This window comes from Rutidosis leptorrhynchoides, chromosome 8, assembly GCF_046630445.1.
Source record: "Rutidosis leptorrhynchoides isolate AG116_Rl617_1_P2 chromosome 8, CSIRO_AGI_Rlap_v1, whole genome shotgun sequence".
NCBI classification, from domain to species: Eukaryota; Viridiplantae; Streptophyta; class Magnoliopsida; order Asterales; family Asteraceae; genus Rutidosis; species Rutidosis leptorrhynchoides.
The window spans coordinates 297,221,673-297,293,761 of NC_092340.1; the positions used below are offsets into that span (position 1 = coordinate 297,221,673).

General features: G+C 31.2%; 3 protein-coding genes across 3 annotated transcripts; all 3 read right to left on the bottom strand.

Moving 5' to 3' along the window:
- Nucleotides 1-16,952: 16,952 nt before the first annotated feature.
- On the bottom strand, nucleotides 16,953-18,096 carry LOC139862652 (FCS-Like Zinc finger 3-like). The gene is made up of 2 exons (XM_071851273.1): nucleotides 17,916-18,096; nucleotides 16,953-17,389 (listed from the first exon to the last, which is right to left on the bottom strand). Exons 1-2 carry the CDS (start codon nucleotides 18,023-18,025, stop codon nucleotides 17,230-17,232), a joined length of 270 nt encoding a protein of 89 aa, XP_071707374.1. The 5' UTR covers nucleotides 18,026-18,096; the 3' UTR covers nucleotides 16,953-17,229.
- An 8,762-nt stretch (nucleotides 18,097-26,858) lies between these two features.
- On the bottom strand, nucleotides 26,859-27,290 carry LOC139864335 (uncharacterized). The gene has a single exon (XM_071852912.1). It carries the CDS (start codon nucleotides 27,288-27,290, stop codon nucleotides 26,859-26,861), a length of 432 nt encoding a protein of 143 aa, XP_071709013.1.
- A 1,089-nt stretch (nucleotides 27,291-28,379) lies between these two features.
- LOC139864336 (uncharacterized) lies at nucleotides 28,380-30,221 on the bottom strand. The gene is made up of 4 exons (XM_071852914.1): nucleotides 29,978-30,221; nucleotides 29,800-29,874; nucleotides 28,971-29,682; nucleotides 28,380-28,863 (listed from the first exon to the last, which is right to left on the bottom strand). Exons 1-4 carry the CDS (start codon nucleotides 30,219-30,221, stop codon nucleotides 28,380-28,382), a joined length of 1,515 nt encoding a protein of 504 aa, XP_071709015.1.
- Nucleotides 30,222-72,089: the final 41,868 nt, after the last annotated feature.

Genomic DNA, 72,089 nt, shown 5'->3' on the forward strand with positions numbered 1-72,089 from the left:
CTAAGTATAGAGGACGAGAGTGTTACCTTTTCAGTTGATAGAGCAATGAAACAACCGCAATCTGCAGATGATACATGCTATTATATTCAAACTATAGATTCACATGCAGAATTGTTAGAAGAATTTTCAGAATTACAAGGAACAGGAGAATGTTCTTTAGGAGAAGGAACTGAACCAATTGATGAAACTGAAATGTTAGCTACACTTATGGCTAATGGATATGAACCAACAACAGAAGAAATTCGAATGCTAAAAGAGGAAGACAGATATCGATATAAATCATCGATAGAAGAACCACCGAAATTAGAGTTAAAGCCACTTCCAAACCATTTGGAATATGCTTATTTACATGGTGAATCTGAATTACCTGTAATAATATCGTCTTCTCTTACAAAAAATGAAAAATCTCAACTCATTTCTGTGCTAAAAGCTCATAAGCCAGCTATTGCATGGAAGATTCATGATATTAAAGGAATAAGTCCTTCGTATTGTACACATAAAATCCTTATGGAAGAAGGTCATAAAACATATGTGCAACGCCAATGAAGACTAAATCCTAATATGCAAGATGTTGTTAAGAAAGAAATTATTAAACTGCTTGATGCAGGTTTAATTTATCCAATTTCTGATAGTCCATGGGTAAGCCCAGTTCAATGCGTATCTAAGAAGGGTGGCATGACTGTCATCACAAATGAGAAAAATGAGCTTATATCTACTAGGACTGTAACAGGATGGCGTGTTTGTATTGATTATAGAAAATTAAATGACGCCACCAGAAAAGATCACTTTCCCTTACCTTTCATTGATCAAATGTTGGAAAGATTAGCCGGAAATAGTTACTATTGTTTTCTTGACGGTTTTTCCGGATACTTTCAAATTCTAATAGCACCCGAGGACCAAGAGAAAACCACGTTCACGTGCCCTTATGGTACTTTTGCTTACAAACGCATGTCATTTGGACTTTGCAACGCCCCTGCAACCTTTCAAAGGTGCATGATGGCGATTTTTCACGACATGATAGAAGAATGCATGGAAGTTTTCATGGATGACTTTTCAGTCTTCGGTGATACTTTTGAAACATATCTAGTTAATCTTGAACGAATGCTTATTAGATGTGAACAATCAAATCTAGTACTTAATTGGGAGAAATGCCATTTCATGGTTAAAGAAGGCATCGTTCTTGGTCATAAAATTTCAAAGGAAGGAATTGAAGTGGATAGAGCTAAAGTAGATGTAATTGCTAAACTTCCACATCCCACCAATGTTAGAGGAGTTAGGAGTTTTCTAGGGCATGCCGGTTTTTACCGACGTTTCATAAAAGATTTTTCTAAAATTGCCACTCCTATGAATAAACTCCTAGAAAAGGATGCTCCATTCATCTTTTCAGATGAATGTATCAAATCTTTTAATATTCTTAAATAAAAACTCACTAATGCGCCGATCATGATAACTCCAAATTGGAATCTACCGTTTGAACTAATGTGCGATGCAAGTGATTTTGCAATGGGAGCCGTTTTAGGACAAAGGATTGAAAAACGATTTCAACTTATTTATTACGCTAGTAAGACGTTACAAGGAGCACAAATAAATTACACAACTACTGAAAAAGAACTCCTTGCTATTGTCTTTGCTTTTGACAAATTTCGTTCATATCTCGTTCTAGCTAAAACGGTGGTCTATACCGACCATTCTGCTCTTAGATACCTATTTTCGAAACAAGATGCTAAACCAAGATTAATCCGTTGGATCTTACTCTTACAAGAGTTCGATATTGAAATCTGAGACAAAAAGGGAGCAGAAAATCTCGCCGCTGATCATCTTTCTCGTCTTAAAAATCCTGAATTAGAAGTTCTAAATGAATCGGCAATACAAGACAACTTTTCTGATGAATATCTATTGAAGATAGATTATAATGAAATTTCATGGTTTGCAGACTATGCAAACTACTTAGTATGTGGATTCCTTGAAAAAGAATTGTCGTACCAAAAACGAAAGAAATTCTTTAGTGATATAAAACACTATTTCTGGAAAGATCCACATTTGTTTAAAAGTTGTCCCGATGGAATAATACGCCGATGTATATTCGGAGATGAAGCTAGTTAAATCTTAAACCATTGTCACACAGGACCAACAGGAGAGCATTATGGGCCTCAGCTCACAGCAAGAAAAGTTTACGATGCTGGATTCTATTAGCCTACAATTTTCAAAGACGCACACCTTCTTTGCAAATCCTGTGATGCTTGTCAAAGGGCCGGAAAAATAAGTCAACGTGATAAAATGCCACAAAATGTCATTCAAGTATGTGAAGTATTTGACATTTGGGGTATTGACTTTATGGGTCCATTTCCAAAATCTCATAATAATCTCTACATTCTCGTTGCCATTGATTATGTATCTAAATGGGCGGAAGCACAAGCTCTCCCAACTAACGATGCACGAGTTATAGTCAACTTTTTAAAACGTCTTTTTGCTAGGTTTGGAACACCGAAAGCTTTAATAAGTGATCGGGGTACTCATTTTTGTAACAATCAACTTGAGAAAGTTCTCAAAAGATATGGAGTAACTCATAAAATCTCCACTGCTTATCATCCACAAATAAGTGGACAAGTTGAAAATACCAACCGAGCTTTAAAACGTATTCTAGAGAAAATCGTAGGATCAAATCCGAAGGAATGGTCCATGAAATTGGAGGATGCACTCTGGGCTTTTAGAACAGCCTACAAAACTCCAATTTGAACCACACCTTTTAGACTCGTTTACGGAAAAGCATGTCATCTTCCAGTAAAAATTGAACACAAAGCATTTTGGGCTTTGAAGACATGTAATCTTGATTTACATGAAGCCGGACGTCTACGATTAAGTCAACTAAACGAATTAGAAGAATTAAGACATGAATCATACGAAAATTCATTAATCTATAAAGAAAGAAGGAAGAATGGCATGATAAAAGAATTAGAAGTTCAAAAGAATTTAAAGAAGGAGACAGAGTTCTTCTTTTCAATTCACGATTCAAGCTATTTCCTGGAAAATTGAAATCAAGATGGTCTGGACCATTCATAGTCAAAAGAGTTTTCCCATACGGAACAATAGAGTTACTAAATTCAGATGGAATTGAATTTAAAGTTAATGGTCATAGAGTTAAACATTACATACATGGTCCGATGGAAGTTGACAATGAAGTTAATTACAATTTCGACACCACAGCTAAGTTCGAATCTTTTTAAGGTAATATGTATTTCTGTTAGAGTTAGATATTATGTTTTCATATAGTTCTCAAGAATGGAATCCGAATGGTCTTTCCCTAGCAGACCCTAAAGAACTAGTCTTCTCCCCCCATTCTGAATTTTTAGTTTTTTAGGTTTTACGAGATGAAGAATTCCTGTGAACTAAACCATGGTCTAATGCTACACGTTTTGATCACTAAACGTAATAATGACACACTCCCGAGTGACCTGGTATTAGTAATAAGAGCCAAATTGGACGGAGTAAGAAAAGAACTCAGAAACGATCATAATAAGTTACATTTTGGTAAAGGAAAATCAAAATCCGCAGCGAAAAGAAGAGCACGACACCTTGAAAGATGTCACAAATGCGGAAAATGGTCACACGAAGGAAAATGCTCGACGAATAAGACATATTCCAATACCGAGTTTGTTACTTTATGCAGAGAAGGACCGTTCATATGTTTCGAAGAAAAATCGTTGAATGCTCGAGGTTATGCCTATGTAGCTATGGAAAACCAATTAGTCTGACTATCTTATGAGTGGGCTAAAGCAGGTCACTGAGAATTCTATCTAACAGGTAAGTATGTACATTTTTTATTTTTATTTTATTGCTTTTAGCCTTGTGATAATAAACGCTAAATTGTTCGCTATAAAGTATTAAATTGATACTCAATAAAATTTGGTTTTGCGACCGAAATTATTGATATCATACAAAAATTTATTACATCACTGCGAAATTTACCGTTTATTCTTAAGGTATAAATATCTTTAATCAATCAACCCAAAATATTTCAGAAATTCGTCAGGAGTAAAACTAGGTAATATAGCCGAAATTACTTTGCCGAAAAGAGAGGCGTATATTTTTGATAATATTTGATTGATTAAAGTGGGATAATAGACCAAAAAGATTTTTAATTTTTATTTTTACTTTGTTTTTAAAATTAATATATTAATATTAAATTATTATTGTAAACTTTTTAAATCAATATATATTTAAGTTTATAAATATATAAAAAATTAATATTTTTAATATAAGTTTGTATGTATAAAAACAAAAATATAATATAAGTTTGGTGTGAATTTTTAAAATTTTAATAATATGAATTTTTAATTTTATGCATTTTAAATTTAAGTTTGGTGTGAATTTAAAAACAAAAATTTACTTTATTTCGTTAAGTTAAAAATATGATTTTTAAAATTCGTCGTGAGTTGAAAACTAGGTCGTTGAACCGAAATTGCTCTACCCAAGGGAGGGACGAGAATTTTTATTATAATTATTTTTAATCTTATTGAATTAAAGTATGCCAAAAACATTTAAAAAACTCAAAAATATTTGCTTTTAAAATTGCGCTTAAAAATGACAAATTTTAAAATTTTGTCGAGGGACGGACTAGGAACGATCCGAAACGCCCTCATCCTAAAAACAAAATTTTAATTTTTAATATATATGTTTTATTAGTAAAGGTTTTATAAATATATATATATATATATATATATATATATATATATATATATATATATATATATATATATATATATATATATATATATATATAGCAGACCCATGCGATCGCATGGGTTTTGAACTGCAATTCCATGCGATCGCATGGATAGAAAAATCTGGCCAGGTACAAAACTCTCAGCGAGTTTTGCTCTGCACCACTCCACAACACACACATACGCGAAAATACCCCAAAACCTCTCAAATTTCATCATTTTTTTCTCCAAATTTCACCAAATTTCTCGCTACAATCCGCTCTAAACATGAATTTGATAAGGAGTTTATCAAAAAGGGTAACAATTTCACCCCTAAATCTCTTTAAATTTAATTTTTAGTATTCTTGAGCTATATTTTACCTAATTTGATTTTATTAATTTCTAGTGTAATTAGTGTTAAATTGTTAGTATATTATGCATGTATAACCTAGATTGATGCTATTTAACATGATTTGAAGCCAAAAACTTCAAAAATTTTAGAAATCTAGGGTTTGTGTTCTTGAGCAATTTGGGGCTTTTTGATATAAACAGGTTATGGCCGATTTTTATCATGAATTATTGCTAAATTAAGTAGTGTAACATGTTTAGGTAGCTAAATGATCCAAACTTTGATCCTAAACATGATTTTTGAGAATTAAAGTGGACGTTTTAGGTATAAAATTCATGAACTTGATTAAATTAATGTAAATGCCATTTAAAACTTGTTTAATTGCTAGTAATGGTTGTTTTAACATGTTATTTGAGTTGAATGCTTATGAACTTTGTAAACATTTTCATTTATGCTTATTTGAAAAAGTGTAGAATTGTTAAAATTGTGAAAATGCGTATAAGTTTAAGTTTGATTTAACATGTTATTGTAATTATGTTAATTTGTTATTTTTCTAACACTAATGCATATTTGAATGCACAAATTTTGTGTTTAATGTGTTTTGCAGAGATTTACTAATACTGAAACTGGAGGTTCATCATCATCATCTAGACGACCTGCTCCAGTACCTGAACCAGAAATGCAATATGAACCTGAACCGGAGCAACAACGGGAACCACAACAACAACCTGATCAACACGTACCTTATTATGATCCGCTACAATTTGTTGATGCCTTCATAGTATTTCCGATACATCCACCAGTAGAATACCCAACAATTCCTGAACACACGTTGCATCCTAATCTGAGATTCGATAAAAGCTGGAGAGATTACCCATCATATCAAAGTAACAAATTCAAACTGATATCGAAAAATGTAGAAGTGCCAAGGGTAATCGATTGGGATCCTTTGGAAAGGGTCCAACTTGCTAACTCAGTTAGACAGCATTTGATCCAAAGGTATGGCATCACTTCTTTTCACGATTGGGAACGTCTATTCACCATTCGTAGGCCTGTATATAAGGAATGATGTGTTGAGCTCATGAGTACTATAGCGTTAAATGTAGATGTAGATAGATTAGATGATAGAAGTTTTCTTAGATTTATACTTGGCTGTAGGATGTACAGGATGTCCATGCTGGACATGGCCAGGGCTTTACAGATATATACTCCTGGTGAATTACTACTACCCGATTGTATGAATTTGATTTATCGTGGTGAAAGGGTAGATAGGAATTTTGACGTGAATGCCGTCTGGAGGCGTACGTCAAACTATAATGTTTTTACGCTGGGAGGAAAACACTCCTACTTACATATTAACAAAGCCGAGCTTCGTATAATTCATAGATTTCTAGCTAACTCGATTACACAGAGAGGTCACAACAAGGAGAAAATGACCTTACATGATTTATTTTACCTAAAGTATATTCGAGACCTAAGAAGCTTTGTTAATATCCCCTACTGTGTTGGTTTTTATTTGTCTAAAATGGTGGAAGGAATACAGGAAGGGGGGATAATAGGAGGAGGTCTTTTTGTTACTCTCATTGGAGAGTATTTGGGTGTAGATAGGGAACAAAGGGGTCCACTTTTGGAATGTAGGGAACAGGTTGAGCCATTAGGATTAAAGGTCTATCAGGGTGCTAAGGTATTAAAGAGCAGACGAAACCAGGCAGTACCCTATGAAGTTAGTCATCCTCAGGTAGAGAGAGTTTCAGATGAGGAAATGGAGGAAGCGGATGACATTAGGGATGTCATTAGGGAGGCTATGACTGACGTCTACCAGCGTGTAGATGAGGTAGATATGACAAACGTGGAGAGATTTCGCCGGATGAAGCAGTGGCAAGCCCGGAATGATTACGAGCATTCCAGGCAACGACGGCATGATAGATGGGACTATCATCAGCGTCAGATTATGAGCCGGCTGTCACCTCAGGATCACTACGTCCCAACCCGACCCGCTTACTATCCTCCACACCAGCCCGAGATGAGACCACCATATACTCTCTACGACCCTAACCAGGCCTACCAGTACACCTATCACCAACCATGGAACCCGGACGACAACATGAACTGGAACCCCTATCCAGATTGATATAGTTCCTGTTGGTGATTTCTATGATTTTTATTTTTTATTATTTTTATTTATTTATGTTTAAGCATATGATATTGTGATACATTAATGTATTGTTTAATATTTTTATTATTTGGTACTAATATTTCATATTTGATTTGAAAGTGGGATTTTAAGTCCCATTTCAAATTACCATGCATGTTTATATTTGTATGTATGTATATTGTCAATTGTACACAACAGGGTAAAACAACAATTTTCAAAGACTGGCATTAAGTTCAGCAAAAGCTACTGATTTTGAAGACAAAACGAAAAACAAATGTGATGTAACAACAAGACGGAATGAACAAATGATATGCACCATTTATCATTCAGCAAACAAACGCCAATATGTTTGGAACCTTTGGTAAAATTTAATCATTTTTCTACGCTAATCACCCTCAATAATTTAAATTGTTGCTGATTTCTTGCAAATGAGGGCATTGCAAGATCTTAAGTGTGGAAAGGGGTTAAATTCTTTCAGATTTTTAAAAAAAAATTTGACTTATACACTTGGTTACCATTAAAAAATACTAGTAACGCAGTAGTTGTATTAGAATCTAGTGCTCTCTGATAATAAAGAGCAGCCCTAGTCTTATATACTAACTACCCAATTCTAGTAAAAAATTTTAAAATTTTCAAATTAAATGAACTCAAAATCATGTTTATACATATTTATGAACGATAAAATTAGGTGTTAACACCGAAATTATTGTTACCTCGGAAAGGACATAAATTGAGAAACAACCCAAAATGTTAGAATTCATTTAAAATGGAATAGAGGACAATAAAAAGGCAAAGAAAGAAAAATAAAAGCCAAGTGTGGGAAAAATTTACCAAGTTATTTTGAACATATATCACATATTTTTGTACAAATAACTTAGGATACTTTTGTTTTGGACAAAATTAACCGTTTTACCCAATTTCTTATAATATATTTGAAAGAAAGATGGATCTACACGATGAATCAATTCCATCATTAAAAGGAAGTAAAGTCTTCCGAAAAAGACACGCGCTTCTTGATTTAGGTCAGGAAGTTGTAGTTCAGACCAGCTGTAGGTTGACGAAAAATCTAGAAAAATCATCTCTAAAATCAGCAGGAAATCCACGGACCTCAGCATCAAACAGGGTCGCCAAGTGGTCAGACTTATCCTAACTATTAGAGGATCTGTCTCGTAAAATGGGGAGGGCGCCGTGCAAATTAGCTTGATAAGACTAATGAATCAGACCCCCAGAAAGGATAATCTCCTTAAAGATTAAAAATCAGCTTTTAAGCCTGATATTACTCAATCCTAGAGATTGACCTTAAAGATTGAGAATTACAAACTCATGGAATTCGATGATATCTAAACTCGAGCTTGAACGAGAAAATATTTTGATCAAAATTACAAACCGCTTTGTTTTCTGAAAATCCATTTTCAATGCGTTCATTACCATTGAACGTAAAATCCTAAGAATTCACCTGGAATTCATTAGGTCACCTGAACCAAATCGGGTGTCAACCGTAAGAACGGTGGTTGCATAGCATGGTCAAAGACAGGACCTTGTGCCAGACTTAAAAACCATAAGGGTGAGCTTTAATATTGCTCCTACAAAGGATAGTAATTGCATCCGACACGTTATAGACCATAATTAAAAGCATGTTAGGGGACATTGCCTTAACAGTTGCTTGTTCAACGCTTTCCTTTACAATCGGACGGTAGTTTACCGAAAGGTAATATACGGAGCAAGTATACTGGACGTGTTGCTTTCCCAATACAAGGTTAGCAAGTGGGTGACACAAAACCGCAAGTTTTAAGCTTAAATTTTCAAATCTGAAACCCACCAAACCCACAAAAACATTTTGCAAACACCGGTGAAGGGTTATTCCGGAAAACTTATCTAGGGTAAAAGCTAGATCGTATTTTCAAAAGATCAAATATTTTCATAAAGATCCAATTTCCTTAAGGATCTAAATTTTTATAGTCATGTGGGACTGTAAACCACACCGTTACTATCATTGTTTATACCGCCGTATAGAAATCACTGATGTACAAAGTGTGAAGAATAAAGAAGTGATTCTAATATTTTTATTTCAAGACTATATTGCTTGAGGACAAGCAACGCTCAAGTGTGGGAATATTTGATAATGCTAAAAACGAACATATATTTCATAGCATTATCCCTCAAGAAAGACAAGCTTTTAGTTGCAATTGTTCTATTTACAAGTGATATTTGTTTAAATAATAAAAGGTGAAGACAAAAGACAGATTCGACGAATTCAAGATGCAAACGACCAAAAAGCTCAAAAGTACAAAGTACAATCAAAGTGGTTCAAATTATTGATGAGAAACGTCTCAAAATTACAAGAGTACAAGTCACAAAACGCAAAATACAAGATATTAAATTGTACGCAAGGACGTTCGAAAATCCGGAACAGGGACCAGAGTCAACTCTCAACGCTCGATGCAATGGACTAAAAATTACAAGTCAACTATGCACATAAATATAATATAATATTTAAATAATTCTTAAAATTATTTATATATTATATTTATTTATTAAAACGTCGACAAGCTTGAAAACAAAAATATGTGAGCTGGTACCTACCTCCATGCGATCGCATGGCCTGTAGGCTTGTTTTCCATGCGATCGCATGGGCCACTTTTTGTGGCCACATGCCTATAAATTCGCAGTTTGGTGATCGACTAAAAACATCTTTTTCTCTTCCATCATTCAACGTATATATATATATATATATATATATATATATATATATTATATTTTAATTTTAATTTTAATTTTAAATTCTAATAATAAGGGTATGTTAGCGAATGTTGTAAGGGTGTAAGTCAAAATTCTGTCCGTGTAACGCTACGCTATTTTTAATCATTGTAAGTTATGTTCAACCTTTTTAATTTAATGTCTCGTAGCTAAATTATTATTATGCTTATTTAAGACGAAGTAATCATGATGTTGGGCTAAATATTAAAGACGGGGTAATTGGGCTTTGTACCATAATTGGTGTTTGGACAAAAGAACGACACTTGTGGAAATTAGACTATAAGCTATTAATGGGCTTTATATTTGTTTAATTAAATAATAATTTGTTAATTTAATATAAAGATTTACAATTGGACGTACCTATAAATAACCATATACACTCGATCGGACACGATGGGCGGGATATTTATAAGTACTAATAATCGTTCATTTAACCGGACACGGGAATGAATTAATAGTTAATGGACTTATTAAAACAGGGGTGAATTATATACAAGGACACTTGGTATAATTATAGTTTAAGTCCCCAATTAGTTAAAATATTTGACTTCGGATATAAGGATAATTTGACGAGGACACTCGCACTTTATATTTATGACTGATGGACTGTTATGGACAAAAACCAGACGGACATATTGAATAATCCAGGACAAAGGACAATTAACCCATGGTAATAAACTAAAATCAACACGTCAAACATCATGATTACGAAAGTTTAAATAAGCATAATTTATATATTTCATATTTAATTGCACTTTTAATTATCGCACTTTAATTTATTGTCATTTATCGTACCTTTTAATTATCGCAATTTTATTTTATCGCACTTTCATTATCGTTATTTACTTTATGCTTTAAATTAAGTTATTTTTAATATTTTACATTAGGTTTTAACTGCGATTTAAGTTTTAAAATCGACAAACCGGTCATTAAACGGTAAAAACCCCCTTTTTATAATAATAATATTTCTTATATATTTTTGTATTTTTACAATTATAGTTTTTAAAAATATAGCGTTAAGCTTGTTTAAAAGATCCCTGTGGAACGAACCGGACTTACTAAAAACTACACTACTGTACGATTAGGTACACTGCCTATAAGTGTTGTAGCAAGGTTTAGGTATATCCACTCTATAAATAAATAAATAACTTGTGTAAAATTGTATCGTATTTAATAGTATTTCCTTGTAAAAATTAATAGTATTTTATACACCTTCGCTTTAATATCAGTCTCCTTCGCTTATCGCCATGAATAATTAACTCTCCCCCACATGGGGTCTTTACACGAATGAACTTTTCAAGGCATGCAATATTGGCTCTATTACGATCGAGCCAATCCATACCAACAACGATATCAAAATCACCCAAGGTCATCGGGATAAGATCGATTTTAAAGGTCTCGGCACCAAACACAAAATTACAATCTTTACACACATCAAATCCTAGCACCGTCTTACCATCCGATATTTCGACTTCTACCAGATGACTTAACTTAGCTAGCGTTTATTAAGCTTAGGCACAAACTTTGGAGACACAAACGATAAATTAGCACTGCTATCAAATAGTATCCTTGCCGGATTAGAGTTAACCAAGAAAGTACCTGAGACAACTTCATTGGATTGTTTGGCTTCATCATTGGTCATCAAATAGTTTCTTCCTCTAGCCGTACCCACCGCCTTCTCTAACCTCTTAACTTGATCACCCCGCAAATCGGGACACTCCGACTTTCGGTGTCCTTCTTTTTGACAATTAAAATAAGTGATTTTGGTTGTTGAAGATGGCTTTGTACAATCTCGGGACAAATGACCCCGTACCCCACAATTGTAGCAAGTAGGGATATAACTCTCGAAACCACCTTTCCTCACGCTATTCACACTTTCGGAACCCTTCTTGTTCTTTTTGTTCGAAAAGTTCGAATGACTTGAACCTTCAAATTTTCTCTTAGAGAAAGAGAAATCACTTCTCTTCGACACCTCCGGTTCGAAACCCCAAGCCAACTCAAACAACTCTTCAAAAGACTTAGCCATTCTCGACTAATCTTACATTTCAACTCATCGCTTAAGGTACGATAGAAAAATCTTGCTTCAACATTTGATCATCACCAACATACTCCGGACAAAAATGAGTCTTTGACAAGAAGGTAGACTTGAGAGTAACCAGGTCCATCGAACCTTGTCGCAAATTGCGCAACTCGTCCCGGATTCTATTAAGGTCGGCTTGAGTCCGATATTCCTTAAAGAATTCCTTTTTAAACTCTTCCCACGACAAGCTCATACATTGCTCTTCACCATACAATTGAATTTTATCATCCCACCACAACTTAGCATCTTCATGCAACATACTAGAACCATATCTCATTTTCTTATCGGGAGGACATTCACCGGTACGGAAAGCCCCCTCGATATAGGAGATCCAACACGTACTTTTCAACGGATCTCTCACCCCATTAAACATAGGAGGTTGAGCATCCTTGAAATTCTTGTAATGGAAGTCTCCCCTTCCATGTCCACCATTACCATCACCCCCTTCACCACGAGGATAAATGTTTCTAGCTTCGAATGCCCCTTCGATCGCGGCATTCATTCGTTCGTTGATTAACTCAGTTATTTGCTCATCAAACGATTCTTGAAAGACCTTTTTAACATCCGCGAGAAATTCTACTTTTTGACTTTTAAAGATGGCCTCTACTTTGGCCGTAAACTCGGAGTCCTCACTCGTACCTCCGTTATCGGTATCATGCCCGTTTCTCATCTTCATTCTATAAAACGAAAATAGGTTAAACAACGAAACAAACGAAATGACATACGTACACCACACCACCCCATCTTGCTCAATACTCGTCGTACATTGCTTGTTTAACACGATTTGCACCCGTAACAATGGTAGCTAGTCATTGTTACGCGAGCACGTCGCATTAACTCGCTAGTACAACGTCTATCTCGCTTGATAATTTCAAACACAACACGAAACAATTATCATATAGTTAGTTCACCTAACCTAGGCACTAACCAAGACCCGGTCAGACCCGTCTCCTACAAGCCCCGCATAAAACGCATACACATTCAAGTCTAAGTTTAGGCACCTATCTCAAGTCACCTAAATCACTTAGACCATGCTCTGATACCACTTGAAACGACCCAACCCGTCTTTATACCCGAAAGTTTTTTTTTAATAATAGTAAACTATTATCACGCCACTTTAAATGGTTACATGATGTCCACCGATTCACACAAAACATCCAAACGTTCAAAAAGTTTAAAGTTTACATAATATGCAAGAAGGACCCTAATCAAATGTGTTACAAGTTCGATCTTAAAATGATAGTTTTAAACCAAACGACACATGAGCATGGTTTGGGGCTAAACTAACCAAAATAATAGGACGTCTTCCAAAAGCAATGCCTACACAATCATCATGAGAATATCTAATTCCCGGCAACCCCTTTCCCTTTCTCCGCACTTGTACCTAAAAAGTAAACAACGAGAGGGGTAAGCAAAACGCTTAGTGAATGCAATAATTATACACATACATATATAATTTACCTACTTGCAATCACTTACACAATTACCGCATACACGCTAGCAACTTAATTAGCATACCATCACAAGTATAACGCTAAATCTCGAATACTCAAACTAGCACAAACAAAGCATATAACCCGAACAATATAATTTGCTAAAATAAAAAGCAGCACACAAAACATCGATGTTCAAAACATCCGTTAGTATTCAAGGCTAGCCCCGCGAATGGTATCGTCAACATCAAACTTAAACCCCATCCGTCCCATTTAATGTGGTATCGTCAACATCGAACTTAAAACCCACATATGAGGTATCGTCAACATCGAACTTTAACCCCTCATCAAATCACTACAATAGTGGTATGGCATCGTCAACATCGAACTTTAAATCCATACATGAGGTATCGTCAACACCAAACTTTAAACCCTCATCAAACAATAACACACACAAGGATATGGTATCGTCACATCGAACTTCAAACCCATACCCTACAAGTAAATAAACTCTATACATACGCATATAATTATTCCACTCACCTTGTCTTCTAGGTGATGATTATACGCTCCTCAAACTTCAAAGTAAAGTACCTATTACATTAGGTACACAATCAACATACAAACTAGTTGGACTAGACACCAACACTTAACTCTTGTGCATTTAATGTCTCCATTGCATTAAATGACCCATTTGCACAAAATCCGTCCATTCAAAGTCAAGACTATCATTTGTCACCAAAAGCTAGTGATTAAAGTCCAATAACACCAACAAATACAAATTTGGGGTATTTTCATACCCATCTTGCCCACTAGGTCAACCCTTACCCATATGACCCATTTTAAAGTCAAGACTTGTATTTGGGTCACCCATGAACCCTATAACACCCATTTCACTAACACTTAAGTGTGCTAGTGATTCAACCAACAATTTAAGACCCATAAACTCCAATTACAACCTCAAACCCTAGGTTGGTTATCTTTAGGTATATAAACACAAGTCTTACCCAAATAATACCCCAATTCCTAAACAAATGGGTTTTATAAACATCAATAACCCCAAACTCTAGCCAAGACTCAAATCAAACAATAAAATATGGAATTGGAACTTACTTCAACACCACAACGTAGCTAGGGAGTGGATTTGACAAGATCCGAACTCCAAATGAAGAGATTTAGCTTCTTCCTCCTTGATTCTAAGCTTTCTCCCTCTAGGGTTTCACCTCTCTCTCTCTAAAGATGGAAATGTTTGAAATATAGGTGAAATGAGTTATGGATAAGATTTGATCAGTTTTATGGCCTCAAGCCCGTCCTCAAAGTGAAATGACCAAAACACCCCTTAAAATACCCTTTAAAAATGAGCTAAAAAGGGTCTGGCCTGGGCAATAGGCGCGGCGCTCCTAAATGGCCAGCGGCGCAGCTCCAAGGCAAAATCGGAGACATAAGTTTTTCAAAACTTCAGACGCCAGCACAACTGCTAGCCGCGGCGCGGCTCGACTGATAACCAAGTTTCTATTTTTAAGTTCAGGGACTCGGGTTGACAGATTATGATTCTGGTGTAAATTTTGAAAATACATAAGTATAAGGTGAACTTTTAGTGGCGGTTCCTGATGCTTACCTTTACTGACACTTTCTGATGCATAAAATTTCAGGGTGTTACAAGTTGTATGTTATGGATTTAAGCATGCGGACAGTTAATCCGGCTCATTTCATTTCTGGAAGTAGTCCTGAATCAGGAACTGTGGCGTTTAATAAATGTAATTTTATGTTTTTAGAATTTTTAATAAGTAGTAATTGTATTCGGACTTTTAAGAATTTAATTTTCTACTTTTAGGAATATAAAAATATTGTAATCGTTTGTTTAATTTTAAGTGTGCTCTATTAATCTAATTTGTTTTATACTTACAAAATAATAATATAACTAAAACAAAATAAAAACTGAAACCATTTTATATAATAAGTAAAATGAATAACAAAAATTTAAAACGTCCACCCCTACCCATTAACACGCCACTCAGCATGTCACCCATTATTTACCAATTTAACAGCACACCCGTCAAACACCCCACCCCCAGAGGCGATTCTATGTGTGTTAGTGTGGGGTCAAAGGACCCCACTACTTTGGAAATTTTAATATAATGTACTCTTCAAATTGTACGTGACACCACTAAATTTAAGTATAAGACCCCATGTATTTTTAGAATTTAAGGTTTCTTAGAGGTAAACAACCGCTAAATTACCATTCAAATATAATTAGCTTCGAAATTTTTTTTAGGACCCCACTGGATTTTCATCCTGGAGTCGCCACTGCCCACCCCTACGGCCCTACCCATCAACACGTCCATCATTGTTAAAGATGTCTTAGTAAAAAAAGACTTGGCTCGCAACAACACATGACAATTCATCTATCTCGTTCAACTTTAAACATAATAGTTATAGCTGGAAACATAACAAATTTATTGTGGTAGTCATAGAAGGGTTGTAGATAATCATAGAATAATTTTGATAGGTTGTGTATATTAAAGTATGAGATCGAATTACTCGTTTTCTCGAATAATAAGAAAGAAAAAAAAAAACATTTAATCTTTTACCTTATAGTTGAAAATAATAAAATGCCCGATTGAGTATTTGATATGCTAGACAATATAGATTATTCAAAATTTACCACATACCTTAAATCAAGGCCAAGTTGAGTATTTTTCATTACAAAATAAAGCCCAAAATACATGATGGTTACAATAACCAAAAGTGTGTCGAAATTAAAAGTTACGATGAATTTATAAGTGGTATGAGGAATTACGGGGAACCCCCCACCCCTCCTAACAAGAAATAAAGTTTTGGTTTGTTTCTTGAAATACAAGAAGCTTTGGCAGTAAGGAATGAGGTAATATGGTCGGCCGAATGTGGCAAAATATCATATTTAATACTTAGCAACTCAAGAATCGTAAGTGAATGAAGTAATTATGGAGCACATCACTGGCAAAAATACATGGAAATGGTAAGCAGTTTTATTCACATTTTTATTTGTCGCACTTCTCTCTACGGCATTGTTACGCTGGTGGAATAGTAGATGGTTATTTGGCCCGGTCGCAATATGGAGCTTTTGGATTTCAAGAAACAAAGTTTGTTTATCGACGAGTTCACGTGTTGGTCTGAGTGTTGTAAAGATGATCAAGAACAAAGCGTTCGAGTGGGCTTCATATGTGAAGATTTGCTATCCGCTTTAACTCTACTTTTGGGACTCTTAACCCTTGAGTTCTACTGTAATTCAATTTTTTGTTGTATTGTACTGAGCATATGTGTGTGTACGATGCCTTTCAATGCTTTTGATCACTTAGGTACTTTGATATTGGGCCTTTCTAATATATAGAGTAAAGATTATGAAGGTGCCATGTTCTGTATTTGGGCCGGCCATCATTTTGTTGGCTAGGTTCTTTTAACTTTTATAATATTTTGTTTGTTTTTTGCCCCAAAAAAAAAAAAAAAAAAAAACCAAAAGAAAATAAAAATGAAAGAAGTAAAATTTGTATTTTCAGGGTATCGATCATCACAATCGATCATCATATACCTTGTCTTCTACCTTTATCATCACCATCCATCATCATATCAGGATTTTATGACAGCCTATATTAATCACCCTTGATTAATACTAATCTATTCTATACAAAAGTTTACTCATCTCCCTCCTCCCATCATATATTATTTTATCAGAGGGGTAATTATGTCATTTCACATAATAAATTCTTATGAATTAGCTAATTGGAAGCAACAAGAGTTCCAGTTTGCACAGTTGTTGTAGATTTTTTGGAACACTCTTTTGATTTCTTAGATGAAACTTTCCATCTCCTTTCTCTTGCTTCATCACTCTCAATTTGTTCTTGCCTACATTCTTGGCTACAAAATGGAGTGTTCCCTCTGTAGTAAATTACAAAAATACCCATTAGAAATCTTCAAACTATATATTGATAACTTATTATTTATATACTTTATATGGTACAGAATTTTATAAACAAAATACAACCTTTAATAAAATGGAATCTTTATTTTCGTTTTATTCATTATGTTTATGTTTATTGAAATGAGATTCTTAAAGTGCTTTTGTTCAGGTTCAATGAACCTACAAAACTTTACCATATTGGTTTATTCTCATATGATTCAGGTGAATATTCACCATCTTAATTTAATTTAATTTTTTTATAATCAAAATAGCCAATGAAGGTAAAAAAAAAACAAAAAAATGGTCCATAATTCATAGGGTACAAACTATTCAATATGCACAACCATTTTATGCACACGTACAACCCTTCGGTGCATCAATTTCTGTACTCATAAATTAATTATTCATATTTCAGAGTGATATTCTTAAGGTACAATCAAGAAAACCTAACGTACAACTCAATACACAAGATATAACCATAAAAAAGTTTGACTTATTTTATACCTGTACATGAATATGTCAGTGTTGTAACCAAGTGGCTTAGAACAAAGAGTACAAGCTTCAAGAAAATGGGGTTCTTCGTATCCGGCGTAAGATAGCAAATCAGAACTCATAGCGTGTATATTAGCAAAGGGTTTATGATGATTGTTAAGATGAACTAGTGGTGCGTGGGTTAAAGATCGAGGGGCTGTGGGAAGGAATTCATGCTATGAAGAGGTGATCATTTATAGAATTTTGGAAGAGGGGTGTTTGGGATTGGGTGTATCAAGGAACATGGCCAAAACGTGTTCTAGTTCATCGATTCATGACACGTGTCAGTGAGAGCAGGGTCTACTAAAGTCTAGAGTCGTCTACGAAATAGGGGATTTAAATTTAAAATTGTTTTAAAAACAACATTACTTTTTGTATGGGAGTTGATTCGTACACCACCTTGTTTTTGCCATACACCACCAAAACAATTATTTAGACAGTTTTACCCTTCATTTGAGAAGTTAAGGGGAGTTGGTGGTGAATATAAGGAAGGGTAAAAATGTCCAAAAAATTTATTTAGTGGTGTATGGCAAAATAGAGGTGGTGTACGGATCAACTCTCTTTTTCTATAATCGGAGGGGCCTGAATCTAGTGGCAAAAACCTTTTAATTATTTAGGAAGCTTTTTCTGTTATTTAGCTTTTGGTCCTTTAAGATTTATGCACTTTATAGTTTGATGCATCCTACGTATAATAAATCGTTTGTGGCTATATATATATATATATATATATATATATATATATATATATATATATATATATATGTGTTAAACAAATTCTCTCTTTTTAGTTGGTAACTAGAAAAAAATTCGACCGTGCGTTGCTGCGGTTGTATTCGACGCGGTCGAATTTGAATATACGTTGTTTGTAACCTAATATATCTAATAGGTTGAGTTGTTTGTTGGACGTGTATTTATATATATGTAATATAGCTCGAAATATCTAGTATTTTTTAACGATGTCCGTTTCGCGTATAGTTAGTCGCGTTGTGTTCGTAAAATTATTTCGAGTTAAACGGTGATCTCGGAAAAATGTAACTCGCACCGAGCGAGAATATAGGGCTCGTTATCCAGTGTTTTTTTAACGTTGTCCGTTTCGGGTATAGATAGTCCCGTTGGATTCGTCTGATTTTTTCGAGTTGAAAGGTGGTCTCGAAATAATTTAACTCGCACCGAGCGAGAAGATAGGGCCCGTTAAAAATTCGGGTGGAATTAGTTTCTTTTATTTTAATAAAATTATATATTTACGCTTTCTACCCCTGAAAAAGTGTGAACTTGATGGACCGTTGTGTAAAGTGCGCCGAAGTTGAGGGACCGTTTTTAGTGTGAACGCAAACTCAAAACGACAATCCGATAAAACCGAAACTACGAAATCTAGCGTGACTTTTAGTATATAACTAGAAAAAAATTCGACCGCGCATTGCTTCGGTTATATTTAACGCGCGGTCGAATTTGAATATAAGTTGTTTGGTACCTAATATATCTAGTAGGTTGGGTTGTTTGTTGGACGTGTATGTATGTGTATGAAATATAGCCCGAAATATTTAGTGTTTTTAAACGATGTCCGTTTCGTGTATAGTTAGTCGCGTTGTGTTCGTAAAATTATTTCGAGTTGAACGGTGGTCTCGGAAAAATTTAACTCGCACCGAGCGAGAATATAGGGCCCGTTATTTAGTGTTTTTTAACGATGTCCGTTTCGCGTATAGTTAGTCCCGTTGGGTCCCTCTGGTTTTTTCGAGTTGAACGGTGGTCTCGGAAAAATTTAACTCGGACCGAACGAGAAGATAGGGCCTGTTGAAAATTCGGGTGGAATTAGTTTCTATAATTTTAATAAAATTATATATTTACACTTTCTACCCCTGAAAAAAAGTGAACCTGGGAGGCCGTTGTGTAAATTAAGCCGAAATTGAGGAACTGTTTGTAGTGTGAACGCAAACTTAAAACGACAGTTAAATAGAACTGAAACGACGAATTCGGCCGTGAGTTTTAATATATATATATATATATATATATATATATATATATATATATATATATATATATATATAATTTAATCGTCGACTACTGTGTAAATAATTTTAAATATGTAACCAAGTCATTCAATTTCGATGACCAATATAATATAATTAATTATCAATTTACATCATCAAAACAAATTTGACCAATGTACTTTTTGAAAAAAATTTATACATTAACCACTTAAATATGTCTACCACTTTTGCACTTTATTGCATGACTCCAATAGGTCCCCACATGTGAGAGGGCCACCTGTGAAATTATAAGAACATCTTTAATAATGGCGGACGTTTTGTCGTATTAATGAGTAGTGGTGAGGTGTTAGGCGAGTGTGCTGTCAAACTGGTAAAAAATGAGTGACGTATTGAGTGGCGTGTCAAGTGATGTGTTAAAATATGATTGAAAATTGAGTAAAAAAAATAAAAAAATAAAAAAGGATCAATCAAAATCAAGCACGTCTGATTTTCTACCCGTGGCACTAGCCAGCACGCCTGAGTCAAATGCCACCAGCACGCCTTGCTAGGAGCGTGTTGGAGGCGTGTTGGGCTTAAAATGGGTGAGCACGCCACTGTTAGAGGTGGCTTAAGCATCTAGCGAATGCAGTACTCCATCAATGATTAAAAATTAAAATGGTCAGAACTAGTTATATTTATTGAGTTTTTTTTTTATTCCATAAACCGATGGAGCTTTTCGGATCTCCAGATCTATATTCTAGTAAATCGTTAATTTTCGAGTATCGATTAGTCCAACCAGATCGTATAGATCAGACTAGATCGATGTCTATAGTCGTTTATTCGACTTGGTGGTTTTTGGGATGTTCTAAGGTTGAGAGGAAATGTCTGGAACACTAATGAGGCGATCAACCTACAAATGAAGTCTTGAACTCTATTTATACTCGATGGGCTTATGTCGTTCATCTGGCCCGTATGTCGTTCGTCAGGCCCGTCCAACTTTAATCTTTCTTCATTTCATATAATTAGGGACTTATATTCACCAACAAACTCCCCCTAGGACCTAGTTCTATCAACATTTCTTCTTTACCCAGACTTATATAACACTTCCTTGAGGATCAACACCCCCCCCCCCCTCTTGAATGTGGCGTTATTTTCAGCTTCACTTGATTTTCCATTATGCACCAATAAACTCCCTTATATAGCACATATCTTCCATCTTCATCTTTATCCTTGTCATATTCCAGTGATAATCATAAGTCGATAAAATTACCAAGAAATACAACTTGTTGAACCTTTGAGCAAAATCTCTTTTGATACTCGGAGACTTATACTCAGCAATCTTCAAAGCACACCAATCATTAGATTAACCCTAACATATGATTGTTGTGACTTCAAAGTTAGAAGATTAGGAGGAAAAAAAGGTCATTCACAAGAAAAATATAATATCAAATTAATGATTGATAATACTTTATCAAAAGAATTACTACAAACATCATCTACATATTTTAAATGTGTGTCATCCACTACTCTTTGAGAAGACATTCATGTAAGAAACATTATTAAAATGATCATTTACAAATGAGTCTTCAAATATTTATAATTTTCACATTTAGTTACTTATATTAATAAAATTTGAAGATTTGTTGCTCCGATTTCATTTGTACTTAGAAGCATTTAAATTTAATAACACTGCTTAATTTTAACCTAAATATAAGACTTATTATAAATATTTTTCACCCGTCACGCATTCTACGAGAAAAATTCTACTCCGTAATATAATTAAGTGGTTGTATATAACAAGGTGTTGGCTATCCGCGCGTTGTTGCTGATGTTATTGTTGGTGGTGTATGAGAAAACATAAATACATACATAATATACGATGATCGTACAAAGTACATTACATAACTTCGTTATTACAACAAAATTATATGAAGTACATAACTTTATAGACCACATAAACTAACTACGTAGACAAAAGTTTTACAAAAGTTGGTTCATAAGGGAACGACGTTTCAGCTTGGTGCGTTTGTTTTTTGGTACGTCGTTCTTTTTTCCTATGTTATTTCGCTGGCGTGTCTGCAATTGGAATAGGAATTGCCATTGATCATGATGATAGATAGAAAGATATACGATGATATAAACATAATTACGATAGCCAGATGTGGGTGATTCTTGAGTTTTACAGTTATATAATAAGCACATAATATAATCGAATGACTACAACGTGAAGAAACATTGCGTGCTATATTTAAAGATTAATTTTTGTACTTTCTTTGAACTGTAACTTATAAGAAGTTATTAAAGTAACGATCTTACAATTTACTTACTTTTATTTAAGTAATTTCATCTAAAAGGTGGCATATGATAAGAATTTTAAAAAAAGTGTATTAGGGCAGATGTACCTGGTTCGAACGAAAGTGGGAGTTTTGTTGGTGTGTCGGGTTCTTTTTGTATGGTGTTGCTGGAAGAGCTTGTTGCGGTTGAAGTTGGTCCTGTGTGATGTTCTTATATTAAAAAATGGGATTGGAAAATATGTGTTTCATTAGAGTACTTACCTTGTTGTTGTAAATTGAAGACACCTGTGGCTTTGAACTTGCCTTGTCTTTCGGTGTGCTGGAATTGAAGAAGATGAGAAGTTCCTTTAAGTGCCTTTATCTGCTGTGGCAGTGGTTTAAGGCTATCTGGATCAGGGTCTGTTATGAGGGATTGGCATGGATAACCAACTATTTTTTCTCCAATATCATCAAAGAAAGTCAATCCAGCTATTGCACTATCGTCATTGATAGTCACTCTGAAGCAGTTCCTATATGTATTCTGAATGTTAGTACATCATATAATTTTGTTTTTTTAATATATTTTTTTACCTGTAGCTGTTTGGTTTGTATCCGCAGTCCAAGCATCTCATCCCGTTTTTAAACTTGTCGAGTTTTTTGTTGCACTCGTTGCACGCATTATAACACCATATTTTGTGCTCGTCTATCGTTTCAATTGTCGCTTCACATGTCATTATTGCTCTCTGCAAGAAGTTGTATCTTATTAGTTATGTGTATATATGCTATGATTTGAAGTTGTTGATTGAGTTGAGCCTTTGTTACTTTATAAAGGTTCGGATTCCTTGATATTAATTCAGATAGCCGGTCTTTGGTTCTTTGTTTTGCTTCATCTATGTTTTTGCATCGGTTCCTGTTCACATTAGTCATCGGATTTGCATTGTATTTTTGTGTGTACCTGTGTTTTCTCAAAATAAATGATCATGGGTGAAATAAGGAGTAAAGAAACACAGATTTATTCAATGTTGTTTGTGCTTACATCTTTATTGTTTCATGATATTCTGGAATGTCCGGGTTTAGGTAATAGTGAGTTACGGGAGTGCTTGATAATTCTGGCCTTCCAGCTGTTGAATTTGTTGGTTACGAATTATAAAGCAAACAAATGGTATGCAGTCATATGATATTTACATATACATACATACATACATAAATATATACATATACATACATACATAAATACATACATACATATACATATATACATAAATATATACATACATACATAAATATATACATATACATACATAAATATATACATACATACATATATACATAATAAATATATACATATACATACATACATAAATATATACATACATATACATACGTACATAAATATATACATACATAAATATATACATATATCCATACATACATATATACATAAATATATATATATATATATATATATATATATATATATATATATATATATATATATATATATATATATATATATATATATATATATATGATAGTTTGTTAAAGAATATGATTGTAAGAGTGGTGGATGTTGCCTTCATTTTTTGTTACCCGGCATGATGAGACTGCAATTATTACGGGGTTCGGTAAGGTTTCGTAGTACTGCATATCGAAAGTAGTTGCTAGGTCACCCCAAATTGTCAGTTGGGTAATGGTGTCGCTGTATGGATAAGATGTATGAGTTTATGATTTTTTTTTTTTTTTGTAACAAAACAGTTGTGTATATAATATTTTGATATGGTTAGCATGTACCTTAAGTTGATGATGTCGATCCGCCTGTTCCTTTTGAATCCTTTGTTTATGTTTCCATATGTGTTAACACCGCTAATGTAGTGTATTGCACCCATGTAATCTGTGGTTTTCAGGTGTATTTGTATATATATATATATTTTTTTTTTGTGCTGTATAAATATGGTAATCTTTGCAGAATATATTACCTGTGAGTACTGGGTTGTTGTAGCTTGTTTTTTCTTGGTTTTTATCAGTAGCTCTCGCGTAAAGCTCATCGTGTGAAATAAAACGAAAATAATGTGATGGAAATCCTTCTGCCGGTATACGTTTTATCTGCGTAATTTTTTTCCCGAGTTTTAAAGTCGTCTGATGATCTACTATACGTTGCAGGGGAAGTGATGCATTGCACACGAAATCTGTCATTCTGTAGGCATTGTGTAGATCGATTTTTAAGTTAAAGAACCTCATATCTTCAGCAATGGCTTGTATTGCATTTCCCTGAAGAAAGAAAAATGTGTTTTAGAGGAGGATAATTTTTTTTTGATGAGTACTATATGGATCAAATGGTATCATGTAAGGCTGAAATAAGGATAGGAAGCCAAATTCTAAATATATGATTCGTGAGAAATAACTTGCTTATTTAATCAAGGAAAGGCGTCTTTGTTTATGATAGTAAAAAAGTTCAAAATATTTATTACAAACATAAGAGATTTACCAAACGAATACTTATAGTAACTAAATTATTTTTAAAGGCTGAAAGTTTTTTGTAATGAAAATACCTCTTTGTCTAGTAGCATGTACCCGTATCCGAGCTCCGTTTCATGTGGCGGTTGTTTAATTATCCATCTACGATAAACTTTGGCTTCAATTGTTTTCCCTATATCATGTGGCATTAGTTCCGCTAGTGGAGTTATTATTTCTTCAATTCTGCAAGGAAATAGAAACATATTGAAGTTACAATTAGTAGTGGTGTTGAATATATGATTAGGAATGACACTTAAGAGAAATAATAAAACACTTTAAAATATATTAGGTGTCAGCATAAATATAGCACATAATGTAAATCATACATGTAGAATTTAGATAAAATTTATGAATATATATATATATATATATATATATATATATATATATATATATATATATATATATATATAATATCATAAAAGACCTGGTGTAAGGCTACATTTAGAAGGAAATCCTTGTAAACTATGTTTTTGGTATAATTTTTTCCATATTTTTCTTGTTGCTTGATTAATACTTTAAGACCATCTATCGAAGTTGCTCTAGATAGAGCCACATAAAGCTGACCGTGCGAGAAAACGGGTTTAGGTAAATACACACCAATTTTGCTTAAAGATTGCCCTTGGCTTTTATTAATAGTCATTGCATATGATAGTTTAACAGGGAATTGTATTCTCTTAAATACAAAAGGTAAAGATGTTTCTTTATGAATAAGAGTTATTCTCGGTAGATGAACTTTTTCTCCGATTCTAGTGCCTGTTATAATCTCAGCGGCTATCATTTTGCTTCGAAGTTGAGTTATGATCATTCGTGTTCCGTTACATAAGCCACCGGCAATGCTGATGTTTCTTAGAAGTATAACGGGAACGCCTACTTTCAGTTCTAGTTCATGGGGTGGTAGATTTGGGTAATTTAGGGTGTTTAAGTATTCTGGTGGGAATAATAAATCTGATTTTGTTGTATCATTTCCGTATGGTTTAGCTATATCGTGGCTAGTGTATATTATCGATTTTGTTGGGATTTTTTTGTAAAATGTGTTTGTTTATTGTATCGGCTTCGTCATTCTTGGGACATACAATTGCCTTTTCTTGGAATTGTAATGTTGTAGGATTATGAAAGAAGCCGTCACCATAAACAAAAGATATAAGCTTTTCGATCCCGTTGTCATCATCATCTACACAATAAGAATTAGGGATTTCAACCCATGATGTGTTTCTTGGGTCTTATTCATCGGGGATTCCTATGGTTCCATTGCCGATGTCAAGTAACCATGAAGAAAAATTGGAGATCATTTCTTTTTCAGTTTCGGTCATTTAAGGTTTCAATAAACGCATGTTTTCTGTCAGTTTGAATAACTTAAAGTGAGGCCATAATTTAGAAGAGACTATTTAAGCATCTATAATTTCTGCTTTGTTCCCATGTTTTTCCACGGGAAGTGTTTGGTGAAAATCACCGCCAAGAATTAGTGATTTACCACCGAATAATAGATTATATTTTTCAGTTAAATCCCCAAGAGTTCGATCTAGAGTTTTGAAACAACGTCGGTGGTTCATTGGAGCTTCATCCCAAACAATTAAGTCAGTTTATAGTAGAACAGATGCAAGTTGGGTTTTCTTTTTTATACTACACACTGATTCATCGGTTAATTCGATTGGGAGTTTGAATTTCGAGTGTGTTGTCTGGCCTGATGGGAGTAGCAAGGAAGCAATGCTTGATGATGCAACAACTAACACAATCTTTCCTTCTGATCTCAAAGATGTAATAATTGTCTTCCAAAGGAAAGTTTTTCCTGTACCACCATGGCCATAGACGAATATTAAGGTCTGAGTGTTATTGGAACTTCATTGCATTACCAAATCATATATTTGTTTTTGATCACCGTTTATTCTATGCAAAAGATACGTCCTTTCAGCAGCTAATGCGTCTCTATCATATGATTTTTCTTCCATTATTAAACTATTTTCTAAGTCATTAAGTATTCTTTGTGGTATTGTTGGTAAACCAAAATCGGCGAGACTCTTGGATTGGTAACTAAGGAGTATCTCTATCTCGTATAAGACATAATATTCCAGTTCTGGTTCATTTATATGTAGCCTTTGTGAATGCAATTTTGCAGCAGTTTTTAGTGGAATATCATCTGACATTGCTTTCTAGCATTTTCTCTATAGATTTACTGGATTTGAAACGTCGCAAAAGACTAAGATATAACTAAAAAGAGATCTTATTTGAGCAGCGGTTGCAGTAGCATTTGCTTCTTCGATAGCTGTTTCCCATTTTTTATCGTTACCTAACAGACCCATAGCCTCACACGCTACTCGGTATGTATCATACACTATATTGTTGACGGTTCGTAGGTCAACAAAGTTAGTTGAGCCTTTTTTGTGACAGAGAAGCATACGTAAAAAAAATACCTCACCTGCAGAAGGGTGTATATAAGATAAACGGCCAATTGCTCCTTTTCCATTAGGTGATCTTTTTTTCCATATTTTAGCATCAGATTGCCAATAGAATTCACTTGGGAAATCAATATAAGTAAGGTGTGAACCGTCTGAATGCTCAGTGTTATAGGTCAACCATTTAGTTAGCATTGTCATCTTTCTTGATGGATCACTAATAATGGAATGAATAGGTTGCCTGGCGCGGTACCTAATTAACTGCATATTAGGGAGGTGAACTGCTAAAATTTGTACAGCAGGTTCTCTAAAATGAATTGGGAAATTGAAAATACGCTATGCTGCTTCATGGGGACATATGAATCTCGCGTCTACGAAATTTTGAATTTCATCAACGATTGAAGGTGATGATGTTGATGTTTTTCCAGAAGTAGATGAGTTGTTTGTGACATATGAACCCGATCAGCACCCTTAGAAATGTATTTAAATAGGTACTTAATTAACATGCTCCACCCGCAGTATTCAACGTTGATATGAGCGTGAAAGGTTAAGCATAATAGACGGTTATAGGGTACAACGTATGTATTATCAAGGTCCACACCAAACCGTTGTGTCTCAATCCCTGTTCTTCATCGTCGGTAGTGAACGTTACCGTCCTTATCAAAGAAAGTTTCTTGATTAAATGGTTTTGGAAACTTTTTAGAGCATTTTTTTTCCCGTGTACGCTCATTTTCTTGCATACAGGGCGCCTCTGGATGGGCGACACCACATGGCCCATGAATCATAAGATTGGATATAATTGTGTACCCACAAAAATCGTCTCGTGGATCAGGTAACTCGGCAGATATGTACTAGTCGATATCAGCTGGCCTTAAAGAAGTTGTTGGATTTGAGACCCACAAAAGTGTGTGACAGTGAGGCAACCCTCTTTTCTGGAACTCAATAGTGTATAGTATTGCTACATAGGAAAAGCAGAAAGTGTTAAAATAATAATATTTATGTTATAGATTTAGGTATGCAGAGGCGATAATTTTATAGTAAATGGCAGGTGGAAAGGCGGAAGAATTAGAGAAGAAATAATATATAGTGATTGATCACAATATGATAAGAAAAGATATGAGGGAAAAAAAGAGCATAAGATACTTTAAAAAAAGAAAATTGGTTTTTTTTTAAAATGAAAATAAAAGTAAATCTTGAATAGCTACGTAAGAACAAATAACTAATAAAGATTAAATGGTTACCTCCTTTAACCGAGCCAACAGGTTTTTCTTTTTTCAAGAAAGAAACAAATTATTTAACCCGCATATGGAAAAGACGGGAAACAATATCAGCACGGTCCGCAGGTGTTAGATAGGGGTAGAAATCCAAGAACCTGCGAATTTCGGGCCACTTTGGGTTACATGTGAAAGTGATAAAAAATTGAGGATTTCCGATAACACGGCATATAGCTAGCGCATCTAGGTAATGGCTATATATGTAGCGTGGACCGCCGGTGAACGATGAAGGTAATATAACACGTGAGCCTACATCGGACCCACTGTAATCACCTCTATCGATTGCGTCGTGAAGACCACTTAGATATTCATTCCGGATATCTTGTTGATTATTTCTAATGTAATCAATTCTGTTGAGTTCAATACAACAGTATGCACCAACAATATATTGTTGGAAAAGACGACCGGAATGTAGGAGCAAACTGTATAGGGACTGCCTTTCGTGAAGCTGGCATAATACATGTTCATTGTAAGTCACGTGCGTTTCCTGCTCTTTGTTCCTGCGGAATTTTTTAACGTCATTGTAGAATCAAAACCGGGTTGGTCGAAAAGAAAAGGCAATGGATACTGTAAAGACATGTAAAATTGATGCAACTTGTTAACCTACTGTGGTATTCCACCCGTCTGCTCGACAATAACATCGTAGTCACCGACAGTTTTAGGACCACTATCAAATATAATTGTACCAACTGTCTCACCTGTCGACAAATCGTACTGTCTATTACCTACAACTGAGAATAATTTCACACGGAACAAAGGAACATCAACATCCGCTAGTTTATCTCTAGCTGTTCTAAACAATTTAACTAAATGATTATGTTCATCTAATACAGTGATCAATGTTGTGACGACATCAGCTGAGAGTCGTTCATCCGCGATACCTCCGAAATGAGACAGTCTGTTTTCGACTTCATGTTCTGTATCATATACATACATTTGCAAGAATCTTGGAGGTTCACCTTCTGACGGACACATGGATCCGATCCAATGATAAATTTGACCAGAAATCCTAAACACATAAGGAGAACGACCAGTATTAATCGAATCGTCGACCTTAGCACCAAATGAAGTCATGCTAAACATTTGATTATACGCGCGTATGTTCTCTAAAAAATGAGTATTAGTCATTAATTCTTTCATAATTTCAGGTGGGTCCGGTTCCTTTGGCACCCACACGCGACCTTGAGAACAACATCCTTGGTAACGTAAATCATTTACTCGGGATGTCCACGCAACTCGTTCCTCGTACCAAAAGTTTGCATCGCAATTATTGCAAACATTATTACAGTCGCCCAAATCTTTATAAAAGGAAGACACGCCTATTTAGTAGATGAAAATTACAAAGGTGTTAATAAAAGAATAAAAATATCTCAACCAAAAGCTGATTTTGGAAAGAAAAAAAATGGGAAAAAAAAGGTAAGCGCAAGATAGAACACCATCTGAGTTAAATAGGCCAATGTCATGACATATGGGCGATCTGCAAATCGTTGTATTTTCAAGAGGCTTTGAAACTGCAAGTGAGAATACACAACTATAAGCTTAAAAGACAAAAAACTGGAGCAGTAGTAGCAACTCTATCACAATTGATAAAAAAAAAAGACGACCTGCACGTACCCGAAGTAGAGGGACCAATATTCTCAAATCCCGATGTATTAGACGGAAGATCATCAGAAGGGATTAAAAAATGCCGTTCGGAAGATGAACCGGCTAGTAGATGACGACAGCGTAGCGTATTTCTAGCCGATAACTGTCCTGAAGAGAGCAGAGACGTCTTTATCTCTAAACTATCATCTCTAACAGCCTGTTCTCGAGTGTTTTGATCAACTACTAATCGCCTTTGGCCTTTTTTAGGTGGCATTTTAATTTTATTTGACAGCACAGACAACCCGAACGAATACGATTTCAAAAAAGATATATTTTAATATCTGTTGACCACTGGCCAACAGGGAAAACAAAAGGTAAAAACAAAGAAGGGAAAAAAAAGAGAAAAAATTTAAAATTTAAAAATTTAAAAAAAACAAAAAATAAAAAGAAAAATAAAAAGGAAAAAGGAAAGGAAAGAAAAGAAAGAAAAGGAAAGAAAAAAAAAAAGGGCCTGCAAATTCAAGTGGAACTAAAGTGACAGCTATGTAGAAGACATTAAGAGAGTGTAGCTAACAATACACAAACTACTAACATAAATTGACATTATCTTTGTGAAATCGTCGACATGAATTATTGACACATTATTTTTTTAATTGTGCATTAGTTTTGGTATCATATGAGTTATGAATGTGGTGTATAAAATTATATAATATTATTATTCATAATTGTTTCTCCATTTGTTTATTAATAGTGTTTACTTATGTATAAATCATATGGTTTTGCTTGATTGTTGAATTAACAAATACTAAAAGCCTGGTAGGTGTATGTTTATGTTGTCTGAGTACCTCCAAATGACATTCCACCGTCTATATATCTATCTAACCTATTTTCAATTTGTATTTAACCCTTATATGTCCACAGTCTTCTCGGTACACAGCAACATCATCTCTTCTATTTTACTTTTTTTACTTATAACCTCTTTTATAATTCATTATGAAATTCAAGCATTCCCTTTACAACAAATTCATTCACAACATGTAAACAAATTTTTCCCAAACCCTAAATCTAGTGTGACGACCCGGGAATTTCCGACCAAATTTAAACTTAATTTCAATATGAATTCGACACGATAAGTAAAGTCTATAATGTTGAGTTTTGAAAATGTTGGAACTATGTTACATATTCAATTACCTTGACTATTCCCGATGATTCACGAACAATTATTTGTATATATATATATATATATATATATATATATATATATATATATATATATATATATATATATATATATATATATATATATATATATATATATATATATATATATGTATGAATCCTATACATAAATAATGATAAATGTTAAGGATACAATATATCATATAAAAAGTAAATATGATGAAATAAATAAATGATAAAAGTAATTACTAATAAAAATATAGTTATTAATATTATTGTTATTACCCTTATTATGATTAAAAAAATGTTAATAGTAACATCATTGTTATCATTATTATTATTATCATTGTTATTAGTAAAAATTATAAATTTAATTATTATTAGGATTATTAAAATTATTATTATTAATTGATTTCGAACATAAATTGTCAATGATTAACAAAGTATAAATTGTATAATGTTATACTTTGAATCTAAATTGTTTTGATATATATAATTGATACATCTATCTAAGTAATGAATCTGGATATGTAAAACATAATTATATATAGTAATTTGATAATATATAAACATAATTATTACTATATGTTTATTGATAAAATATATAAATATTAATTAAATGTTATTATATAAGTATTAAATAATACATAATACATAATTAATAATATGTAATGTATATATATTAAATTTAATTGGAAGTAAAATATAAATATCATACTAATATTACTTTCTTTATTATCAACAAATTTTAACATTAATGTTTGTATTGTTATTATATATTATATGTAATATGTTGATATAAAAATCTAAAACATGTAAATTGTTATATCTTTATTATTACCAGCGTTATTATTAGATATTATTATTATCATTTTATAATTACTTTTATTCTTATTATTAATACTAGCATATTTTCGATATAATTATTATTAATATCATTATTATTATATTTCTATAATTATTAGTAATAGTATTCTTAATAAAAAATTATAAAATTCTTAAATGTATCAAGAGCTTTATATTATTAGGTAATAATACAAAAGGTAATATGATATATACATAAATTTATATACAGATAAATATGTACATATAAATACGGTTATATATTTATAATAACTACAGATTCATAAGCGTAATGATTCAGATATCAAATGCATTATTTTTTCTGTCTGTGTTCTTTCTCTCCTGTCTTCTTGTTCCCACCCGTGTTGTGGTGTCGATATCTCCATCCCATCCATTTCAATCAAGCAGGTTAATTTGTCAATAATTTCATTCGATACTTTCATTATCAATTACCAACTACACATATCTATATCAACTCCAATTTATCAATTTAAAAAAATATATAGGAAGAACAGCTCAACTGTTCTGTTCGTGTAAAAGTTTTTAAAAGGTTCAATTTGAAATAAATTTCAAAAAGTGTAAATGTGGTTCTGATAGGAATTATTTAGTTAATCTTTCTGCGAAATTTGGTATTCCAATTCTTTGAAAGGAAGACGAATTTTGGAGTCAAACGATTTGTTCATAAGGAAATTCGAGTTCGTTTTTGAGTTTATGGAACAATTGATGATTCCTAAAGTTTGTATACATGATTTCCAAACTATTTCGTGTAGAAAGTTTCTGTTAAAACGTTCTTAAAATCGAAACTCAATATTTTTTTTTGTTAAAAAGCTGCGACAGCAGCGAGCCTATTCAGTTTCTTTTTATTTCTATTTTTTTTATTTAATCGATCAAATGTATCCTTCACAAGTCATCTCCAATAATGAACCTAAATCAATTAATGTTTGATTGTTTTACTTGTTAAATTCTTTGGTTTGATTTTGGCCAATGATGGTGAAGGAGAAGATCTGAGAACACAGAATATACGTTTTTATATATATGGTATGGGTTTTAATTCAGAAAAACGGGATAGAAGTGATGGTTAAGGGGTTATTTCGGTTAGCGAGAGGTCTCGGGTTCGAACCCCGGCGGTGGCGTATTTTTTTTGGGAATCTATTTTCTTCAAAGGTTGTGATTTTTTTTTTACTATTATTATTATTATTATTATTTGTTGTTAATATTAATTATTATTATTATTGTGTTGATTATTAATAACATGAATTTTCTATCCTTAATTTAGTTTATATTATTATCATTATTATTACTTGTATTATCATTAAGAATCATTATTATTATTATTATTATTATTATTATTATTATTATTATTATTATTATTATTATTATTATTATTATTATTATTATTATTATCATCATTATTATTACTATTAGTAACTTATGAATATAAATATGATTACACTATAATTATAATAATGAAATTAGTTTATGAACCCGAATAAGATATTAACAATATGATCATTTTAAGATGATTTAAATAATTAGACGATTTTAATAACGATATAATATTATAAGATGCTTATGATTATTGAAAGATAAATATAAAAGTATTATGGTTATATATCATGAAGATTATTATGATAAAAAGTTAATATAACAATTATGATCATAAACTTAACAATAATATAAAGTACAAGTTATTTTAATAAATATAAACAATTATGGTTAATATTATGAACTAGAACTTGGATAAGACTATACATTATAGATAACGAGAGGAACGAGTAAAAGATAAACGAACATTAAGGCATAGCTATGATTAAAATTATATTGTAAGGAAGAATAATGTAAAAATGATGTTATAAGTATTACTATTAATTTTATGAATATTATAATTATCATCATTATCATTAACAGAGTTATTATTAATATTATTACCTTTATTAGTAATATTAAGTATTATCAATATTAACATTTTTACAGGACAAATATTATTTAAGTATTATTATAATTACTAGTTAACAAACAAATGTTATATATACAAAATTATATTTAATATACATAACCAAACTATATTAATATTTTTATACAAATGAATATATATATATATATATATATATATATATATATATATATATATATATATATATATATATATATATATATATATATATATATAAGAAATTATATCACTAATAATAGAATAAAAAATTATTCAATTTCGATTATGTGTATTAATACATGTATGAATGATATAGGTTCGTAAATCCGAGGTCAACCCTACCCTTGTTCAATGACGTCATATGTATTTTTACTACAAAATACAGTATTGTAAGTTTCATTTGCTCCCTTTTTAAATGCTTTTGCAATATATATTTTTGGGACTGAGAATACATGCGCTGCTTTTATAACTGTTTTACGAAATAGACACAAGTACTTAAAACTACGTTATATGGTTGAATGATCGAAGCCGAATATGCCCCTTTTTAGCTTGGTAGCCTAAGAATTTGGGAACAGACCCCCAAATTGAAGCGAATCCTAAAGATAGATCTATCGGGCCCAACAAGCCCCATTCTGGAATTTGGAATGCTTTAGTACTTCGATTTTATCATGTCCGATGGGTGTCCCAGAATGATGGGGATATTCTATATGCATCTTGTTAAGGTCGGTTACCAGGTGTTCAATCCATATGAATGATTTTTGTCTCTATGCATGGGACGTATATTTATGAGAAATGGAAATAAAAATCTTGTGGTCTATTAAAATGATAAAAATGAATGATTATGATAAACTAATGAACTCACCAACCTTTTCGTTGACACTTGAAAGCATGTTTATTCTCAGGTATGAAAGAAATCTTCCGCTGTGCATTTGCTCATTTTAAAGATATTACTTGGAGTCATTCATGACATATTTCAAAAGATGTTACATTCGAGTCGTTGAGTTCATCAAGATTATTATTAAGTCAATTATTGCTGATTATATTATGAAATGGTAGGCATGCCATTAACTTTCGATGTAATGAAAGTTTGTCTTTTAAAAACGAATGCAATGTTTGTAAAATGTATTATACAGAGGTCAAATACCTCGCGATGTAACCAAATGTAATGTATTTCTTCCAGATGGATTAGGAAGGGTCGTTATAGGTGGTATCAGAGCTGGTTTAAGCTGTGTCGTCGGCTTAATCGTAGAGGGGGTTCTCACAGTGTTACCTGTGATGAAGCATTGGCTCTTACTCCTCGCGGTCCGAATATGGTTGGTTTTGCCGAGAGGCAGGGCCGTAAAATCAGTGTCTGAGGTACACTCAGTGGTCACCAGGCGATTAGCTGGGAAGGCACTGGGTGGGACGTGTGGTGTCCTCAACTGAATTAGAGGTGGTATCAGAGCGGTGGTCTTAGCGAACCAGGTCTTGCATTAGTGTGTCTAACTGATAGTTGTTTAGATGCATTAGTGAGTATGGACTTCGACCGTGTCTGCATGTCAAAAGTTTTGCTTATCATTTATTGTCGAAAATTACCTACTTATCATTCTTAGTCTAGACACGTTTTACTGCATTGACTGCATGAATAGTGTATAGACAAAAATTCATATCTTAGCGTATCTGATAATTCATATCTTAGCGTATCTGCTACTGTAGACTTTTCCTGATAGCTTTCGTAGATTCTTCCGTAACTTATGGGATTTTAGTATTATATATGCACATGTAAATTATGTATTGCAGGATACTAATCTACATCCTATAATCTAATTCATATCAAAAATCCTCCATCTGATCGTAAGAGATGGATCTCTCAACCAGTTCGAATTCCTCGGATTTCGACAGCTATTCCGACATGGATGTTCACCTAAGCTCCGAAAGTAGCATCACCAGAATAAATCAACCAATCAGCCATCCCCAATTCATCTGATGAGTTCGTAGCCGACTTAATCAATGGAGACGCGAAGAAGGCGATCCCTTCCACCAACCGAATTCACTCTTGATGAAGAACCTAAAGTACTTACTGGTGAACCAGTCCGAAACACCATTTTCACCCTTATTTCCAGGATATCTCATCACGATTATATTCTATCTAAAATTCTAAACCTTATTCATCCGCTCGTTCCGACCGACAATCATCCCGGAATAATAGAAGAAGTCAACGAACTTCGCGCTTGAGTAATCAATTTGGAGAATATGGTGCAAAAATTACCAGCTTCAGCAATATCACCGGCACCAATAGTACCATCAATAACAGCACCAGTACCATCAACAATCCATGCCTTAACATCTCATTCTGTACCTCGAGTATAATTACCTTTCTACGTATCGTTCTACATCAATTATCTTCATTCTTCATGGTGATTATGTAATCTCTAAAGTCTTAGGGATTATCTATTCTAGCTCAAACCTAAAAGCAAATGAGATTAATATCATATTAACTCATTAAATCCATGATTACATCTGAAGAAAATATATATGTATATATGTTTTCATAAAGATTTTAATTAAAAATTCTTTTGTACAAACTGTTAATGGTGAAAATATTTTAACGGGTAGGTAATACCCGTGGAATATTTAGATTTCACATTAATAAGTTACACTGTACATTCTTCGAATCTAATTCAACGGTCATTTACTATCTTACTTACATCCACGGATATACGAATCCGTTCATCACAGAATAACCATTTTCATTCAAATTCATATTTGGATTTTGACCTATCAGAATCCAACAAGTGGCATAATGAAGAAAACATTGGACAAAATAAAAATTTGTTAGAAATAAACAAATTAACTATGAGAAAAATTTTGTTAGGAATCCAAGCTAACTGTTCCTAGCCAACTAATTACATTTTATTTATCGCAATTTATTTATCGCAATTTATATTCTCGCAATTTTATTTATCGTCATTTAATTTCTGTTATTTATTTTACGCACTTTAAATATCGGGACACGTATACAAGGTTTTGACATATCATATCGACGCATCTATATATATTATTTGGAATAACCATAGACACTCTATATGCAGTAATGATCGAGTTCTCTATACAGGGTTGAGGTTAATTCTACAATAATATATATACTTTGAGTTGTGATCGAGTCTGAGATATGTACAAGGGTCACGACAGGTATTAATTAATTCGAATATAATATATTAAACTGTATATGAATTATTGAACTGCTAAATGTGGACTATTAACTGAGGACTACCAACATTGGACAATTAAAATGAATTAAAATATTGATTATAACATATGAAACTAAACAATTCTTCAAGTTTACCACTTGATTTCTGTGACGATCGCTCCAAATTCATATGGACGAACACGTCATTCATCGATTTCATTGCGAGGTATTTGACCTCTATATGATATGTTTTGTAAACATTGCATTCTTTTGAAAAGGCACACCATAAATGAATATTTAAATCAAAGGTTTTCGACATCTGATGATTTCTACATATAGACAATCACCGTAATTAATAGTTTACAATAGTACTTCCGTTGACAATGCAGTCAAAATAAGATACATGGTGATGATTTGGTGAATGCAACGTTTTCTTGAAAAATATGCCATGTACGACTCCATGCACATAGCTTGTCTAACATATAAGAAAACAGCGGAAGACTTCTAGGAAACCTGAGAATAAACATGCTAACAAGTGTCAACACAAAGGTTGGTGAGTTCATAGTTTTAGTGTTTCGCATAATCTGTATATAAAAGTGGATCACAAGATTTCAGTTGTTTCATTCAGAAACGTTTATCAAAAGTTTGTCAATAGATTCTACGTAACAGAGCACCCTGGTAACTAAGCTTTAACGTTATAATGATAAATACCCCATTCGTTTTAATACACGCAAACCAACGTGTCCTAAACTCAAATAACACACGTCCGTTAAAAGGCTAGCGCTCTAGCTCGGACGGGGATGTCAAGCCCTATGGATCCATATACTGTTATTCGCGCCCACCAGTCCATATCCTATGTACTGGCAGCTAATAGTTACCAAAGCTAAGGGATTTTCGGTTCAAACTCAGTGTAGAATTAAGTATGTACTTGTATTCATTGCGTTTAAAATAAATTGCATGTATTCTCAGCCCAAAAATATATATTGCAAAAGCAATGAAACTCACCTTAGCAGCATATAAAGTTGTTCACCAAAATGTGACCGAAACTCGGATTACCAATTAATCGTAGATCTCAACCTAGAGAACATATGTTGGTCAATAAATGTCTATTAAGCTAGGTCAGGTCATAGTGTATCACAATCCTAATGCTCGAGATCGACATATAATAGTTATCCAAAGTAGTTTCAAAAAGTCAATTTTGACAATAGTTCAACAAAACGAGACGTGCCTTATGTAAGGATTCATTTACTCGGTTGGTAATATTTAAAAGTTCACTTTATCAGTCTCGTAAACAAGTTGTTTAAATCTTAATTGCAGATTCAAAAGCAATTTCAATTAACGTCAATCACAATTCAGTTGATCATATCTTTTAATCCGTTCATCGAAACTATTCGATATCTAAATGAAAAGTTATTGATTTTTCGCCAGCTTTCCAAAAACATGTATATCATATACCTTTTATCAGTAATATATATATTTAATTAGTGATTCATTATAAACTGTTTAACGACGAAATTTAGCATACAAGCATATATAAATATATATACTCGAGCACTAAACATGGATACATAATTAATATATAAAAGATAAGATATGAGTGCTTACGTATCAGTATTGAGATTCAATATTGTAGGAAAGTACGTAGACGTAATGGAGATGATAAACACTAGGTTTGATTCACAAATATACCCCCGAACATTACCCATAACCTCCTTGGAAATAACCCATAATTTCCTTAGCTCTATCCCGCTTGAAAACCATTTTGAAAGTGACACGCTCATAACCTCGTCGAAGTATTTTATGTATAATACTAATTAATAATATTAATAATAATAAGATTAATAATAATATTAATCTTAATAATAATAATAATAATAATAATAATAATAATAATAATAATAATAATAATAAATAAATAAAATAAATACGGAGTAATATATGATTAGAGAAAGAAGTGTGTGAAAACTGAGCCTAAAGTCGAGCAATTTATAGAACCTTTTCTGAAAAAGTACCCCATGTGATCGCATGGGATTTGTGCTTCAAGGCCATGCGATCGCATGGCACCCTGGGATAGCTCACAAATTTTTAACTTCTTGTTTGTCGACATAATTTTATATTATATATATAATATATTTAATTTATATAATTAATTATATATTATATTAAATTCACATGCATAGTTGACTTGTAATTTTTGTTCTGATAAGTCGTACGTCATCACTCGACATATGTCCCGGTTTCGGTTTTTCAAATGTCCTTTCGTACGCTGAGAAAACTTGCATTTTACGTTTCGTGTCACGTACCTTTGTCAAAATATAGCCTTAAATTATCCATAAACTATACCACTCAAAGTATATCTTAAACTTTCGAGTATTTTTGTCATTGACTTCTATAAATCATTCCCTCGCTATTTGTTAATATATATATAATAATAATTCGTTTTTATGACCAAGTTAATATTATATTTTATCGTATTGTTAAATATATATTTTCAATATTAATAAACACGTTTTAAAATACATATTGCAAGTTATTCATATATCTAATTCCAACAGTTAATATTCCTTATTATTTTATGTGTCCAAATTACGTTATTTAAACAAACACTTTACCATTTATTCCGAATACCGTTAAAAATGAATGATTTCCCAAATCAACGTGGACCTCACAACAGAGACCCGTAATAATATCATAATCCTTAAGGGACTCATTAAATGTCTTTTAATTCAATCGTTTGGCATAATCTTTTAATTCCGTAGTTGAATATATCAATCAGATAATCAAACCAATAAGTTTAATGCACAGTATCATTTACTTAACATTTTGTTATATTTTCAAGTTATAGTATATGTACCTATTTCCATATAATTGTTCGCGAATCGTTGAGAACAATCGAAGGGTAATTGAATAATTCAAAATTTTGAGATTCAACTTCATAGACTTTGCTTATCGTGTCGGAAACGTTAAAGATTAAGTTTAAATTTGGTCAGAAATTTTCGGGTCATCACAGTACCTCCCCGTTAAAGAAATTTCGTCCCGAAATTTAAGTGAGTTCGTCATGGCTAACAATAAAAATGTTTTCATGACGAATATGAGTTGATAAATAGAATTTTTATTACCGTTGAATAATATGGATAAAACAATCCAATTACTCGAAGCATATGAGAGAAGTTATCGTAAAATAGTGAATTGAAGGAATAGAGATTCGCCTTAACTGTTGACGTAGTAACGATTGATTTATGGAATTTAAGGAATTGAAAATCTTCATTATCTAAATAAGATTTGATTCTTCGGAATTTGCGGAAATTAGGATTTTCTTTGATTAAATGCGTAATCTGCCTCGATTGCTATGTCTGATATTTTGCTATAAATTAAACACTTCCGTTTCATTATTTTCACCACTCCTACATCTTCTTCTTCATTTCATACTTCTAAAAGATTGTAAAATGCTTCATCCAGTTCTGATTCTTGATATACTCCTAACTTTCATATCTGTCATTCTTCTTTTTCATCTACCACCAGAGGAAGTTATTTTCTTCTACCATTACCTTGGGGTTATAGTGTTTTTCATTCTCCCGTGTCTTTATATTGCTATACTCATTGATATACATGGTTTGTAATTTCGGGGTTATTAAAGGGCTTTATATTTTCCATTATATTTCGGAGCTTCATGCTTTCATTTTCTCTTCCCGACTTTAAGTCAAGCGAATAATGGTCCAGAATTTGTAGGTATGGATTTTGAAATGAACATAGTTAATGTTCTAAGAAGGGAATTGTAATGGCACGATCTTGATTTATCAAATTACCATAATATCTGGAAAAGACCGAATCATCAAGAAATATATTTTCTTGATATATTTAGAGATTATATAGAATGAAAGAGTTATGTAACATGGTTCATGATGAGGGTGGGATTTGTGAACCTTTATCACGTTCCATTAGAAACTCAGCATGACTTACTGTAATATAATCACATTGATCAAGTGTCATTATATTATACTAATTCATGCTTCAGTTCCCAACACTACTTTAAAATATTCATATTTTAAACTTGAAGGTTTCAGAATTTAGAAACTAAAATAGTTTCTTTTATGATGTAATACAGATAGCGCGAAGAGATGAATGATTTCAGATAAGAATAGTTATGAAGATATCTCCAGAAATATCGAGGATATTTATAATAAAAGATACGATGATATCTTAGAATTTCTAATATCAGAGGATGATGCGGAAAATCTGTCTGTGGAGGTTTAGAATGAGGAGTAAGGTGTTTGCTAACGATTTTAGCAGACACTGAATCATTTGGATCCTTTGAAGGTAGATTTCGTCCTTGTGATTTGTCCACAGCCTCCTTCATGGTTTGCTCAATCCGTTTTCCAGTTTCAAACCCTCTCTTTTTCTCATCTTTACCACCATACTATTCTTTATCATCAAACTTTTGACTGTTAAGATCGTTTATAGTTTTTGCTGCTTCATCAGCATTGTTCCAATTTCAGAGAACTAGTTCATAGTTTGGGATGTTTTTCAGAAACTTCACATTCGGAGTAAATAAGTCTAGGAGATAGACATTATATGTTTATATATAACTGTTGGCGCAGAATTGCTGCGAAATTCAAAATACTGATTGCTAATTCCCGGTAGTTGGTATGGCAATTATCGTTAGAAGATGTAGATGAGTACATGATAGGGTTTTAATGAGTATAAGGATTTTTCGGAAGGTCAAGAATCAATGAAGTTGTTGGTAAATTTACTGCTAATGTGGTGGAACATAAAAGGTTCCCCAGTAACAAGAACGTATATATATCAAGATTACAATAAGGCTTAATCTAAAAAGTTGAAGTTGACTGGTTGGAAGTGTGATAAAACTGGATACTTTGAAAAGGAATTGCAAGGTTATTTTTGGTAAAAACAATACCAAAGGATCTTTCACAGTTTTGAAGTCAAAGTATAGCTTTGAAAGATGTAGAGATCTAAGAATGATTTCACCGGTTCAGAGTTATGACTTGGATTCTGATCCGTCAATATCAGAATATGTAATTGAATTTGTATGAAAACGATTGTATATCGTTGTGAGCATTGTTAATAATTTTTGAATCAAAGTTGAAGAATGTACAGTGTAACATATTAATTGTGAACTTATATATTTCCCGAGTATTACCTACCCGTTAAAGATTTCATAAGTAATATTTTGTACAAAAGAATTTTTCATTACAGTCTTTATGAAAATATCTGTATGTATATTTTCTTCGGATGTAATTCGGATCATAGTAAGCTCATTTGATTTTTGGCTTGAATTAGAAATGAATAATCTCTAAAACATTAGAGATTACATAATCTTCGCGGAGTATTTCACTAATGAAATCAATACTTCATTATTTATTCTTTTTCCTTGGTGAAGGATGTTGATTACTCGGGGAATTTTTGTGAACCTTACAAGGTACAGATGATATTTTTTGGAAAGTTTCGAGTACATCGAAAATAAAAATGTAAAATCAATTATGTAATTGAATAATACACTTGGTTTGTTAGGAATGGAATTTATTAATTTGAAACAGAGATTGTAGTTAACGATGACTAAGTTGTTAACGAAAGATGTACCTTATATCATATTAGTAATATGAATTAACTGAGTAATATTTACCCTTTTTCAATTCATACATAATAGCTTAGTACGAAAAGATTTATGATGGTTTTAAAATTTATATATATAAGATATACATATAAATTCTTTAGAGGAATTGAGTTATTACTTCATAACTCATTGATACAATATACTCGTTGTTGTCTCGTAATGATGTCCACGGTGCTTTCTTGAACTGGCAGAGCTTGTGATGTTAGAGGCGATGTTGACAGTACTGACTGTGCTGGTGAGGCTAAGGGTACTATTGATGCTGTTGGTAAAACAAGTTTAGCTTGTACCTTACGCACAATTCTTGTCAGGGTTTCTATTCTTCCTTCTATCATTTCTATTCATCTGATTTACGGTTAGAACTGGGATAAATAATCTCTTAGATTTTAGAGATTACCTAATCGCCGTAGAATATTTCTCCGATGAAGTTATGAATCAATATTTCATCATTTATTGTTGTTGGTACTCCTTGGTACCTATGGTGAGTATGATGTTGATATCCGAGGTACAGATTGTAATGTTGAGGCGTGTGATGGGGATGTTATTGTCGGTGGTGGTAATGATACTGTTGGTGTTGATGATGGTGGTACCGGTTATGCTGCTGGTGCTGTTGCTGGTGTTCGTAACCCTTGCACCATATTCTCCAAAACCACTACCCAAGCACGAAGCTCGTTGACTTCTTCTACTACCCCCGGATGATTGGCGGTTCGGACAAGTGGATGAATAAGATTTACAATATTGGATATTACGTAGTCGTTGCGAGCTGTTCTGGAAATGAGGGTGAAAATGGTGTTACGAACGGGTTCGCCGGTAAGTGCTTCAGGTTCTTCACCAAGAGGTGAATGTGGTGGATGGAAGGGATCGCCTTCTTCCTGTCTCCACTGATTAAGTAGATTATGAACCCATCTCCAATTCATCCAGAATAGATGATGGCTAATTGGTTGATTTATTCCAGTTACGCTGCTTTCGGAGCTCGAGTGGAAATCCATATCGGAATAGCTGTCGGAATCTGAGGAATTCGAACTAGATGCGGAATTCATCTTACACGGTTTGGATAAAGGATTTTTGATATGAAATGATTTTTGGATATCGGATGATATTCTAATTACATAGAATACCTATATATAATACAAGGGATCCGTAAATTACGGAGGAACTTTCGAAAGCTGTCAGGCAAAGTTTACTGTAATAGATATGCCAAGATATGAATTTTGTTTATACTCTATCTATGCAATCAATGAAATAAGATGCGTTTAGACTTAAGATGATAGACAGGTAATTTCCAACAAGAAATGATAAGCAAAACTTTTGACATGCAGACACAGTCGAAGTCCAGACTTACGAATGCATCCTAACAACTATCAGTTAGACACACTAATGCAAGACCTGGTTCACTAGGACCAATGCTCTGATACCAACAGTGACGATTGCTCCAAATTCATATGGACGAACACGTCATTCATCGATTTCATTGCGAGGTATTTGACCTCTATATGATACGTTTTGTAAACATTGCATTCTTTTGAAAAGGCACACCATAAATGAATATTTAAATCAAAGGTTTTCGACATCTGATGATTTCTACATATAGACAATCACCGTAATTAATAGTTTACAATAGTACTTCCGTTGACAATGCAGTCAAAATAAGATACATGGTGATGATTTGGTGAATGCAACGTTTCCTTGAAAAATATGCCATGTACGACTCCATGCACATAGCTTGTCTAACATATAAGAAAACAGCGGAAGACTTCTAGGAAACCTGAGAATAAACATGCTAACAAGTGTCAACACAAATATTGGTGAGTTCATAGTTTTAGTGTTTCGCATAATCTGTATATAAAAGTGGATCACAAGATTTCAGTTGTTTTTTCCAGAAACGTTTATCAAAAGTTTGTCAACAGATTCTACGTAACAGAGCACCCTGGTAACTAAGCTTTAACGTTATAATGATAAATACCCCATTCGTTTTAATACACGCAAACCAACGTGTCCTAAACTCAAATAACACACGTCCGTTAAAAGGCTAGTGCTCTAGCTCGGACGGGGATGTCAAGCCCTATGGATCCATATACTGTTATTCGCGCCCACCAGTCCATATCCTATGTACTGGCAGCTACTAGTTACCAAAGCTAAGGGATTTTCGGTTCAAACTCAGTGTAGAATTAAGTATGTACTTGTATTCATTGCGTTTAAAATAAATTGCATGTATTCTCAGCCCAAAAATATATATTGCAAAAGCAATTAAAAAGGAGCAATGAAACTCACCTTAGCAGCATATAAAGTTGTTCACCAAAATGTGACCGAAACTCGGATTACCAATTAATCGTAGATCTCAACCTAGAGAACATATGTTGGTCAATAAATGTCTATTAAGCTAGGTCAGGTCATAGTGTATCACAATCCTAATGCTCGAGATCGACATATAATAGTTATCCAAAGTCGTTTCAAAAAGTCAATTTTGACAATAGTTCAACAAAACGAGACGTGCCTTATATAAGGATTCATTTACTCGGTTGGTAATATTTAAAAGTTCACTTTATCAGTCTCGTAAACAAGTTGTTTAAATCTTAATTGCAGATTCAAAAGCAATTTCAATTAACGTCAATCATAATTCAGTTGATCATATCTTTTAATCCGTTCATCGAAACTATTCGATATCTAAATGAAAAATTATTGATTTTTCGCCAGCTTTCCAAAAACATGTATATCATATACCTTTTACCAGTAATATATGTATTTAATTAGTGATTCAATATAAACTGTTTAACGACGAAATTTAGCATACAAGCATATATAAATATATATACTCGAGCACTAGACATGGATACATAATTAATATATAAAAGATAAGATATGAGTGCTTACGTATCAGTATTGAGATTCAATATTGTAGGAAAGTACGTAGACGTAACGAAGATGATAAAAACTAGGTTTGATTCACAAATATACCCCCGAACATTACCCATAACCTCCTTAGCAATAACCCATAATTTCCTTAGCTCTATCCCGCTTGAAAACCATTTTGAAAGTGACACGCTCATAACCTCGTCGTAGTATTTTATGTATAATACTAATTAATAATATTAATAATAATATTAATCTTAATAATAATAATAATAATAATAATAATAATAATAATAATAATAATAATAATAATAATAATAATAATAATAATAATAAATAAAATAAATACGGAGTAATATATGATTAGAGAAAGAAGTGTGTGAAAACTGAGCCTAAAGTCGAGCAATTTATAGAACCTTTTCTGAAAAAGTACCCCATGTGATCGCATGGGATTTGTGCTTCAAGGCCATGCGATCGCATGACACCCTGGGACAGCTCACAAATTTTTAACTTCTTGTTTGTCGACATAATTTTATATTATATATATAATATATTTAATTTATATAATTAATTATACATTATATTAAATTCACATGCATAGTTGACTTGTAATTTTTGTTCTGATAAGTCGTATGTCATCACTCAACTTATGTCCCGGTTCCGGTTTTTCAAATGTCCTTTCGTACGCTGAGAAAACTTGCATTTTACGTTTCGTGTCACGTACCTTTGTCAAAATATAGCCTTAAATTATCCCTAAACTATACCACTCAAAGTATATCTTAAACTTTCGAGTATTTTGGTTATTTACTTCTATAAATCATCGTCTCGCTATTTGTTAATATATATATATATAATAACAATTCGTTTTTATGACCAAGTTAATATTATATTTTATCGTATTGTTAAATATATATTTTCAATATTAATAAACACGTTTTAAAATACATATCGCAAGTTATTCATATATCTAATTCCAACAGTTAATATTCCTTATTATTATATGTGTCCAAATTACGTTATTTAAACAAACACTTTACCATTTATTCCGAATACCGTTAAGAATGAATGATTTCCCAAATCAACGTGGACCTCACAACAGAGACCCGTAATAATATCATAATCCTTAAGGGACTCATTAAATATCTTTTAATTCAATTGTTTGGCATAATCTTTTAATTCCGTAGTTGAATATATCAATCAGATAATCAAACCAATAACTTTAATGCACAGTATCATTTACTTAACATTTTGTTATGTTTTCAAGTTATAGTATATGTACCTATTTACATATAATTGTTCGCGAATCGTTGAGAACATTCGAAGGGTAATTGAATAATTCAAAATTTTGAGATTCAACTTCATAGACTTTGCTTATCGTATCGGAAACGTTAAAGATTAAGTTTAAATTTGGTCAGAAATTTCCGGGTCATCACAATTTCATCTTAAACCTCATTTGTATCTTGACAATTACAATCTGCGTTCAAACCTTTCATGATTATTGAAAACACCTCGATCGAGGGGATGAACCAACCGCACTTTATCTACGAACGAAAAGATTGATGCATATAGATATGCACTTGAAAAACACTCAGAACCTGAGTAAACATTTAACACATATCTGTACTAGCTCTTTAGGCATTGTTATTACCGAATATAACATTGTAAATTCCTTTCAAAGTAGCTAATTTTGTCACAGCTCCAGCAAGTCAACTTCGACTTTTTAATCGTACTAGTCTTATTATAACCTTGATGTATACGATTGCCCTATCGTCATCGTTACCGGGAAATCGTTTATATTCCACCACATTAGCAGTAAACTTACCAGTAACTTCATTACTCATTGACTTAAGTCTCTCCGAAGAACCATTATATTTGTTCATTAAAACCCTATCATATACTGAACTGCATCTTGTAACAATAATTGCCATACCAATTATCGGGAATCAGCAATCAGTATTTCAAATCTCGCAGCGTTTCTACATCAACAGTTATATGAATACATATAACATTTATCTCTTAGAATTATGATCTTCTATTCTGAAATTCTGAAAAAGCACCCAGTCTACAAATCAATACTTCAAATTCTGAAAAAGCTGAATACAGCAGCAAAAACTGTACACGACATTAACAGTCGAAGGTATAAAGATAAGGAATAAATGTGTTGGCAAAGCTCAGAAAAGTTGAAACTAGAAAACGGATTAAGCAGACCATGAAGGAGGTTGTGGACAAATCACAAAGACTAAACCTGCCTTCAAAGAATCCAAATGATTCAGTACCTGCTGAAGTCATTAACGAATACCTTGCTTCTGACTCTAAACTCTTGCAGACAAAATTTCTTCATCATCCATCGATATTAGAAATTCTAAGATATCATCGTATCTTTCTTTATTAATATCCTCAACATTTCTGAAGATATCTTCATAAATATTCTCGTCCGATATTAATTATCTCTCCGCTCTATTTGTGTTATATCATAAAAGAAACTGTTTTAGTTTCTAAAATTCTGAAGAAAAAAAAATTCGAATTTGAATTATGAATTATGAATGATTTTGAAGTAGTGTTGGAAATTGATGCATGAGTTAGTATAATATAATGACACTTGATCAACGTGATTATATTACAGTAAGTCATGCTGATTTTCTAATGGAACATGATGATTCACAAATCATAACGTCATCATGTGCTATGTTACACGACTCTTACATTCTATCTAATCTATAAACATATCAAGAATATATCTTCTTGATAGTTCTATCTTCCGGATATTCTGGTAATTTTGACAAATCAAATCGTGCTACTACCTTTCCTTTCTACCGTGTATATTATGATGATTCGAAACTCCATACTTACAAATTCTGGACCGTTACTCGCTTTACTAGAGGTCGAGAAGATAATAAAAAGGTAAAGAGCTCCAAAATATAAGAGAAAATATAAAGCCCAATAACAACACGGAGATTACAAACCGTGGATATTAATACGAATAGCAATATAAAGACACGGTAGAATTAAGAATAGTATCACCCCAAGATAATAGTAGAAGTAAACAGATTCTTCTGGTGGAAGATTAAAAAGAAGGATAACAGAAATGATAATTAGAAAAATATCAAGGATTAGTACTGGATGAAGCATTTTCACAATCATTTGAATGTATGAACTAAGAAAGGAAAGTATAGGAATAGTGAGAATAATGGAACGGAAGAGTTTAATTTATAAAGGAAAAATCAGACGCAACAATTGAGACAGATGACCGCATTTATGAAGCGACCCGTCCTAATTCATAGGAACGAATACAATAACATATGATTACATCGCGAGGTATTTGATCTCTATATGATACATTTTACAAACATTGCATTCGTTTTTAAAAGACAAACTTTCTTTACATCGAAAGTTGACAGCATGCATACCATTTCATAACACATCCAACTATAATTGACTTAGTAATAATCTTGATGAACTCAATGACTCGAATGCAACGTCTTTTGAAATATGTCATGAATGACTTCAAGTAATATCTCTAATATGAGCAAATGCATAGCGGAAGATTTCTTTCATACCTGAGAATAAACATGCTTTAAAGTGTCAACCAAAAGGTTGGTGAGTTCATTCGTTTATCATAAACAATCATTTTCATCATTTTAATAGACCACAAGATTTTTATTTCCATTTCTCATAAATATACGTCCCATGCATAGAGACAAAAATAATCATTCATATGGATTGAACACCTGGTAATCGACATTAACAAAATGCATCTAGAATATCCCCATATATAAATATCGAAGTACTAAAGCAGTTCAAATTCTCTGACTGGGGCTTGTCAATGGCCCATAGATCTATCTTTAGGATTCGCGTCAATTGGTGGCAATTATAATAAACACTAACTCTTAGGTTACCAAGTTCAACAAGGGCGATATCCGGTATAACAATTCAACCATAGAATGTAGTTTCGATTACTTGTGTCTATTTCATAAAGCATTTATAAAAGCGCATGTATTCTCAGTCCCAAAAATATTTATATTGCAAAAGCATTTAAAAAAAGGAGCAAATGAAACTCACAGTAATGTATTTTGTAGTAAAAATACATATGACGACATTGAACAAGTGTAGGGTTGGCCTCGGATTCACGAACCATTCTGCTATCATTGCTTATCTGTTTTAATTCCCCACCTAATTATATTTAATCCATTCATTTTTTTTTTTCCCTTTTATCCTTCTCCTTCGAACACAGAATCGACCAGAGACAAATACTAATCCACACAATTAATTATCAGTTTGATTTAGGCTTTAATATGGAACAGAAAACACTGAGCATGATTGAATAACAGAATAGAAAAGAAGAAACAAAAAAAATATAATAGTGACAGACCCGTTTTTTTTAACTTTATGAACTCAAATTGCATTTTTAAAATCTAGACATTTTCAGAGCCAATTTCCTATATGAAATAGGTTTTAAATGCTTCATAGAAACTATCTAAATCATCAATTGTACTTGAATTAAAAACAAGAAGTCGAATTTCATGAAAAACAGACGATTTGACTTTTTCAACACAAACTTTGACTCGAAAATTCGTATTCAGTTTGAAGAATTGAGAATTGAGATTTTGCAGATAGATTTAATAAAAGATTTGTAACTTATCTGCATTGTTACATTTTGGAGTTTTAATCGAATTTAAGGTTTTGGAAAAAATGTTGAAGAACATAACCGTCGGCTTTGTTTCTTCATTTTTCTCCTAATTTCAATCAAATTAAAAGCTGTTATTGATGATAGTAAGTAATAATTGATGATATAAAGTCGAATGATTCAAACTACAACTGGTATCGGTTGGATGTTATAGCAAAAAGGTCGACAGGATTATTCCTCAGGTACAAAAATAAATAAATAAAAACAATAAAGGAGAATGGGATCGTGACACTCAACAGAAATTTTTGGATTGTATCTGAATTAGTCTTTGATTCGTACCAGACTCGTTTTCATCAGACTTTATAATCTATTTATAATTAACATTAAAAATTAATAATTATATTAATAATAATATTATTTATAAAACAATAATAATAATATTAATAACCATGATAATGATAATTGTTAACAATAATGTTAATAATGATAATATCTAATAATGATGCTGGAAATAATAAAGATATAACAAGTTACATGTTTTAATTTTTATATCTATATATTATATCTTATAATAATTTTAATAATAATTATCCTACAAATAACATTTTAAAAAAAAATAAAAAATAATAACACTACTAGTTATAATGATGTTCATAATGATACTATTAATAACATTATTAATAATTTGTTTTATCGATATATAATAATAATAGTAATACTAATACCATTAATAATTACCTTTATAATATTAATAATGATTTCCTAACATGTATATATATATAACAACATATATATATATATATATATATATATATATATATATATATATATATATATATATCTACTTATATCTGTGTTTGTATATTTATATATATATTTATTCATAGGTTATAATTAATCTTATAAATATAACTAAAATAATAGTACTCTTAATAATAATAATAATATAATTTATAATAATATAATAGTAATAATATTATTAATGATAATGATAATAACTACTATAAAATATATACCATAATATTGTTAATAATGATAATATTAATAATACCAATATTATTAGTAGTAACAATGATATTAAAAATAATAATACTATATCAATCATGTTCATATCTTTAGATTATTACTAACATCAATGTTGATATAGTACAATAAAAATTATATTTATACTTGTGTTATATATATATATATATATATATATATATATATGTATCATTACTTAAATAATATAATACATATTATATATTAACTTTTATTGAATATTTATTATCTATACATTTAAAATATATTACAAAATATATATAGTTTCATTTTAAATAATAACTTTTTATTTTGTGTAATATTTTACATAATTAACTTAATTGATTAAGTTATATTTTATTATTTCAATTTATTATATAAACTTATATTCGTATATATATATATATATATATATATATATATATATATATATATATATATATATATATATATATATATATATATATATATATATATATCTGGTTACAACACTCGTTCGTGAATCGTCGGGATTAGTCAAATGTCAAATAAATCCATCTAAATAGTTCAAAAATTTTAAGACTCAATATTACAAACTTTGCTTATCGTGTCGAGATCATATGAAATTAAGTTTAAATTTGGTAGAAAATTTCCGGGTCATCACAATTTAATTAAAGAGATCCCAATTCCCTTAAATCCCGAAGAATCAAATCTTATAGATTTTGAAGATTTTCTTTAATCCCTTGAATTCTGGAATTCAACCATGACTACGTCAAAAGTTAAGACGAATCTTTATTTCTTCATCTCACTCTTTTGTGATAACTTCATTTGTACCGTTCGAATAATCGAATTGTTTTATCCACATTACTCAATGATGATAAAACTCTATTTATCAACCCATATTCGTCATGAAAACATTTTTATTGTTAGCCATGACCACCTCACTCAAATTTCGGGATGAAATTTTTTTAACGGGTAGGTACTGTGACGACCCGGGAATTTCCGACCAAATTTAAACTTAATTTCAATATGAATTCGACACGATAAGCAAATTCTATAATGTTGAGTCTTGAAAATTTTAGAACTATGTTACATATTCAATTACCTTGACTATTCCCAAAGATTCACGAACAATTGTTTGTATATATATATATATATATATATATATATATATATATATATATATATATATATATATATATATATATATATATGAATCCTATACATAAATAATGATAAATGTTAAGGATTCAATATATCATATAAAAAGTAAATATGATGAAATAAATAAATGATAAAAGTAATTACTAATAAAAATATAGTTATTAATATTATTGTTATTACCCTTATTATGATTAAAAAAAATGTTAGTAGTAACATCATTGTTATCATTATTATTATTATCATTGTTATTAGTAAAAATTATAAATTTAATTATTATTAGGATTATTAAAAGTATTATTATTAATTGATTTCGAACATAAATTGTCAATGATTAACAAAGTATAAATTGTATAATGTTATACTTTGAATATAAATTGTTTTGATATATATAATTGATACATATATCTAAGTAATGAATCTGGATATGTAAAACATAATTATATATAGTAATTTGAATATACATATAATATATTAACATAATTATTACTATATGTTTATTGATAAAATATATAAATATTAATTAAATGTTATTATATAAGTATTAAATAATACATAATTAATAATATGTAATGCATATATATTAAATTTAATTGGAAGTAAAATATAAATATCATACTAATATTACTTTATTTATTATCAACAAATGTTAACATTAATGTTTGTATTGTTATTATATATTATATGTAATATGTTGATATAAAATTCTAAAACATGTAAATTGTTATATCTTTATTATTACCAGCGTTATTATTAGATATTATTATTATCATTTTATAATTACTTTTATTCTTATTATTAATACTAGCATATTTTTGATATAATTATTATTAATATCATTATTATTATATTTCTATAATTATTAGTAATAGTATTCTTAATAAAAAAAATTATAAAATTCTTAAATGTATCAAGAGCTTTATATTATTAGGTAATAATACAAAAGGTAATATGATATATACATAAATTTATATACATATAAATATGTACATATAAATACGGTTATATATTTATAATAACTACAGATTCATAAGCGTAATTATTCAGATATCAAATGCATTATTTTTTCTGTCTGTGTTCTTTCTCTCCTGTCTTCTTGTTCCCACCCGTGTTGTGGTGTCGATATCTCCATCCCATCCATTTCAATCAAGCAGGTTAATTTGTCAATAATTTCATTCGATACTTTCACTATCAATTACCAACTACACATATGTGACGATCGCTCCAAATCCATATGGACGAACACGTCATTCATCGATTTCATTGCGAGGTATTTGACCTCTATATGATACGTTTTGTAAACATTGCATTCTTTTGAAAAGGCACACCATAAATAAATATTTAAATCAAAGGTTTTCGACATCTGATGATTTCTACATATAGACAATCACCGTAATATAATAATTTACAATAATACTTCCATTGATAATGCAGTCAAAATAAGATACATGGTGATGATTTGGTGAATGCAACGTTTCCTTGAAAAATATGCCATGTATGACTCCATGCACATAGCTTGTCTAACATATAAGCAAACAGCGGAAGACTTCTAGGGAACCTGAGAATAAACATGCTAACAAGTGTCAACACAAAGGTTGGTGAGTTCATAGTTTTAATGTTGCGCATAATCTGTATATAAAGGTGGATCACAAGATTTCAGTTGTTCAATCTAGAAACGTTTATCAAAATATTCTACGAAATTGAGCACCTTGGTAACTAAACTTAACATATATATAATTTGTACCCTTTGTATAATCATCTTAATAATACACGCAAACCAACGTGTACTCTTCTCAAATAGCATACGTCCGTTAAAAGGCTAGTGCTCTAGCTCGGACGGGGATATCAAGCCCTATGGATCCATATACTACTACTCGCGCCCACCAGTTCTTATAACTGGCAGTTACTAGTTACCAAAGCTAAGGGATTTTCGGTTCAGACTCAGTGTAGAATTTAGTATGTACTTGTATCCATTGCGTTTAAAATAAAGTGCATGTATTCTCAGCCCAAAAATATATATTGCAAAAGCAATTAAAAAGGGAGCAAATGAAACTCACCTTAGCAGCACATAAGGTCATTTACCAAAAAGTGACCGAAACTCGGAATGCAAAATTAACCGTAGATCTCAACCTATAGAACATATGTTGATCAATACATGTCTAATAAGCTAGGTTGGGTCATAGTGTATCACAATCCTAATGCTCGATATTGACATACAAAAGTTATCAAAAGTCATTTCAAAAAGTCAACCTGACCCAATATGATCTTTTAAAATCTATACTATAGTTTGAATGATCATGGTAATTGAAAATAGTTTAACATTTCACATGGTTTCCCAATTCTTGAATAATTAGACTATAGTTTTATAAAGCTTTAAAATATGATAAAACAGTCAATTTTGACAATTGTTCAATAAATCGAGACGTGCCTTATATAGAAATTCATTTACTCGATTAGTAATATTTGAAAATCCAAATTATCAATCTTATAAACAAGTTGTTTAAATATCAATTGCAGATTCAAAAGCAATTTCAATTAATGTTAATCATAATTCAATTGTCCATATCTTTTAATTCGTTCATCGAAATTACGCGATCTCTAAATGAAAAGTTATTGATTTTTCGCCAGCTTTCCCAAAACATGCATATCATATACCTTATATCAGTAATATATGTATTAAATTCGTGATCTAGTATAAACTCTTTAACGACAAAATTAATCGTACTAGCATGCATAATCCTATATACTCGAGCACTAGTCAGGGATACACTATTAATATATAATAGATAAGATATAAATGCTTACGTATCAATATTGTGATTCAATATTGTAGAAAAGTACGTAGACGCAACGGAGATGATAAATACTAGTTTGACTCACGAGCAAAACACTTGAACAATACCCAAAACCTCCTTAGTAATAACCCATAGTTTCCTTAGCTCTATCCCGCTTGAAAACCCATTTTGAATGTGACACGCTCATAACCTCGTCGTAGTATTTTAGGTATATATACTACTAATAATAATATTATAATAAGATTATTAATAATAATAATAATAATATAAAAAATAATAATACGGAGGAATGAATCGAGCTTTTATAGTATGTGGCCTGCTACAGTACCTCATGCGATCGCATGAGTTTTCAGTGTTTTTGCCATGCGATCGCATGGCCGCCTTATCCGTTTTTGTTTGATAGTTCGTCGACATCAAATAGTGTTTACTGTAGCAAATAGTGTTACTGTAGCAATAGTGTTTACTGTAGCAAATCACTGTAGCAAAGTCGTTTTCACTATAGCACTATAGCAAAACACGGTTTCACTGTAGCAAATAGTTCTTTACTGTAGCAAATAGTGTTTTACTGTAGCAAAGTCATTTTACTGTAGCAATTAGTGTTTTACTGTAGGAAAATCATTTTTTACTTGTACATATATATATATATATATATATATATATATATATATATATATACATACATACATATAATTGTTCATGAATCGTCGAGAGCAGTCAAATGTAATGAAACAGTTCTAAAATTTTGAGATTCAACTTCATAGACTTTGCTTATCGTGTCGGAAACGTTAAATCATTTAAAGAAAAAGTTTAAATTTGGTCAAAAATTTCCGGGTTGTCACAACATATCTGTATCAACTCCAATTTATCAATTTAAAAAAAAATATATATATATATATATATATAGGAAGAACAGCTCAACTGTTTTGTTCGTGTAAAAGTTTTTAAAAGGTTCAATTTGAAATAAATTTCAAAAAGTGTAAATGTGGTTCTGATAGGAATTATATAGTTAATCTTTCTGCGAAATTTGGTATTCCAATTCTTTGAAACGAAGACGAATTTTGGAGTCAAACATATAAACTAAAAAGTCAAACGATTTGTTCATAAGGAAATTCGAGTTCGTTTTTGAGTTTATGGAACAATTGATGATTCCTAAAGTTTGTATACATGATTTCCAAACTATTTCGTGTAGAAAGTTTCTGTTAAAACGTTCTTAAAATCGAAACTCAATATTATTATTTTTTTGTTAAAAAGCTGCGACAGCAGCGAGACTATTCAGTTTTTTTTTATTTCTATTTTTTTGTTTAATCGGTCAAATGTATCCTTCACAAGTCGTCTCCAATGATGAACCTAAATCAATTAATGTTTGATTGTTTTACTTGTTAAATTCTTTGTTTTGATTTTGGCCGATGATGGTGAAGGAGAAGATCTGAGAACACAGAATATACGTTTTTATATATATGGTATGGGTTTTAATTCAGAAAAACGCGACAGAAGGGATGGTTAAGGGGTTATTCCGATTAGCGAGAGGTCTCGGGTTCGAACCCCGGCGGTGGTGTATTTTTTCTGGGAATCTATTTTCTTCAAAGGTTGTGATTTTTATTTTATTTTTACTATTATTATTATTATTATTATTTGTTGTTAATATTAATTATTATTATTATTATTATTATTATTATGCTGATTATTAATAACATGAATTTTCTATCCTTAATTTAGTTTATATTATTATCAATATTATTACTTGTATTATCATTAAGTATCATTAATATTAATATTAATATTATTATTATTATTATTATTATTATTATTATTATTATTATTATTATTATTATTATTATTATTATTATTATTATTATTATTAGTAACTTATGAATATAAATATGATTACACTATAATTATAATAATCACATTAGTTTATGAACCCGAATAAGATATTAACAATATGATCATTTTAAGATGATTTAAATAATTAGACGATTTTAATAACGATATAATATTATAAGATGCTTATGATTATTAAAAGATAAATATAAAAGTATTATAGTTATATATCATGAAGATTATTATGATAAAAAGTTAATATAACAATTATGATCATAAACATAACAATAATATAAAGTACAAGTTATTTTAATAAATATAAACAATTATGGTTAATATTATGAACTAGAACTTGGATGAGACTATACATTATAGATAACGAGAGGAACGAGTAAAAGATAAACGAACATTAAGGCATAGCTATGATTAAAATTATATTGTAAGGAAGAATAATGTAAACAATTATGGTTAATATTATGAACTAGAACTTGGATAAGACTATACATTATAGATAACGAGAGGAACGAGTAAAAGATAAACGAACATTAAGGCATAGCTATGATTAAAATTATATTGTAAGGAAGAATAATGTAAAAATGATGTTATAAGTATTACTATTAATTTTATGAATATTATAATTATCATCATTATCATTAACAGAGTTATTATTAACATTATTACCTTTATTAGTAATATTAAGTATTATCAATATTAACATTTTTACAGGACAAATATTATTTAAGTATTATTATAATTACTAGTTAACAAACAAATGTTATATATACAAAATTATATTTAATATACATAACCTAACTATATTAATATTTTTATACAAATGAATAAATAATGAAATATATATATATATATATATATATATATATATATATATATATATATATATATATATAAGTTATTAATATAAGAAATTATATCACTAATAATAAAATAAAAACTTATTCAATTTCGATTATGTGTATTAATACATGTATGAATGATATAGGTTCGTGAATCCGAGGTCAACCCTTCCCTTGTTCAATGAAGTCATATGTATTTTTACTACAAAATACAGTATTGTGAGTTTCATTTGCTCCCTTTTTAAATGATTTTGCAATATATATTTTTGAGACTGAGAATACATGCGCTGCTTTTATAACTGTTTTACGAAATAGACACAAGTACTTAAAACTACATTATATGGTTGAATGATCAAAGCTGAATATGCCCCTTTTTAGCTTGGTAGCCTAAGAATTTGGGAACAGACCCCCAAATTGACGCGAATCCTAAAGATAGATCTATCGAGCCCAACAAGCTCCATTCTGGAATTTGGAATGCTTTAGTACTTCGATTTTATCATGTTCGATGGGTGTCCCGGAATGATGGGGATATTCTATGTGCATCTTGTTAAGGTCGGTTACCAGGTGTTCAATCCATATGAATGATTTTTGTCTCTATGCATGAGACGTATATTTATGAGAAATGGAAATGAAAATCTTATGGTCTATTAAAATGATAAAAATGAATGATTATGATAAACTAATGAACTCACCAACCTTTTGGTTGACACTTGAAAGCATGTTTATTCTCAGGTATGAAAGAAATCTTTCGCTGTGCATTTGCTCATTTTAAAGATATTACTTGGAGTCATTCATGACATATTTCAAAATACGTTGCATTCGAGTCGTTGAGTTCATCAAGATTATTATTAAGTCAATTATAGCTGATTATATTATGAAATGGTAGGCATGCCGTTAACTTTCGATGTAATGAAAGTTTGTCTTTTAAAAACGAATGCAATGTTTGTAAAATGTATCATATAGAGGTCTAATACCTCGCAATGTAACCAAATGTAATGTATTCGTCCAGATGGATTAGGACGGGTCGTTATATCTAGTCTGCCATGTAACAATTCGTAGGATACGATTTTTTTTCCTAAACCCTAAATATAGCCTGGCATGTAACAAAACTCTAAATAATTGATAACCACAAAGAGCCTACATATGGGTACATTTAATAGAAGAGTAAAACTGAATACAACAATGCAAAGTGTAAACTGGCGGAAGAACGTAAAAATTAAAAAAAAAAAAAAAAAATTTTAAAAGCCTGGTAGGTGTATGTTTATGTTGTCTGAGTACCTCCAAATGACATTCCACCGTCTATATATCTATCTAACCTATTTTCAATTCTATCTTAACTTCCTATAAAGCTCAAACATGATGATGTAATCTTTTTTGCTAACCATGCCTTAATTATGTTGGAACATGCCACCTGTCAGTATTTTACAAGCCAAGTTGATGTCATTATCTATCTATTAATAATATAATTAAAAAAAACTCAAATAAAATTAATAGTAATTGGACGAAATACATTTTCAAATTAATGACTTCATATATGAAACCAAAATAATACGCCTAAGAGATAGGAAGAATTTAATTAGCCTTTAAATTTCAAATTAATACCTAGAATGAAACAGTATGAGAGATGGATTAATACTCCTTTAAACAGTCAAGCTCTAAAAATACCGTGCCTAAAATTTTTCAACATTATTTCTCCAATCACTCAATATTTCCAGGTAATTTAAGTTTCAACCTATGTAATTCAATTTCTGTTCATTTGATTTTTAGAGCTGCAACTTTTCAATTTAAAAGAAAAAACCCGTTTGTAGAAACCGAAAATTTAAGTGGAAGATTTACGCTATGTATAATGCTTAAATTGATATTTGATAATCGTTTTATCTAATTTTAATCATGCGTTTTTTTTTCTTTTTCCAAACAATTATCATTTTTTATGTGTTGTTTCGTTATATACTTTGTCATACATTAAAAGATCTAGGTATATGATGCAAAACTCTATGGAACCAATGGTACAAGACTAAGGGTTATTAAGTTTGAGAAATTCGTAATAACGGTCAGGGTTAAAACTGGTACAAATATTGGCTTTGAAACCCTCATTGTGCGTATGCAATTGAGTTCATCTGATAAAACATTACCCTTTAAGTTCATTATAAAGCAGTTCCCAGTATCTATGAATATTGCAATGACCATTAACAAAAGTCAAGGTCAATCGCTATCACGAGTTGGCTTATTTTTACCCTGACCTCTTTACACATGTACAGTTATACGTTGCTATTTTTAGAGTAAAAAATAAAAACGAAACGAAGATACTTATATGCGACAATAACATGAATGTTGTCAATACTACAGCTAATGTTGTTTACAAGTAGTTTTACAAAGCTTATAATATAAATTTAATACAAGTTAGTTTCTACATTCTTTATTTTATTTTAAAATAATACGTCTCAATTTTGATATTTCATATTGAAACTTACTAAATTCATACTCATTAAATTTAAGTTCAATATTTTAATAACATTAAATTACAACTACATACTTCCACAATTATTCTTTTTAACAAGCAGATGATGAAGGTGAATATGTCAAATTTTCAAGCCCTGATCAGTAGACATGAGATTATAATGCACTTATTTTTCAAAAGATATCTTCAAGTTCTCTCGATTACATTTATTTGCAAGCATTTATGTACGAAAGTTGTTGATTCATCATATTTTATTTGATTTGTTTATAGTCTTCAATTATCTATTTATTTGCATTTGAAGGTGGTGACTAACAATATTTATTCAACTTACTTAAATGATTTTTATGAACATACTTATACGTTATTCCACTTTATAAATTTTCTTATTTAATTCGATTTTAGCACTTTCCTTTTCATGCAAACGCTAATGCTTATTGTGTATCTGATTGTCAACGTAATCTTAAGTAAGTTTGCAACTTTGCATTTACATTCGCTTAATCCCTTAAACATATCATTCTATTTTTGTTTCGTTTAAACAAACCCCTGATTTTATGGGTCCTTTCACTAGTTTAACCCTTATATGTCAACAGTCTTCCCAGTACACAGCAACACCATCTATTCTATTTTACTTTTTTACTTATAACCTCTTTTATAATTCATTATGAAATTCAAGCATTCCCTTTACAACAAATTCATTCACAACATGTAAACAAATTTTTCCCAAACCCTAAATTTAGTCTGGCATGTAACAATTCGTAGGATACAAAATTTTCCTAAACCATAAATATAGCCTGGCATCTAACAATTCCTAGGATAGGTTCTTCAAACTCTAAATCATTGATAACCACAAAGAGCCTACATATGGGTACATTTAATAGAAGAGAAAAACATTTGACAGAAATCATACAAAATAATCAAACTGAATACAACAATGCAAAGTGCAAACAGGCGGAAGAAGGTAAAAAAAAAAAAAAAGGAGAAGAAAATAATTACTACGTACCTGTGAAGGAGAAAAGCTCGATGTAGACGGAAGATGTGATGATGGTGGGTGTGCGAGAAATTACGCCGATTAACAGGTGTAATATGTTGACGTTAGAAGATGAAAGCGGGAAGAGAGGTGACAGTCGTAGGGTGTAGCGTTTAGGGAAGGTGGAGCAGATGGGAAGAAGGATCAGGAACTGTGGGGAAAATAGCCTTCTTTTTTTTGGGTTATATAAAATTGGCAGATGGATTTTTTGGTTGTGGAGCAATGGCAAGAAAACGTTTTGGAATTAAAAGGCCCAAATCACTGGAATTAAAAGGCCCAGTTACTGTTGGGGATTTACTGTTGATGAACAGTGGGAAAAAATTTGCTCAAATGTAATATGTATCGACGTTAGAAGATGAAAGCGGAAAGAGAGGTGACAGTCGTAGGGTGTAGCGTGTAGGGAAGGTGGAGCAGATGGGAAGAAGAATCAGGAACTGTGGGGAAAATAGCCTTTTTTTTTTGTTATATAAAATTGGCAGATGGATTTGTTTGGTTGTGGAGCAATTGCAAAAAAATGTTTTAGAATTAAAAGGCCCAAATCACTGGAATTAAGAGGCCCAGTTACTGTTGGGGACTTACTGTTGATGAACAGTGGGAAAAATTTGCTCAAATGTAATATGTATAACTAGTTGTGGAGCCCTCGCTTCGTGCCGGGGGCTCCGTTTTGAATGCGAGTTAAAAAAAAGTCTTGATCTATTTTGTAAAAAAAAAAAAAAAATCGACATGTAACATTGAAGGGTTGTTCTTTTGTGAAAATTGCTTCTTTTAGCGTTCGGGGTTTTTTTTTAAAAAGTTAGTTGATCTATTTTGTAAAAAAAAATATTTTTCGACATCTTTTGGTAGCATTGAAAGGTTGTTCCTTTTATTAAAGTTGTTTTTTTATCGTTTGAGACAAAAAAAAAGTAGCACAGTAGTAGCGTAGTGAGTGTTATTATTCAATATTTTTATTGTTAGTGATGGAATAAATAATATTTTAGAATATAGGTATAAAATGGGGGGTTCGATTTGCATTTTAATGAAAGTTAGGGGTTGATTGTGTGAAAAATGAAATATTAAATAGTACTATAAAATGAGGGGTTCAATTTGTATTTTAATATGAAAGTTAGGGAGTTGAGCGTTTGAAAAATAAAATATTAAATAGTACTATTAATAACTAATAAGACAAATTTCGTGTATTAGTTATATTAGTAATATATGGAGTAGTTAGTTATTTTATTAAGTGGTTAAGAAAAAAAAATGTTGAAAAAGAAAATGTCAAATGTCCATCATGTCGTTTTCTATAATTCTAAATTTCTCCCACCTCGGAGATGACGAGGCGTAGGCCATGCCTACAATGAAAATTAAATGTTGAATAATTGCAAAATACCCTTTTAGTCATAAGCATGAATTCGAATTACCCCTAAGTTTTTGTACTCTTACTAATAAGAAATAGGAAACAAAATAAAAAGTACTCCCGAGTATTCATTCATCACGATATCTTTTGACTTAGAAAAACTAGTATTTTCTTAGGGCTTAGGTCATTTTTAAATTAATGTGTTGGGAAGTAGATTATCATATTCACACTTATACAATTAGTTTCTCAAGGTACGACTTTCGATTTTCGAATTTGGTGATGATCCGTACACCATCAAAATTTATTCACACATCACTTAAGCTGCTTTAGAGATTTGTACAATACAACATTAAAATACATATTTAATGATGTATGGATAATTTTAGTGATATACGAGTCATCACTCATTCGAATTTTAGGTGTGTGCGCTGTGTGTAAATAAATTGACTTTATTTAATATGATTGTAAACACTTACTAAAAATAGATAAAGTAATTATGTTAACTAACAATTAATCTGAATTATATCCAAATTTTTAAACTTCTAAAGACAAAGATGATAGAAGTATATTTTATAATAATTTGAGATATACTGAAATTATTTTTAATATGTTGATACATATAGAGCATTTAGTTCGATCTATAACTCTTTAGACTCCAGTTATCATACATACTATATACCACTGGCTTTTAATATTTTTGGTTTTCATTGAAAAAAAATCATGAAGTACAAAATGGTTTCTTCTTTAGCATTGTTGGCAATCAGTTAGACGACTATTACATGTAAAAACTTTGTGTAAAGACCCGTTTTAATCCATAAGAACGAATACAATAACATATGATTACATCGCGAGGTATTTGACCTCTATATGATACATTTTACAAACATTGCATTCGTTTTAAAAGACAAACTTTCATTACATCGAAAGTTGACAGGCATGCATACCATTTCATAATATCATCTATAAATGATCTAATCTGTCATTTACTTAATCATAATCTTTACTGAACTCAACGACTTGAATGCAACGTCTTTTGAAATATGCCATGAATGATTCCAAGTAATATCTTTAAAATGAGCAAATGCACAGTGGAAGATTTCTTTAATACCTGAGAATAAACATGCTTTAAAGTGTCAACCAAAAGGTTGGTGAGTTCATTAGTTTATCATAATCGATCATTTTCATCATTTTAATAGACCACAAGAATTTCATTTTCATTTCTCATAAATAAACATCTCATTCATAAGGATAAAAATCATTCATATGGTGAACACCTGGTAACCGACATTAACAAGATGCATATAAGAATATCCCCATCATTCCGGGACATCCATCGGACATGATATAAAACTCGAAGTACTAAAGCATCCGCTACAACGGATGGGGTTTGTTAGGCCCAATAGATCTATTATTAGGATTCACGTCAATTAGTAGACTGGTTTACTAATTCTTAGGTTACCAAGTAAAAAGGGGCATATTCGGCTTCGATCATTCAACCATATAATGTAGTTTCAATTACTTGTGTCTATTTCGTCAAACATTTATAAAAGTTGCGCATGTATTCTCAGCCCAAAAATATAAAGGGTAAAAAGGCAAATGAAACTCACCATACTGTATTTCGTAGTAAAAATACATTTAACGTCATTGAATAAGTGCAAGGTTGGCCTCGGATTCACGAACCTATATTAATTATATAATTTTATATGTTGGCCAATATCTATATAGGAATTTAGGTCAGGTCATAGTGTACCACAATCCTAATGCTCGAGACTAATATGCAGAAGTCAACAAAAGTCAGTTTGACTCAAAATGATTTCCAAAATTTATACATGATTATTATATAGTTTAAATATCGTCGTTTTATATTTTTAAATATTTTTAAAAGATTTATTAAAGTAAATAATATAATTCATTTATTAATAAATAAAATTTTTATATAAAAATATACTTTTATATATCTTATGTAATAAAATTTATAAAGTTCATTTAATATCATAAAATATTATGATAGGTTTTATTAAGGTAATTATATTATTTGATTTACATATTTATTTGATAAAATAATATTGATAATAATAATGAATAAAAGTTGTATTATTTTGTAATAATAATTATTTTTATTCTAAAAATATCAATATTTATATTTACTAAAAATAATATTATGATAAAATGATAATTCTAATTATGATAACTTTAATATTTACCGTACTTTTTAATATTAACTTTAAAATAATAATTTTATTTAAAATGATAATAATGATATTTTATAATAACAATGACATTTCTATTAAAATGATAATTTTTGTTAAAATGATAGTTTTAATGATAACGATACTTTTAATAATAATAGTAATGATAAAAATAATAAGAACGAAAATTTTATCTAAATCAATATCTTACAATATTTAATTTCATCATGATACTCATACTCATTATTTCCTAATCGATTCGTTTAATAACTTTTAATCGTCTTTTGTATCGCGTTCATTTTAATGATAATAATAGTAATCATAATAATTAAGTGTTACTAATATTAGTTTTAATTATAATAATACTAATAATAATAAATATTATAATAATATTAATACTAATAACTATTTTAGTGATAATAATAATAATAATACTAATTATAACTTTATCGATATTAATAATAGTAAAAATAATAATTTTTAACGATAATACTTTTTATTGATAATGATAATAATAATAATAATAATAATAATAATAATAATAATAATAATAATAATAATAATAATAATAATGATAATAATAATAATAAGATAAAAACTATAACAACGATAATAATAATTATTTTTAATAATAATACAAAAGTTCAATTGACTATAACTTCTAATCCGTTCATCGAAACCATTCGAGTTCTAAATGAAAAGTTCTTAATATTTCGCTAGCTTTCCAACGACATGCATATCTTATACCTTATCTCAACAGCATATGTAACTAATTCAGGATTCAACATAACCTATCTAATGACAATATCAAAAGTACAAGCATATATAATCCTATATACTCGAGCACTAGTCAGGGATACACTATTAACATGTAAAAATTAAATTATGAGTGCTTACGTATCAATATTGAGATTCAATATTGCAGGAAAGGTACGTAAACGCAATGGAGATGATAAATACTAGGTTGACCTCATGGGCATACCCTCGACCCATACCCATAACTTCCATAGCTATAGCCCATAATTTTCTTAGCTTTATCCCGCTCATAGAAATCCGTTTTGAAAATAATGCACTCATGACCTCGTCGTAATATTTTATGTATAATACTAATTATAATAATACTAGTACTACTAATAATAATTTTAATGATAATAATCTTTATAATATTAATAATAAAAATAATAAATATATATATAACGAGAGAGATAGAAGATAGATTGAAGAATGATTCGGCTGAGCTCGAGTTTTTTTTAAAGTCCCAAATCTGGAATCCCCACCTCCGCAATCTCGGAGGATTGATGAATAAAAAGTCCGTAATTTGCGGAACTAATTTTCCAAGTTCATTATGTATTACAAATCTTTTATGCCTTATTAATTATTATAATATATATAATATATTTAATTTATATAATTAATTAAATATTATATTATATTTACGTGCATAGTTGATCTGTAATTTTTACACCGATGTGTTGTACGTTGACCCTCGACTTAAGTACCAGTTCCAGTTTTTCGAACGCATTTTCATACGCTTAGAAAACTAGCCCTTTACATTACGCGACGTGTACCCTTATTAATAATTTGACTTACTCATCAATAAATTACCTTATAAAAAATGCAATTTATAAAATTGAGCGTTGTGGTCATTTGCTTCTATAAATCAGTGACTCGTTGTTTATTAAAATATATTATTTTAAATCAGGACGTTTTATGACTAAGTTAAAATATATATATATTTTTATATTTTTATTTCGAAATATAAATTTGGGGTAATATATAATATATAGTTTTTTTTTTCAAAACTAATAATATTCAAATTTATATATCTTGAAATCGTTTAAGTAATAAGAAATATTATTTCGTAACATTTGTATTTTTAAAGTTTAAAATTGATATACTTTATTTATATAAAAAAAATGTTTACAAAGACATTTTAATATTCCAATTACTTTATTTTTCCAAATCATTTTATCACAAAGGTTATAATAATAGAAGTTGTTATGTCATAAGACGTTCTTAAAAAGTCTATTATATCGTAATGACGTTTTCGTTTATGAATGTAAAATCATATATGAATCATATCAGGTTTCAAGGTTTTAACTTCTAGTTTAATCATGACTCGTAGGATTAAGTCTAAAGGAAAAATCAAACGTAAAGAATCATCTTAATGTAAAATGTCGATCTATTTAACTTGTCAATATCTATTTTCTAATTTACCTATATTCCCTAATTTCTCTTTCACAATGCATAATAAGAAGGTTAATTAATTTATCATGTCAAAAGTCATGAGGCAATTATTGTAAGGCATGTATTGGAATTTAATAGGAGCTTCCACCAATCTGACTAGCTCTCTCTACTTGACACTTTGTCCTTACTCGAAGATCACTTTACCATTTATTCCGAATATCGTTAAAAAGGAAAGGTTTCCTAAATCAAAGTGGACCTCTCAACAGAGACTCGTAATCATGCAATGTATATGATAATTCAATCATTTGATATTATCTTCTAATTCCGTTGAATATTATCTTAAATATATTTTGAAACAAATACGTTCATGTAAAGTATTAAACGTCTAATACTTTGCTAATATTTTCAAGTTATAACATATACATATATACATATATACTCATATCCGTTCATATAATGGTTCGTGAATCATTGGAATTTGGTCGAGGTTAAATGAATGTATGAATGATGTTATGCGAGGTGTATATAAAATAGCTTTATATTTTACAAGGAAATACTATTAAATACGATACAATTTTACACAAGATATTTATTTATTTATAGAATGGATATACTTAAACCTTGCTATAACACTTATAGGCAGTGTACCTAATCGTACAGTAGTGTAGTTTTTAGTAAGTCCGGTTCGTTCCACAGGGAAAAAAATCTTTAAACAAAGCTTAACGCTATATTAGTTTAATTTATAAAAATACAAATATATATATAAGTAATATTATTATTATAAAGGGGGTTTTTACCGTTTAATGACCGGTTTGTCGATTTTTAAAACTTTAGTCGCAGTTAAAACCTAATGTAAAATATTAAAAATAAATACAAGACTTAATTTAAAGCGTAAAGTAAATAATGATAATGAAATTGCGATAAATAAAAGTGCGATAAAATAAAATTACGATAATTAAAAAGTACGATAATTAAAAGTGCAATTAAATACAATAACAATAAATAAAAGTACGATAATTAGAAGTGCAATTAAATATAAAATAAAGGAAATTAAATATGAAATAAAAGAATTATGCTTATTTAAACTTCCGTAATCATGATGTTTGACGTGTTGATTTTAGTTTTATGCCCATGGGTTAATTGTCCTTTGTCCTGGATTATTTAATATGCCCGTCTGGTTTTTGTCCATAACAGTCCATCAGTCATAAATATAAAGTGCGAGTGTCCTCGTCAAATTATCCTTATACCCGAAGTTAAATATTCCAACTAATTAGGGACTTAAACTGTAACAAGATTTTAATACTTTGTTTAATAATTACACCAGGTTATCGACTGCGTGTAACCCAAGGTTTTAATACTTTGTTAACAATTATGCCAAGTGTCCTTGTACATAATTTCACCCCTGTTTTAATAATTCTAGTGGCTATTAATCCATTCCCGTGTCCGATTAAATGAACAATTATTCGTACATATAAATACCCAGCCCATCGTGTCCGATCGAGTGTATATGGTTATTTATAGGGACGTCCAATTGTAAATCTTTATATTAAAATTAACAAATTATCATTTAGTTAAACAAATATAAAGCACATTAATAGCCCATAGTTTAATTTCCACAAGTGTCGTTCTTTTGTCCAAACCCCAATTATGGTACAAAGCCTAATTACCCAATTTTAATATTTTTAGCCCAAAATCATGATTACTTCGGATTAAATAAGCATAATAATAATTTAGCTACGAGACATTAAATTAAAAAGGTTGAACATAACTTACAATGATTAAAAATAGCGTAGCGTTACACGGACAGAATTTCGACTTACACCCTTACAATATTCGCTAACATACCCTTATTATTAGGATTAAAATTAAAATTAAAATTAAAATATAAATATAAATATTTACGTATAGATATAGAGAGGATGGATATATTGATATTTTTTTTACGTCGAACTGCGCTGGCTTTTATAGGAATTTTCGTCCAGGGGAGCTCCGTGACTCGCGGCCCTTTCCTTCTTCAAACTCCGCGAGTCGCGGAGTTTGTTTTTACAGCTCACCAAGCCTTGGCTCCTAGCTTGTCGACGGATTATATAAATAAATATAATATATAAATAATTTTAGTAATTATTTAAATATTATATTATATTTATGTGCATAGTTGACTTGTAATTTTTAGTCCGTTGCGTCGAGCGTTGAGAGTTGACTCTGGTCCCGGTTCCGGATTTTCGAACGTCCTTGCGTACAAATTAATATCTTGTACTTTGCGTTTTGAATCTTGTACTCTTGTAATTTTGAGACGTTTCTTATCAATAATTGGAACCTCTTTGATTGTATTTTGTACTTTTGAGCTTTTTGGTCGTTTGCGTCTTCAATTCGTCGAATCTGTCTTTTGTCTTCACCTTTTATTATTTAAACGAATATCACTTGTAAATAGAACAATTGCAACTAAAAGCTTGTCTTTCTTGAGGAATAATGCTATGAAATATATGTTCGTTTTTAGCATTATAAAATATTCCCACACTTGAGTGTTGCTTGTCCTCAAGCAATATAGTCTTGAAATACTAGAATCACTTATTTATTCTTCACACTTTGTACATCAGTTATTTCTATATGGCGGTATAAACAATGGTAGTAACGATGTAGTTTACAGTCCTACATGACTATAAAATTTAGATCCTTTAAGGAAATTGGATCTTTATGAAAACATTTGATCTTTTTGAAAATTCAATCTAGCTTTTACCCTAGATAAGTTTTCCGGAATAACCCTTCACCGGTGTTTGCAAATTCTTTTTGTGGGTTTGGTGGGTTTCAGATTTGAAATTTTAGCTCAAAACTTGTGGTTTTGTGTCACCCACTTGCTAACCTTGTATTGGGAAAGCAACACATCCAGTTTACTTGTTCCGTATATTACCTTTCGGTAAACTACCGTCCGGTTGTAAAGGAAAGCGTTGAACAAGCATTGTTTAAGGCAATGTCCCCTGACATGCTTTTAATTATGGTCTATAACGTGTCGGACGCAATTACTATCCTTTGTAGGAGCAATAGTAAAGCTCACCCTTATAATTTTTCAGCCTGGCACAAGGTCCTGTCTTTGACCATGCTATGCAACCACCATTCTTACGGTTGACACCCGATTTGGTTCAGGTGACCTAATGAATTCCAGGTGAATTCCTAGGATTTTACATTCAAAGGTAATGAACGCATTGAAAATAGGGTTTTCAGAAAACAAATCGGTTTTAATTTGATCAAAATATTTTCTCGTTCAAGCTCGAGTTTAGATATCATCGAATTCCATAAGTTTGTAATTCTCAATCTTTAAGGTCAATCTCTAGGATTGAGTAATATCAGTCTTAAAAGCTGATTTTTGATCTTTAAGGAGATTATCCTTTCTGGGATCTGATTCATTAGTCTTATCCAGCTAATTTGCACGGTGCCCCCCATTGTACGAGATAAATCCTTCTCATGGTTAGGATAAATCTGACCACTTGGCGACCCTGTTTTATGCTGAGGTCCGTGAATTTCCTGCTGATTTTAGAGATGACTTTTCTAGATTTTTCGTCAACCTACAGCTGGTCTGGACGACAACTTCCTGACCTAAATCAAGAAGCGCGTTTCTTTTTCGGAAGACTTTACTTCCTTTTAATGATGGAATTGATTCATCGTGTAGATCCATCTTTCTTACAGTAAATTGGGTAAAACGGTTAATTATCATTCAAAACAAAAGTATTTTCAATTATTTGTACAAAAATATGTGATATATATTTTGAATAACTTGGTGAAAATTTCCCACACTTGGCTTTTATTTTCCTTTTTGTTCTCTTCTATTCCATTTTAAATGAATTCTAACATTTTGGTTTGTTTCTCAATTTATGTCCTTTCCAAGGTAACAATAATTTCGGTGTTAACACCTAGTTTTATCGTTCATAAATATGTATAAACATGATTTTGAGTTCATTTAATTGAAAATTTTGAAAATTTTTACTAGAATTGGGTAGTCAGTATATAAGACTAGGGCTGTTCTTTATTATCAGAGAGCACTAGATTCTAATACAACTACTGCTTTACTAGTATTTTTAATGGTAACCAAGTGTATAAAGTAAAAAATTTTAAAATTCCGAAAGAATTTAACCTCTTCCCACACTTAAGATCTTGCAATGCCCTCATTTGCAAGAAATCAGTAACAATTTAAATTATTGAGGGTGATTAGCGTAGAAATGATTAAATTTTACCAAAGTTTCCAAACATATTTGTGTTTGTTTGCTGAATGATAAATGGTGCACATCATTTGTTCATTCCGTCTTGTTGTTATTTCACATATATTTTGCATCTTGTCGTCAAAATTAGTTGCTTTTGCTGAACTTAATGCCAGTCTTTGAAAATGCGTTGTTTTACCCTGTTGTGTACATAAGATAAACTGCAAACATATATACATATTTTTGAAGTTTGGTATATTACGCCACATTCAAAAATTATTAAAATCTAAAAATAAAAGTTAGAAAATTATAAAAACTATTACAATATTAACATAAGTATTAAATGTATCAACATTACAAATAATAAAATAAATAAAACTAAGTAGACTAGGGATGATACTGATACCAGTAGGGGTTCCATGCATAACTGTATGTGTTATAGAATGCTTCGGCTGGGTTATAAGTAGGATACGGTGGTTGCATCTCTATAGACCAGGGAGGAAATATGGGTGTTGGAGTAGGAATATAGTTTCTACCTATATGTTGGCAATAAGCTATGATTTGATTTTGATGAACTTGCCAATCTTCAAATGCTCGATGTCTAGCATTTTCATACTCTTGTGCAGCTATAAACCTTTGCATTTCTGTCATTTCATTTCCCCCTCCCACATTACCTGGCTGTTAGTTTCTCTCAACCTGTGGATATCTACCATTATATCATACTGCGGCGTTATTTCACCTCTTCAAAACTTTAGCACCATGGTATACATTTAAACCAATTGTATCGTGGGGTTCTGGTTCTTCAATTAATAATCCCCCTCGACTTATATCCACATTGAGATACTCAGCAATTAATGTAATAAATATACCACCTCCTATTATACTGTGCGGCCTCATCCCC

Excerpts from the sequence above, each read along its gene's own strand:
- LOC139862652 (XM_071851273.1), bottom strand. The coding sequence starts at position 18,025 with ATGAGTTCTGATTTGCTATCTTACGCCGGATACGAAGAACCCCATTTT. Across the intron at positions 17,390-17,915 it reads ACTGACATATTCATGTACAG|AGGGAACACTCCATTTTGTA; the intron begins GTATAAAATAAG and ends AATTTACTACAG.
- LOC139864335 (XM_071852912.1), bottom strand. The coding sequence starts at position 27,290 with ATGACAATGCTAACTAAATGGTTGACCTATAACACTGAGCATTCAGAC.
- LOC139864336 (XM_071852914.1), bottom strand. The coding sequence starts at position 30,221 with ATGCCACCTAAAAAAGGCCAAAGGCGATTAGTAGTTGATCAAAACACT. Across the intron at positions 29,875-29,977 it reads TATTGGTCCCTCTACTTCGG|TTTCAAAGCCTCTTGAAAAT; the intron begins GTACGTGCAGGT and ends TCTCACTTGCAG. Across the intron at positions 29,683-29,799 it reads TGGCCTATTTAACTCAGATG|GCGTGTCTTCCTTTTATAAA; the intron begins GTGTTCTATCTT and ends TCTACTAAATAG.